Source organism: Mugil cephalus, chromosome 11 (genome assembly GCF_022458985.1).
Source record: "Mugil cephalus isolate CIBA_MC_2020 chromosome 11, CIBA_Mcephalus_1.1, whole genome shotgun sequence".
NCBI classification, from domain to species: Eukaryota; Metazoa; Chordata; class Actinopteri; order Mugiliformes; family Mugilidae; genus Mugil; species Mugil cephalus.
In genome coordinates this window covers 2,705,606-2,764,199 of record NC_061780.1, presented here as the reverse complement: position 1 = coordinate 2,764,199, position 58,594 = coordinate 2,705,606, and the positions used below count along the sequence as shown (strand labels likewise).

Genomic DNA, 58,594 nt, shown 5'->3' with positions numbered 1-58,594 from the left:
CAAGTTTGTTCAGTAAATTACAGTTAAACTATAGATTAACATCCACAAACAGACAAACAAAAGAGTAACAACTAAATAGTCCTGTGCAATCTCTCATGTAAAAAGCTGTTAACTTCATGGAATAACATAAAAACCTCAACTAATTCAATACTTGGTGTGGCTATCACCTTGATCAAACCTTCTTTTGCGCACTGTTTTTCAAGAAACTTATTAGTCAGGTTTTTAAAAACATCTTGGATGATTAGGGTTGGGTCTCTGTGTTTTCCATCTCTTTGTGTATTCCAGACTGACTCTGTGATTTTGAGATACGGGTTGACGTCTGTTGCATGACTCATGACTCAGTTTCGTCTTACTGTTGAATATAGTCCTTTTTGACCCTTGATGAGCATTTAGACTGGTTACTATCTTACAGAATTAATTTAATAATAATAATACATTTTAATATAATACATTTAGGAACAATCAGAGGCTTACATAAGGCGTCACTGTATTGTCCCTGCAGACTGGGTGTCCTTTGTCAGTGAGGAATAAACAGGTCATCGTTACATCAGTTACAGTCAAACCTGTGTATCCAGTTACTTTATTTGGAACTGTAGGTTTTTGTTCCGCATATTTTCTGCATACTTTCCAGAACTCACCACACGAAGAGCCATTCTGAATCTTCATGCATGTCAGTAAACAAGAGCTTTCCTCTCATGTGTTTTCCAGACTTAACAATTTTAGTCAAATATCTACATAAATACTTATTTGTGTGTGTGTGTGTGTGTGTGTACTTTTTGTGTAAAGATGGCTTAGCCAATATATTTTAAATGTATTATTTAAAATGTGAAAATCCAGAATATCATGCGTTGACTATATATAAAGATGGAAGGACCTTCAGTGATGTTGCCATCATAGCAGTACCTGATACCATCTACCTCCTGACAAGCATGATTGCTGTTGAGGCGGGCAGGCAGGTAGCTACATGTAATGGCACCCACCTGTCACTCAAAGCAATTATGCCCTTAATTTTGCACAACTTTAAACCTTAATATAATTTAAATGTGCAAATAATATCCAACATTGTACCACATTTACGACATCTTACAAATTTTTCCATTCTAAGACTTATTGTGCTGCTTGATGATTGGTTATGTAGTACCACATGTAATTGGAATGATTAAACAACCTAATGTAATAACATAATGAATGAAATCAACTAACACAGCATGCTGTGTTAGGGCCTCAATTCTAGTCTGCCTGGAAACAAATGAAACCTTGCTAGGTAGAAGTTGATGGTGTGTCTTTACTGTTTATGTCAGCTCAGCACCAAAAACTAATTAGGATTCTCCCTAAGTCTCATGATTTGAGGGGGAAAAATAGTAATGTTTTATTAGAGTGAATATTTTTGTCAGGATTTCTCCCTCCCAGGCCACATACTGTCTCTTCTAGTGGAGTATACAGCCTGCTTGTTCAAAATGTGAAAACTAGCATGGTCCGGTGGATGCTACATGTCTAAGTACATCCACATAAATGCCAGGTCCAAAAGTTTCCCAGCAGAAAACGTATGCGCTATATAAATAAAATTGAATTGTACTGAATTGAATTGTCTCAAGATGGTCAATGTGATTCGCATCTCCTGTCGTTGGTCATAATCTTATGCCTAATGGGTCTAATTGCTATGGGTCTACATATTGCAGCAAATTACACACACCAATTGTGTTTGTACAAAGTCAGGATCATTCTTGGGCAGCCCTGGTGGAGTCCAACATTCCAACTGAACAGTTTGCAAGACATTAATATAATTTATTTATGTACTTAAATTAAATCCTTAAATTCTAAAATGTGGGGTCTTCTGGAGACCGCTGGATGCTTTTGGACATTCAGAACTCACCACAAGAAAAATCTGGAACTAAAGGGTCACCCATTGATGCTACTCATCTGTCCTGTAAGGTCCAAAGCTTCAATATACTTTAAGTGCTGCTTGTTTTTCTCATCTCAGTCAACTTACATATCCTAACTGACATGTCAAACCGGAAAATTAACAGGACTTTTAACCCGAAGTAGCTTCATGCGCGTTTTATCAAACTGGAAAAACTGACTACTGTCACGACCCGTCGGCCATGAGCTGGCTACTTTGTATGTGTGTGTGTGTGAGTGAGTGTAGTTTTGGATTTTCTTTTGTGCTTCCTTTTGTGTGCTTGGTGTGTTTTTGTTTTGGCTGTCCGTGTCTCACTCGCTCTAAGGGCTGCTGGTGGGCGTGGTTTGGGCAACTCCAGACGACACACCTGCTACTCATCTCACCTGCACTCCGGTTCCTCGTCACCTAATCAACTCCCCTATAAAAGACCAGTCCGACCTTCCAGTCCCCGCCGGATCGTCGCATCAGCTCACCTTCACACCCTCTGCCTGAAACTAGATCCGCCTGCCAGCAAGCCCAGACCGAGACCCCTGGAGCTCCGATCCATGCGCTCGCCCAGACTCTTCAGCAACTCACGCCACGACTCATTTCTGTGTTTTCAAATAAATTCACTGAAAATCACTTTAACTCCTGGTCTGCATTTGAGTCCTGTCACCAGTCCTGACAACTACATTTATATTGCCTGACTTCACAGCTAATAGATCGCATGGACCTAGAAATATTTTCTACACGTGAGCTGCTTAGAAAAGGCACTTAAGTCACGGTAATCTAATGTGTCCTCCTCGGGGCCTATAGTACGAGTTTACCTTTAACCACTCGACTCACAAAACCCTCAGTATTTTTTTTCTCCAGTCTGCTTCAGTCTTTCTTCTCTTCACTTTAAATCACAGACACCAATTACTGAACATAGACACTTTTACCAAGGAAAGACAGAACATGACTAAAAGAAAACATCTGAACACCTCCTATCCCAGGATAGCAATTAAACAGTAATATGTATGTATTACGTGAATTGGTTAACAGGTTTAAATATAGCTCCTCTGCCTCACTTGTTTCCATGTGTATTTATACTCTTCGACCTTATTATTCCCGTTCACTTTGTCCCAGGGTATTCTGTGTTTTGTCTTTGAGTGCCAAGCAGGAAATAAAAATTGTAATTTACCAGCAACAATGGGTAGAGAGGGCGCCAGTTCGACATTATTTCCAAGACAAATACACAAACACAGGCAACAGCCAACAGAAGACTGCATGAAAAGGTATACAAGTAGAAATATTTGCTTTTGGAAATGAATGCATTGTTTTATTAATGGGAATTTGTCTCAAACACACCAGTAATCAGTTTACAATTTGCAAAGTGAAGCCCTTTGTCTTGCAGAATTTTTCCAGACATCCAGACTATGAATATTTCATAAAGCTCTTTATTTCTGCAGGTGGAACTTATGTTTCTAAGTCCAAGTCCAAATAAAGACAGACTTGTCTCCCTCACTACTGCACTCTAGTACAAATCAAACATATATTTTTTTCTTTGTTAAATAAAGTATTGAAATATCCAAAGGATGTAAGATTTTACAACAATTTATATATATGGTTCAAAAATAAAACATACAAAAGACAAAACAAATGACAGAAGACATTGAACAGCTCAGACAGTTGGATGTTGATGAGAAAGCAAATATGGGAAGGCATTCCTCATCAGGTACTCGTGTAGGTTCTTGTGTGACCCTTAGATTATGGCTGCTTTCAAGAACTGAAAACAAAAAAGAAAAAAGATATATAGTATTAGCTCTTCGAGTAAATATCAACATTTAAATGTAGTCGAATTTTCAACCATTATTAAACCAAATGTGAAAGAAATCGTGAAATGTTTTAAGTTCAAGATTACAATACAATACCAATACAATATGATTGACAATCTGATCTCACCACTCTATGTAATGAATTCTTTGACACAAACCTTTTTATGCCTCAAACTGATTCACTTTTAAGTATGGATTTTAACAAAGAAAGTTCTTTGTTAAAGAAGTCACCTTAACGTGAAGTAATTTTGTTAAACAGTTGACAAAATTACACAACTTTCTGCTTGCTGCTTAAAAGAGGTGGCTTTAGATAATGATGCCGTTACTTTGTGTGTATTATGTTCCACTGCTGCTGCAGACTGTTTCATACATACAGTATGAACAGAATATTGTTGCACTCTTTGTATATATTGGTGTGGGTGTGTGGGTGACCGTTGTATATTGAAAGTATCTCCAAAATCCTAAACAAAGGCAGAGGGTATTTAATACATACAGTAAATGAAGCCATACTATTGTTTAATAGAAATAAATAAAATAAATAAATAGTAGCCTTAATTGTCTCTAAATTTGTCCCTGCTGTTTGACCCATCCATTTGTTCACAGTAGTGTGTACAGTTGAAGCAGTGGGCTGCAGCCTCAGGTGGGTTGCACCAAATTGGGGGTTAGATGCTTGCTCAGGACACCACAGCCATGGAGGCTGGAACCTGGGACCCTTCGGCCCCCAAGCTGCACCTCTAACTACTCCTCCACAGCTCCCTTCTGTTTCTGCAGATTTGCAAACATTTAAGCAAACAATAGGTGGTGCATGTAGTAAATTGCATTAATCAAAACCTGTAAACTGACCTGCTGGAAAGAGAAGCTGGCAACCTGGCAGTCACATGGCAAATTCAGCATACGGGCCTGGAAGCGATCTGAGACAAGAAGCATATATTAAAAACTAGAGGAATTTAATCCTTTTTAAAACCAATATCTTGTTATGGTACTTATGATAGAATATATTTCCAACATGATTCTCATGACATTTTGAAAGTCCGTTTAGACAATTGTGTGATAGGAAAAAAAGAGCATTCTGGGCTAATGAAGTCTAGTGAATCTAATTTTCTAAGCATACTTACTGTAATGATCTATCAAAACGTAATGGGACTGGTGCACTGCTACAAGCCAGCCTTCTTAATGCTTCAGTTACCTTTAAGGATCTGAAGTTTGGTCAGGACTGCCACATAGTTGTCATAGTCTATACCACCTTGAGAACTGTATCCTTGCCACAAAATGCTGAAGGTTTCATCATCAAAATCAAATTCTGTGTCACAAAGAAAAGATTAACAAAATTTTGATTAACAATATAGTTAAGAGAAACAGCAATGTGTGCATTGGTGCTGCACTATTAATGACAAAGATTTATACCACGGGCAGACAAGTTTTTTTTCATTAGGTTCCGAGGGACAGAAAAAGGATCCCTTCTCTCGGAGCTCCCCACATACTCCCTCCTGACGACGGCCACGTAGCGCTCAAGTTTGAAGAACTCTGCCTCATCCAAGTCTCTGGTCTTGTCTGCCTGAAGGTGCTGGTTAAAGACCTTAAAACATGGTCATACAGCTTATTGCACAGTTGCCTCTCCTGCTTGTTTCTAATTCTCCAATCGTGTGGAGTTGGAGAATAACAGAAGTCTTAGTCTGCACCTGTCATTAGCTACAAACAACTTTAACCCCTTGCTTGGATGTTTGACGTCTCAGTTTATGCCCATCAGCTAGTTGCTTTAAAGCACAACATATTTCTAACACTACTTCTAATTATTGTGTTATTTATTTTTTATTTTTTGGATTTGGTGAAAAGTCTTCACTTCTTATCTTCATTTACTATAAACAAGCTTATCCATGTCAAAGAGGCATTGCAGCAGAAAACTTAATCAAGAGGCAGGTTTGTGTCAGAAATCCAAACTAAATAAACAGTGAACCAGGCTGAAGCTGGAACATCTGCATGTGTATGTCAGAATAACGTCATTATTTCACATTTTGTATGGCGTTTTTTGTTTGTTTGTTTGTTTTCATCGCATACAGGTAATTCTGAACCTATAGGTCTCATTTAGCCAATCAATATTTTTCTCTATAAACTTTAGAACAGATACATTTTATATTATGGAACATCTTCTACAAAAATTAATACATGTTGAAAGGTGCAATGCAATCAGATTGGACTGACTAAACACAAGATGCCAAATAGAATGACATCTTTGTTCTCTTGTTTTCTCCTAACTAACCACTACAAGAGTGGTGAAAACTCCCAGACTTATAATCAACATACTATGCAACATACAGCAGTTTACAGAAGGAGAATTGTTCATTTTAAATCTTCTGGGTTGAATCATTAATCCTGGAGCCTACGCAACAACCAGACATGACTCTAGCTGCACTGAGCAGATTAACAAAAGCACTGGTGCAACTCCAGCAGTGTGAGTTGCAAAGGATACATCCATGAGAGTCAACAGCAGACTGGCAGTCCTAAGGGTTAGAGCTAGATTTTGACAAGAAACAACAAACCTCAGTGTTAAATATTCACTTGGTGAGATAGTGTCGTTAAGGTGTAAAAGCGGAAAGTAAACTGACATTTGCCACGGACAGAATAGCCAGCAGCATTCAGCTTAGCGAGAACACTTTCAACATTCAGCATCTGGAAACAAGAAAAGTCAAGTTTAGATGCAGATAATGAAGGTGATGCAGCCTGCAATAACCTAACTGAGGGGCTCTTTAATATAAATTTAATGTACTGCATGGATTTCTTTTAACTACTAATAGTGGTGGGGACTTATGTTACAGGTGGGTCATAAAGCCTTCTTTAATGGCAAAAACTTTTTATGAACTTTTATTAACATGATTCTTTTTTGTGCCTTTTTATTATACAGTGATGTTTACCTTGTTCAGCTACAAACACTTCCACACATGTATAATGCATCTATTCAGTTTTAACATATTACATAACTATTCATAGTTGACATAATAGTTAAGTACATGCCTCAGGTCGGCTTTCCTCCTGTGAAAGAAAAAGAAAAGGAACACGTCATGTAAAGATGACCAGAGGAAAATCGACAAATGCAGCATTTAGGAGATGTTAAGATTCACTTGAGAGATGGTTGTCAAAATCATTTATTGTCAGAAAAGCTCCCATTACTTACTGATACACATGCTTCTTCTGGGAATGAACTGCACTGCAACTCATCTGGCCAGGCGATGCCAAAGCTGCTCGTCAGTCCCTCACAGTCCCGTTTGGCTCTCTCACAGAATGTCCTGCAGGGTCGCTGCACTTGCCCTGCCACACACTGGGGTGCGTACACCCTACACAAGAAGAGGCGGGTGTCCTTCGAGCACACAGTTTCCACCAGTGCACTGAAAAATGACATCTTCATAGCTGCCTCTCTTTGACTTGTGTGCCCTAGGAGATTTGGAACGATGGTTTGGTTGTAGGAGAGGCCCTGGCACATTGGAATGGAGATCGGCTCACAGATATCACCAGTGCTGCTCACGCCATACTGGGGACACAAATGACAGCTGTTACTGCAGGTCCTGCTCTTTTTATCTTAGCATCTGTGGCCTCACGTAAAAAATTCACTTCTGGTGTAATAAGGTCCTTAGATAAAGCGTTAAGCTACTGAAACTAGACTCCAGAAAGGTTTTAGATCATATATTCTAAAGTTTCTATACTCATATCATAGACTGGGACATAATGTCAGGTACTGGCAAGCTCTGCTGAGATTTCTGAGTTTTTTCCAATCCATGTTTACTTTAAACTGACCTCGTTGCAAATTTTCCAAATTAGGGATTTGAAGAGCCTGTTGATTATGTAATTCTGGATGTGCAGACTATCCCTAGATCATAGGTCTTCAACAGGGGGTCACAAAATCTTTGGTTGATTAGACATTTTTTGTATGTATATTTTTAAGCATATTTTAGCAATGGGGTAAGGGATAGCTTAATATTGAATGCAAAATTATAATGATTAAAGAGACCTGTAAGCATCAAACTTCTCCACTTAGAAGACTTAAAAGACACAAACCTTTCTTCATGTCAGAGTGACAGAAAAGACTTACATGTTCACAGGACTCTGTGCTAAATGCGTCGCACTTCAGAGACGCAGGCCACTCGAAGCCAAACTTTTTCAGCAGTGGCTCGCAGTCAGATCGTGCCTGCTCACAGAGCATTCTGCAGGGAGGCCTTGGTTTTCTTGACACACACTCAGGGAGGTAGACAGAGCACAGGAAAGGCTTAATATGAGGGGAGCACTTCACTTTTACAAGAGGATAAAACTGATGTAACTCCAATCCTGCCTCCTCCTGGGTTTGGTGACCAAGAACACCTGGCAGGGCGGTCTCTGTATACGGCAGGTCTTCACAGAGAGGAACGGTGATTGTCTGACATGTCGAAGATCTTTGAGTAACACTGACGAGTGGATCCTGGATGAAGAGAAAGTCAGTAAAGTAATTTTCTTACTCCACAAGTCCTTTCTGCAGTTTTCATCATCTCTAAGTGCAGATTCCCCTTTTTCGTTCTTACTGCCAAAGTGTCTATTTTAATAATCAGTTTATTTCACGATGATTTGTTATCTATAAAACCATACATCAGAGCATGCTGTCCTGAACACCTACCTTTGAAACATGACATACATAAACAGGTGTGGGTAACACAGATAACAAAGTTTAATATCCCACCAGCTGTTCTGACTGAGTATATTAGTGTTCCCTAGCTGCTTCAGACACCCTACTGGTGAGACCATTTGATTGTGATTTGAAGTACACTGCCAGTACTATTATTGAGGGGTTCGGTGCAATCACAGGGAAAAGAAAGAACGCGTTTTATCACATTGTAGCGGAGGCTGCCTCTCCAAACACACAAAATATGAACATTGGGCGCCAGACAGGATTCACACTGTCAGAAAAATATTTTCTAGTTTCATATTCATGAAGATAATTGGAGAAGTAAGAAAAAGACCCAGCTACTGCGTCCCTACGAAATTAACACCATAAGGAAAACAAACAAACAAACAAACAACAACAAAAAAATTACAGTTCAGGGATTAACGTTTCTTTTAAGTATAAGGTATACTTAAAAGGTATAAGGTTGATTACAGTTTCAGTCCTCAGATATTCAAATTAAATATATATCAATAAGCAATATGATGCAATATGTCATTTTCTTCTGATTTCATTCATAAAAGTCATTAGGATTCAACCAACAACAACAACAACAACAACAACAAAAACATTTGTAATAGAAACTTCAGAGCCTTGGCTTTCAAAAAGAGACCAAGACCATGCATAAGCTCCGAAGTGAACAGCATTCAATTTATTTTAGGTATGTCCTAAATAGATGTTTTTTTTGTTTGTTTGTTTTTTTTAGGTTTTTTTTTTTGCAAAACGTCTGGAATGATAAGAGGTTAGTCAGGCTGGTGTTCTAAAATCTGATCATCACATTTGAGTCAGGGAGGGCGAGGGACTTACGTGCTCACAGGACTCTGTGTTAAATGCTTCACAATTTAGAGCTTCAGGCCACTGCATGCCGGACTTGTTGAGCAGCCCCTCACAACTGGATCGCGCCTGTTCACAGAGCGTTCTGCAGGGAGACTGAGCTTGTCCCGACACACACTTGGGGAGGTAGACGGAGCACAAGAAAGGCTTCAGGTGAGGGGAGCACCCCACCCTTACAAGTGGATAGTACTGACGTAACTCCTGGTCTGCGTCGTTCTGTGTTTGGTGGCCTAGAATATTTGGCAGGAGAGTTTCTGTGTAATGGAGTTCTTTGCAAAGAGGGACAGTGAGTGTCTGACATGTTGAAGGGGTGGCTTGAGTAACAGGGTTCACCTGACCCTAGAAGGAAAGAAACATAAATCAACAACAAACTAGAATTTTTATTTACCAAAACTGACTCACACCCCAGTCTGAAATCAGGATTTGTCTGCATCTGTGTCCCAGTATGGTGCAAAATGAAGCCCCCCACCTTCTCATGGTTGTTCACTAAAAGAATAGTTTGACATGTTAGGTTATGCACTTGTTTGTTTTATTTATGATACACGAATGAAGGAATAGTTTTTTTCTTTTTCACTCATGGCAACTAAAATTTGAAGCTCTTACAGTTTTAAGTTTACTGTCTGTTTGTAGGCAGAAGAAAATATAACGTGCTAATACTGAGCTGTAGAGGTGCCATGTCCTTTATATGTAGAATGCAAATAAAACAACCTCAGCCAGAATCTGAAGTGTAGAAATATATTTTTCATAATGATATCCTACCATTATTTAAAAACAGATTCAGTAAATACCAGACATTTTCATTATTTTACACTAACCTGCACGCAATTAGATTCTGGTAAAGATTCACACCGGACCCTCATCGGCCAGAACAACCGTCTTGTTCTGAGAACGGGCTCACACTCTGTCTTGACCTTCTGACACAGAGATCGGCACGGTTTCATCTGGCTGTTGTCCTCCGAGCCACATTCAGGCACCGCAACACGACACATGAGCATGGCGATGTGCGGTGAACAGCCTGTCCCCACAATCTGACCAATTTCCTGTAGGTTGAAGCCTTGAGCTCCGTTCGGATAGAGGCTGGTGGTGTATCCCAAACCTTGACAAAAGCTGGCTGTTAGTGGCTTGCAGTTTGTCCTGTCATCTCTCCTGCAATGGGCCTGCCGAGGAGACAGCAACCAACCCAAAATCACCAACAACAAATGCTTCATGGTGCTCAATGATCTCTACAGTGATGCCAGTGCTGTTTAACAAAGCTTTAGGAGGTTTGTGGCCAGTGTGGCTCTGCTGCTCTGTGAAGGAGGTGGAGTATGAGTCCTCGAATGAAGTTTCAACAAACAAGGCACTGATTTAGGACCACTTGCAAAGCCACATATAAATAGGACGTGTAACACAAAATGAGAACCATACTGGTCTCAGATCTGCAGCCCTGTGGCAAGAAATTCAATCCAGGGGATGCTTTATGGCATCTGGTTGTGATTATGCGTAATCTCACTAAGAATTTGTTGCATAAAACACATTGCATAAACTTAGGCATATATTCAAACACTTCCAGTATTACACCAAACGTCCAGTAGAGAAAACAAGTTAGTAAACAAGTTTTGTATTTGCAGAACTGCAGTTCACTTCTGAGGCATCATGCTGTTTTATTGTTGTCGAGTCTGAGGCCAGGAAGAGGGAGGAATATCGGTTTCCAAGGTGAATCACAAAGCTTTAGGATCTTAGCAACCTACTTGGTGAGTTCAGTGCTGAGGTTAGCCTATACATACACCCACAGCACCAGTGTTTACATCCTGATCTTGATTTAGCATGTCGCTAACACTTGCCGCTTACACCAAATACAACTCCTGTGGGCATCAAACATATTTGGAAATTTCAACTGGAATATAGATATTTCATTTACAAACTATTAGTATAATTTAATGGATTAGCAAAGGCATCAGACTTCCATCTGCAAACCATGAATGGATTGTTAACATTGCTAAAACTAGCTACCAAGCTGTATATCATGACCTTTAAAGAAAAATAATAATAATAATAATACTAGTATAAAAACATCGTGCCCTAGATTGATGGAGAACTTATGATGTGACCATTGTTACCATTGTTACTGCACAGGAGGAGGAGTAATAGTCCACAAATAGAGTTTTTACAAACAAGGCACTCATCTGGGGTCACTGGTAAAGTCACATGTTAACAGAGTAATCAACATAAAATGAGAACCATACTGGTCTCAAAGCAGCAGTGTTCATTCTAAGGGATCGGGGGCTTATTAACAAGCACAATACTTGTTTGTGATTATGTGATTTCTGTGTAAACTGGGGGCGGAGAATTTGTTGCATGAAGCTGGCACAGTAAACATCTGGATGTTAAGTATTTCAACATGAATATATTGAGAAAAACAGCAGCGTCGGTGATTCTCTGGGACTTTTGTTCCTCAAATTGCACATCCACCATGTGGCACCATGAGTTAAGTGTTTGGAGAAATAGGTAATTATTCAACACCAAGTATCCAAGTGACCCTTTAAAGACAGACGGTCTTTTTAAAGACCCCAGAAGGTTCATGCTTTTAATTGCTGGTCAGGAAGACAGAGCAAAATAACTTAAGCGAAGTTACTCCACTATCATGTCATTAACCTATTTCAATGCTTTATCTTTCCCCTTTGAGACACATAATAGTGAAAGCATAAACTACATGCATGTAACTTTAATGTGCATGGATGGACTCCTGGCTGACCAGACTCTTATCACAGCATCACACAGTCACTTGTACTGTTTCTGTACTGCAGCTATAAAATTAAAACATAATAAACAAACGTAAGAAAGTATGAAAAACACCTGGAATGACGTCAGGGTTCATAGAAGGAAGTCATATTTACTGTCATGTCTTCATCTGGATAATCCTATTTCTAACAAATGCCAGAGCACGTTCATTACAAAGACAACCTTTAGAGTTTGTCCTCAACTTTTAGTTTTCTTATGTCTTATCTTACTGCACATTTTGTGCATTTTTCACATGACTATGGCATTGCAAGTCAGAGTGACATCCAGCTTGAAGTTAATGCTGTCACGTAACACATGACCAGATTCTTTTAAAGAAGCTTGGACATATTCAAAAGACATATTTATAGAACAAAGAACAAAAAAAGTGCTTGAGGTCAAATATTTCATTTTATGTAGTTTAAAACTAAAACATATCAAATCTGAGCACAGAATTTTTCAGCTCTGCGTTTTCCAAAGTTTTCTCAAACAGGAGACATGGCATCTAAGTGACGTAAACTGGCTAAGTTGAGAAACAGCTGAGTCACAGTTAAAGTGATGTCACCAGGCCCGGCTGATTTATCTTCAGTAGAATTTTAACCTGCAACACATTTTTCCTGCATAGATATTAAGACCTTTGCACTATGACAAATGTATTAGCACTCAGAGTACTGTAGTTTATACATTACTAATGTGCCCTGAACCAAGGATAGGCTCCAAGTCCCCAGGACAAAAGGTTACAGAAAATGAATGAATGTCTTGAAAGGAAAGTCTCCAGGCATACTCCTGAGGGTCAATTATTTGTCCTGCTTTTACGTTAATACAATACAATGTGAACCACTTTTGAGAAATGTTGTGGGTTTTCTTAAAGTGGAATTGTATGTTTGTGGTTTTGTATTACAGTGTAAAACAGTGTAAAATAAGTCAAACAAATTTCCCAAGGATTTCAGTTTTGTGCGTGCTTTCTTGTATGTGATTCTATTTGCGGAGCTTTAAAGAAAGAAATGCAGTTGCCACAGGAACTTACCACGGGGCTGTTCTAACCAGTTAAACTGCTTTGTTTATCTGAAAGAAAAATGCATTTGCAATGCCAGATGTTTAAACCTGACACTGAAAGGCTTGGCCTTCTCATGATGTGATCAGGGCAGCGACCAATAAGAAGTAACTGGTTTTATTTGTTAAGTGTTAAGTGTTAAGATGACATGGACATTGTTCCTGCTTCAGAGGTTTGCAAAGGTGAGTAAATAATTTTGATGTGGAACAGCAGCTACTGATCAAATGTCTTAGGGGTTATTATCCATACCGTTCCTTAAGACTTAATATCATTACCTGGAAAGGACGATTCATTATTACAACTGGTAATCCAATAGCATGCTTCCATTGAATTAATTGTAGCTTAAATTAGGAAATATTACTCACATTTCATTTACAATCTGAATGCTTGTATATAAACCAGAATTTATATTAAAAGGAAAAAACAGTTATAATGTTTCCATATGTGTATCATTATGTTTTTGTTTGCTTCAATAAGAGTGAGCCTTAAAAATCAATGAGGAGTTGTACGGCAAAGTTTTTATAGTAGCCCAGAACAAAGCCAAACACCAGCTCTAGAGGGAGCCATTTGCTCTTTAATGTTGAGGTAGTCAGATTCTCCTATACCTTTGGAAAGGGAGCGTACTCGGTTGTTTGCCAACAAATCCTGCAGACTGGCCCTTTAAGAACATGCATGTGGTAATGGTTAAAGAGTACAGTGCGCATGTTTCTTTATTAACGAGTAGAAAGGCTCTGATTGATATTTAACTTGCCTTAAAAGCCATTTAAAGAAAAAGTTCTTGAAACAATGACTAATATCTCAAAACAATGCAAACCGTCAATCACAATGTCAACAGAGAAACGGTGTGTCAACTGATGTGAGTAATCATTGTGATCTTTAGAAGGTCATGGGAGACTGGGAGCTATCCCAGCTGGCGCTGGGTGAGTCGTGGGGTACATACTGGACAGGTCAATAGTGTATCATCAGGCTAACAAAACGAGACAAATAACCACCGTGCAACTAAACAGTCTCATTAAAAGAGACAGTTTTAATACATTTTTTCAGTCAGATTGACAGAAATGGGGACCCAAGACATCCACTCATATTCACCATGGCCTGACACTACTGTAACACTTCACAAAACAATACACTGATGCAACCAATATAAAAGACTTTTGTTTATTGCACTGAGGTACCGACACACAAATAAATCACAAACCATGATAGTACAACAGACCTTTTTAAAAATGAAACAAGCAATAAAATTCAAACTTGATGTTCAGATGGTATAAAAGCTATTTTATAGATGTGCAGTGTATCAGGTTTAAGTAGAACTGCCCATCTTAGCACAGTGGGATCCAAGATTTCCAGCATGTTCCTGTGTCACACTAGAGATCTGAGGTGTTCCACTGCAAAGAGGGTATCCATTCATTTAAGTAAAAAATATGCCAGCAAATTAGACAGGTCAGCAAAAAAATGCATTAACTTCCCTTAATATCAATTGCTAAAATTGCTAAAAACCATGATTGACTGGGACTTTCCCTTTTCGTCTTGCTCATCCACAAGGCTTCAGAGCCACAAGCACAAAGTTTCTTGGAGAAAAGTTTGGGTCGAAGAGAGGAACCAGCTGACTGTCCACTCCTGTAGAAAATCAAGGATTTAGCTGAAGGGGATGCAACCGCACAAAAATGTAAAAGCAGGTTATCAAATTTGGATCCTGAAGCTCACCGTTCTCCTGCAGGTAGATCATTCTGTCCAGCAGCACTAATGTCTCCACCACGGGAGCCAGCAGCAAGGCCAGACTGAAGTACACCACCACCCTGCCCTGCTGCTTCAACATGGCCTTTACTCGCTCTGGGTGCAGAGGCAAGTCTGGAGGAAGGCCGACCCGTAACAGACCCAGACGGGCGTACCTAGGCGGGAAAACAGATGTAGACAGAAGAGGACTTGATCTATTAGTTACCCAGCAGTGGCATAAGTAATCAAAGGTTCTAAAACCTTTGATTACCTATAACTAATCTAGAAATTTCTCATACTGGCACTATAAGCTAATTACACCGATCAGGCATAACATTATGACCACCCTGTGTCAGGCTGCATCCTGCTGGGGATGGGTGCTGCCATCAAGGAGTGTCATTGTTATGGGGTGGGGGTGCCTGGTCTGGTCTAAGTGGTGCTACATGTCTAAGTAACATCCACATGAAAGTCAGGTCCAAAACAGTATTTCCCAGCAGAAGACTGGATTGTCACAAGATGGTCAATGTTGTTCACTTCTCCTGCCAAAGGTTTTAATGTAATGGCTGATTAGTGTCTTATTTTTAACAGGATTCTCTATTGGAAAGCTTTGAACCAACATGGTATCATTTATTCTATTGTAGCGGAGATGTTCGCCTCTAATCTATTTTGTTTTAAGATAAAAATAAACAAATAAAAGCCTACAGTCACAGTCATGATAGTGACCAGACATTGAGATTATTCCCTGTAGAAATTCCCTCCAGCAATGTACACTAATGCAAAATATCTATTGAGAGCAAAAACATCTTTAAGTGGCTTGAGACTGCAGTGTTCACTCACTCAGTAAAAGGTAATAAGTGGGCTTTCTTAATGGTCTGGATTCCTGCCCTGCGTAGATCTGGCCTTGTATCCCTGACGAAGGTCTCTAGCATTGCGCGGTAACAGTGCGTCCTGAGCAGCTCGCTTTCCTCCCTGAGCCTCCGTATGTAGTCCTCCACAGCGTGACACGCCCCCTCTCTTGCCTTATAGGACAACTGATGTCCTGGCAACCCCCGCACCCAGGAGCTCATGGGGTAGCCAAACTCAATGGGACTCGATTCTTGGCCTGGTGTCAGTGGAGTGGGAGGTACGACTAGTCCTGGTGGGGAGGGGTGTTCTTTGGTTGTGATTTTCATGTAGCAGCACGCCACTGAAGTGATGCCTCGAACATGTGGACAATTGACAAAGTGGCGGATGAGGGTGGCACTGAGGTCACCACAGGCATGGAGACCAGTCAGGACAAAGTCTGGATAGCTTTGCAGGCTGTTTTCTTCAAGGTTCACATCCTCTTGACAGTCACGTTGAATATATGAGCAGCAGGTTTCAGCAGATACCTCTTCTTTAGACTCATTCTGCTGTGATGGCTGCTGTGATGAGTCTTGAGGTTGAGCACTTCCTTGACCCTCAGAGCTCCGCAGTCTTTTTTTACAGGGTCCTGATGAAGTTGGCAGACTTTTGCTGACACAGTCTACCTCTCTTAGCTGATTGATGAAAGCCTCCCATGATGCTTTAGGGTTTACCCAACCTGCCACATGTCGAGGAAAGCACTGTAATACTGGGAACTGAGAGGAGACGTTCTAAGAACAAGAAGATTAATATTAATTAATATTCTGGTTGGTTTGATGTCATCTAAGGCAGAAACTCAAAGAAAAACTTCTACTTCAAAGCACTAAAGCAGCCATAATCACTATCTTAGATTAAGAATTTTTCAAACGTATTGAAAATACATTATACATTCAGCAAATCACCAACTTTTTTCTGGTTATCCTTCTCCAAGGCCCACAACAGCTGTCCATCAAACTTAGACGCCATAGCAACTAGGGTGTGATCAGCCTCGATGGCAGTAACAGACAGTCCAAGCCCAAAGGACAGGAAACGAGTCAGGTGACCCTATCAAAGGAAAGAGTCTGAATGTTAAAGTGTGATGTTATACAATTCTGTTCAAATGTCTAGCATGCTCTTTAAATGCTTTTTAAATCCCAACAGAGAGAACACTGAATCACTGTTAAATGGGTGTTACAGAGTCTAACATGGCTCTATGACACCTACTTCTATTGTTTAGTTTGATCTGATTGAATCTGATGTATCGATATGATGCGTTGATGCATTACAATGCCGCTGACAGTAGATCAATTCAAATGTATGACTAATTAACACAATAAATCACCTGCCCAGAGCCCACATCCACAACTCTGCTGCAGTCAGTCTGGTCACAAAGTTGTTTTACCAGCTGAGAATAGAATAAAAAAAATCATAAAGTCGTTAACAGAAAACCAATTAAAGTCTTAATATAAATAGCAGAGAAGAAGCAGTTCTGTACCGTTCCCAGCTTGCGGATCTCATGCTGTTTTTTGGGTTTAACATGTTTCCTGAATATGTGCCCCAGCAGTGAGCTCTGACTCTGGTTTTCCAGGAATTCCTCAGGCTTCACTGAGCCGGCTGCCGTGACCTGCTCACGTCTGTGCTCTCTGGGAAACGCCAGGGAATGAGCTGCAGCACGGAAAGCCAAGAGGGACAGAGGCCATACTGAAGGATATCTGTAACGACATAGTTTGTATGTTCATTTTAACTCATAAGATTAATATTATTTTAATATAAAATATTTATTGTCATAATATTCCCTGTGGTCTCTACATTAGTATTAGCACTGGTTCAAAACTAGGGACGCATCATTTGTAAAATTCTGGGATGATAGCAATACAGGTGTTGGAAATAACAATTTGGATTAATGCAGATATCACTATGAAATATGAGGAAAAAAAGGAGTTTTGCCGCACACAACAGATGCAGAATACAAATGTTCACTTTATTACGTGTCTCGCCTCATGGCTTCATCAGGTTGTTGGATATCAGTATGTTGCGTCTTAATTACGAAGGGACACAAATCTAAATTAGAAAAATTATTAAACAGCCTTCAATATAACTGTTAACATAAAATATATGCATCTCCCTATTCCCTACCATGAGGAGAATTCTTCAATGCTTAAGTTGGGCGACAAAAAACATTTCTCTGAAATGTTAATTCAGTGCAACTAATGGTAGATTCAATTAGAAAAGCTCCAGCGATCTAAAACAAACTAAAAATAATTTGTAATATATAATCCAACACAACACTTAGCCATACTGCAACAGATGAACACAACCAGCAAAACACAGACGTGTGCCTGATAAAACAGACATTCTGTAAATTAGATGTGACTCAATCAGTGTATTTTGACTGTATTAAAAATAAACAGTGAAATATCTTTCACATATTTGCGTCAAAAATAAAAAATGAGTAGAAAGCTACAAGACTGACATGTTTACTCAGATCAAATCAATGGCCGACTAACCATAGTTCTTTTGCAGCACAACTCTCAGACCCATAGTTTATTAATACATAACATCAAATAATCTGTCTCTAACAATCTCTCTCTCGCTATATAAAAACATCAAGAAAACAAATTCATGAAGTGTATTATTATATATTATTAACCTCTTGGTGGCTTGGTTCCTTGACGCTCATCTTTACCTTAGTATTGTCACTTTTTTTTTTCTTTTTTTTTTACATTTGTAACCGTTCATTTAAGGTTCATAATTATCAGCCAGTATTACCTCCTGTCTTCATGAGCAGCATCCAGTAATAAGTCTGCAATCTGTGGATATGACAGGTCCTGCAGCACCAGCTGCCAGCTGCTGGGTAGAGTGTGCCAGAGATCTTCTGTGAAGAATTCCTATGGAGGGAACATCTAACTTTAGATATTCACTAGAGAAACTACACAAAGATGGGGCATATGAAACTAGATGAGCGTGTAAACATTTTTGCATTTAGTGCTTCTTAGTACAGCAATACAAAGGATTTATTGCTGGATTGCACTGATCAGAGAGGGCAGTGAGGTCGTCCTCTTTCATCGTTATTGATGAAACCTAGAATTTCGGAATGTTTTTTTTCCAAATTCTTTTTTTTTTTTTTTTTTTTTTTTTTTTGCAAAACAACCCATTCCCCCTTCTTCACATAAGGCTGCAACGTGTGCCAACAGAAATCTGATAAAAATACGTACAATTATATAAGAGTCGGACAGGCGGCTGTACTGAGACAGGAACGTGGTGAGTCTTTTGGCCAGCTCTCTCTGCTGCTCCGCTGTGAAACTTGGTGTAAATATCTCCACATCCTGTGCTGCTGACCGCTCTACTGACATGGAACCTGGCTCTGAGGGGAAGCTAATGCTAGCATGCGTTGTCGTGGTTAACGCAGCGTTATTTCTTTTCCACTTAAGACGAAGTGCACCTAATATGCTGACAGTCTCGGTCCAAGATTATTACCAACTCACTCCTCAAGTCCGCATGTATAACACAAATGCTATGTTTTTAATTGAGCTAACTGATTTACGCTAGCACCCGTGGCAACTGGAACTTAAACGGGTAGAATCACGAAGCGTTCAAGTGCGTCACGTAAGTTTTAATTTAGATGGTGTGAAGATCAGTTAAGCGTTATAAATAAGATATTATGTAACCGAGTTATTTTTTATTATTTTATTATTTATGTTTACTATGAATCCAGTAATTGTTTACGATGCTAATGCAATTGGATATTGGTTATATGTGATGGTGATATGTGGTTTATTTACCGAATGTAAAGTTAACAAAAGTAAATATTCTTTAGTATAGGGTAAGTGTATTCCACTTCCTTAAATTAGTTATGAAAATGACTAATTAGCTATCATCATAGTGTTAGATTAAACTGACAAAAACTTTATGCGTTATGGAGTCTTAAAATATTCTAACTTCCGACTCTTCCTGTTTTACTGGAAAGCAACATGCCCCGGATATTGATGGTTTGTTGTGAGCAAAAAGGCTCGTGTGGGTCACGTTGTGCTGCAGGTCGGGTTTTTGTATTTTACTTATTTTCCGATATTCCCTCACTGGGACACTGCCGATATCACCCAGTGAATGTTCGTAAACAGGCGTAATTTTCTTTTGAGAAACAGTCGTATCCACCAATTGACAAACACTGAGTTAGCTTTGGCAAGCTACCGTTAGCTTGGTTGAACGTCAACAGTTATTGACGTAAATTTGTTTTAATTCACGGCACAATTACGACAATGCGTGTGTATAACCTTTGTCTGTACATCGTCTATTGATTATAAATGTCTTGAGCAGTGTTGTTTAGATGACGGGATTCTCCAGGTTGCCTTGTTGCTATATTCCTGATGAAGAAAACTGATTGACCCCTAAAAACAGTATCAATTAAGAACGGGAATTTTAAAGTTCTATAAGAAGTGAATGGAATTTTCTGTTTGTGGTTAAGGTGTTGTAAAATCTCGCTTTAGACTTAGTATGTTATAAAGACGTTATACATTATAGTCCAGCAAATCAAGACAGTGATAAAGTTGTGTTTGCTTTGCAGGATGTTGTCTGTAATCTTGTCTCTGTGGATACAAGGACAAAGACCCTGCTGAGGAAATCAAAATAAGCACATTCACACTATAGTTGAGAAAACGTAAACATGTCAGACATGAGGAACTTTGCGTGCCCTCCCAACAACACGGCACTGATAAGGAGTGCAAAAAGGAAGCAAAAGAAGAAAAACAACCAGTTTCGTAAAAAGATGCAGTACTTAGAGACAAAGGGCTATGTTAAGGGTAAACACGGATTCAACCACTGCAGGTCAGACAACAGACATGACCAAGCTCCTCGCCAAAATGGAGCGTACCGAAGTGTTCCTCCATCTTCCACACGAAAACAAAGTTTATTTCATGTAGCCAGTACATCCAGTGCTTCACACTGTAGCTCTAGGCCTTCTGGATCCACACACAACCAGCCTCCCTTCTCTTCCTCTGTGAACAGCAAAGACAGCCATGAAAACCAAAAGGAACCCGTGAACACAAAATTAATGGGAACTGGCTCTGGCCCTGGCCCCTCATCATCAGCAGGGATCCCCACAAAATATCTTGCCATTGACTGTGAGATGGTGGGCACGGGACCAAAAGGGGCCCATAGCCAGCTTGCACGCTGCAGTATAGTGTCCTATGAAGGAGATGTGGTTTATGATAAGTTCATATTGCCCCCCGTGCCAGTCACTGACTACCGCACCAGATGGAGTGGCATCCGACGCAATGACCTTAACAATGCCACGCCGTACTTGGAGGCGAGGAAGGAGGTGAGAAAATAATCTGCGTGTTCTGTCTTTTTGTTAACGGAAATGTAAGACATTGTACATATTTTCAGTGAACATAAGATTGAGTAAAAGTTCTTTCTGGCAGTTCTACACAGAATCAGTGAGTGCAATGTTTTATTTTTTGCTACTGTAGATACTGAGGCTCCTCAGGGGAAAGGTGGTGATTGGCCATGCAATCCACAACGACTACAAGGTCCTCGATTATTCACACCCCGCTGCCTTAACCAGGGACACTTCCCGAATATCTCTTCTCAACCTGAAGGCTGGCTTTGCAGAGAATGAGTGTGCCTCACTGAAGAGACTCACAAAGGCCATCTTCAGTCGTGACATCCAGGTAGTTAATGTGTCAAGAGCGCTGCTGATGGTATATTCTTCTCAAAGTGTGGTATTTGCAAGAAGAGCTCCATAAACTAGCAACACTTTTATGTTCTGTTTGTTTCACATTTGGAGTGGGAAATACACAAGAAGGTTACCTACATAACTACATCATAGAATGAGTACTGTTGCCTAGAGGTTGTACAGACTACTCCACCTGACATCTGTGCCATGACACCTTAAGCATCATGCTGACTAGTCACTGATCATGTGACAGTAACAACATGCACACATGTGAGAAGACAGGTGAGGAGTCCAGTGGGTCATTGCAGTAAAGTAGCAGGGGTTCATCAAGTGTGTGGAAATACTTCACTAAAGATGAAGCCCATTCTACTCTTTCTTGTTCCCCAACCATACAGTTTCAACACAGTCTGGTTATGTTGGCCTGAATGTTGGTGCCTTCACTCAGGTGGAAAGAGGGAGAAGAGTGTGTGTGAGGGGCGTAAGGGGTCATCCATGATGCACTTGGCTTTGTGGATGCAGCGTGTGATGTAAATGTTTGTGATGTACACCTCAAGTATGTCAAATATTCAGCTGAATAACATGATGCTGAACTCTTTTTCTCTCTTGCGCCCTCAGACCGGAAGGAAGGGTCACTCTTCTGTGGAGGATGCAAGAGCCACGATGGAACTTTACAAAGTGGTGGAAGTGGAGTGGGAGAGGACACTGGCCTCCAAATCCCAGCCGAGATAGCACCAAGTCTGGGGAGACAACGTGAACGCAAAACTCAAATTAAATTTGAGACGGCAGGCATGTGGTTTTGGCTTAGTGATTCACTGCAGGGTTTAATGGTTCCAAGTAGAAACCAGGAAAACTAGTTACCTTTCTACCAGCTACCTGATATTTCCAACTGCACTGTTATTTTGAGAGAAGAAGAACATGAACTGTAGTTAGGTTTTTCCTCAGGGTTTACATTGTGTTTAAATGGTGCTTCTGCCACTTGGGGGCAGACATGTATTTCTTGTAACAAGAAAGAAAGACATGGAAACAAGAAGTATCTGTGATCTTGTATACCAAAAACACTTTGAAGTGTTTTTAACCTGTCAGTGGTGTAGCTATTATAGGAAAAGCTCACACCTCATTGTGTATTCTTATTTTTCTATCATTTGGACACATGAAGATGGACTCTGACTAAAATGCTGCCAAAAGAGGTTGATCCTGTGCCACTTTAGTTTAGGTCAAACATGGAAGCCTAATAATGCAATACTGTTCTGCTTTGTTTGGTCAAAGTCACTTGTAGCTTTTATTAAGGAGAAATTTTAACTTACTAGTAGTTTAAATGTCTTTTCAGTATTCTTTTCAGTGTGAAGCATACACTTTCTATACAGAATGCCAGAGTATGAGTGAATGTTCAGATTTCTAATTTCTCTTTTAATTAATTGTAAAACCTGCACATACACCAAAATACTGAGGATATGACTTAATGTTCCTCATTGCCCTGATGATCCTCATATATTCATCATATCAGACACAACATTAAAACCACTGACAGGAGAATTAAATAATATTGACCATCTTGTGACAATTTGAGTTGTTCAACTCAAAAACATGAACAGCACAAGGTGTTGACCTGGTCTTCAACTTGACTAGATCCCAAACTGATCAAGTATCTGTGGGACGATTACCAGACACCACAGGACACCCTCAGAAGACCTGTGTCCATTCTCTGACAATATTAGGGACTGTGGTCATAATATTGTGTCTGATTGGTATTTCTTCTGGCATAGGAGTGAATGACGACCAATGAACAGCTGATTAACCCACCTCCTTCCAGTCTGTAAATGTAATTCTGCTATTTTGGAAAATGGAAATAGTTACTTTCAGGTTTTGTCATTCTGGTCTTAACTTCAATAAGTCATTACTATAACATATTACTCATTAGAATGATTACTGATAAAAAGCAGGGATAATAATAATAATAAAAAAACTTCCTTGTGCAATTGGTGTGGTAGATTGTGATAAAGGTTGGACTATGACAGCTCTAAATGTATAAGTGATCTGAACCCTGAAGACTTTGACTATGTTATCTACATTATGTAGTAAGAGGACCGAGGTGCCTGTCTACAGTATACCTACAGTGTACCATATTAGTCCAAAAATAAGACCACTGAATTGATTCCATTATTAGTTTTGTATTTTTTGTTTCTATCTAAAATGCAGGTTGTCATGTGCCACAAATCATATGCAAAATTGTTGTTCATTTTCATTTGATATGTTTTAGTCAGTAACTGAAAATGGATTCTGTAGCAGCAAGCCCTGTGAGGCTGTACTCGCTTCAAGAGTCATGCTTTATGCCAACATGACATGTAACAGAAATAATGTTTACCAGTTGTTCACTCACAGTTTACTGTGTTAAATTACTAATGTTTGCAATATCATTAGTTTTCAGATAAAAGTTCAAAAACAAACTAAAAATTTGATCACTGACAAAATGTCGATCCTCTTTATTTGGCAAATCTCAGTGCTTTCACAGATATATTAAGTAGGGTTCATCTATGTCAACTATGGAATTCTGTTGTATGGTAGATTTCTTGGGAGTATGTACGTAAGTTAATATATTTCACTAATAAGTAAAAATGTTAACCTCCTGGTTTAACCTGGGAACCAGACAAATCTGAGAGCTCATTTCTTTTGCTATGACAAGACATGTTTGGCCCCTTTCTAATTCAAACTTATTTCTACCCAGACAGGACAATTACAATCCGTTATCTAACTTGGGGCAAGTGTGATGTGATGACTGTATCACCTACAAAAGCATTTTAATTTTTTTGTGATTAAAAAAGGTTTTCACACTTATTTTTTATTTGCACATTTGCCTGCTATTGCCTAGCTGCCTCATGGTGGTGCTACAGGAAAATGTCTCTGGAGCAGTTCTGCTAAAATGTTTGCTTTCGTGTAGTGTTTTAGACAATGCCTGGCACCTGCAAATGTTGTGAATAGTATTAAATCTCCTTTATTCACCAGCAACAGTTACTACAGTATACATCGATCACCCACAACATTAAATCCACACACATACAACGCTTTAGGAATAACTCAAAAACCATGAACAACAGCACAAGGTGTTGCCCTGTCCTAGATCCAAACTGATAAAGTATCCATGGGATGATCCACATACCCCCCCCCCCCCCCCCACACACACACACACACACACACAGTGTTAGTAAAGGTGGTAATGATAATGATGTGCCTGATCAGCATATATCTCAAAATACATTTACCAGGGTTGTTTCAAGATAGCTAGATAGATACTTTATTTCTTCCACATTCTTGCTCTCCTCTATTTTACACCTCCTATAGCAACTGTTTGTCCTTAAACAAGGGCGTACCAGCACGATTTTCTTGCTGCGAATTCAACACGGGGGCATTAATTATACAGCATGCCATCCGTCCTGAAAAAGCCACACAAGGCACAACTGCTGGCACAGAGAAGCTCATTAAGGTAAATCGCACCAAACCTAACCGACATCACCAGAAATGGTTCTGTTTGTTAAAAAAATGTGAAATATTAGCAATTGCATCACAGATATTTACAATAATTAATTAATGACCATTGTATTAGTGAATAACACATGTTTAATGTCAAAATGTTGTAACATCTATCAGCACATTGTTTCTAGTGTGGAGCGTACTGTCATCTGCAAACAATGCATGTTTAATGTTTCCACTTAGGGTACAACTGTTTTTATTGATTTATTGGCATGACAGGATATCAATCTAAAGAAATGTTGAAGCAAACCTGGAAGATGTGAGCTTTTGGGCTTATGCACCCAATGGCCAATTTTCAAACTACACAGGAAAATAATTGTGTAATTAACCCTTATATATATAATATTAGAGATTGAAACAACAAGCCACAGCCTCACTGCCCGTTTTCCAAGTGGTCCCGTATCAGTTTTAGTAATGCACACATATGTCACAATCTTAAGGTACAATGTAGGGAGAATAAAAACACATGCAGAACATGCCAGGCTTCATTTTTCTTTTTTTTTCTTCTGTGTTTGACACCTAGACAGGCCTTTGTTTGAAGCAGCCCGAGGCCTTCAGTCATAACGTGAAGCCCTTCATTCATCAAGTAGTGTATTCCTGGACTTCTTCAGCCGTTGGGTTGCAGACGCAAAAACACACTGCAAAGTAACATGTGATTTAATCTGTTCTCTATTCTTGATGATCCCCTCTTAATCTCTTTGTGTACGAGCAGTAAAGTGAATAATTTCATTTTATTCCCTGTTATTAGCTCTGTAAATCCAAAAGAGGCTTTGGACTTTCTTCTCTGGCTTTGTTAGACTTAATAGGTTGAAAACATGTTTTCTTATTCATGGTTGGGGCAGAAGAATTGATTAAAAATAATGAGATATTCTTTTAATTTCAATGTTATTTAGATATTTTAGTTACTTTAAAGCTTAAAGTTGCTTCCAAGTATTTTTTTTAATACTGTTAACACTGGAAATGAAATAAGATTAAGTGATCACCTACTGTGATAATAAAGACTTGAAATACATGAAAGAGCACTGCTGATCTCATTGAGCACCACAATATGGATTTTGTAGAATTTATTGCCCCCTGGGTTAAGTTATTGGGATCTAGACTGCAGATTACCCTTTGCACACACACACACGCACACACACCAGGCACATATTAGTCACTGCTAGCTAGCATCAGCCCCATGTGCATAATTCAATTTTTATTACCCACTGCCAAGCCAACAAGAATTTGTCCATTTTGCAGATTGCACATACTGTACATACAGTGAGCACAGCGTGAGACTGGTAGCAGGATCAGTGTATGTGGGGGCATTGAAGGCCTTTTAACTGAAACAGAAACAGCAACAACTTAGATTAGACAGATGTTCCAGAGTTATTAATTAAATATATTTTGAAGTGTATTACAAATAAGGTAGACAGCAAATAATGCATTTTAAATATATGCTTTATCTATCTATCTATCTATCTATCTATCTATCTATCTATCTATCTATCTATCTATCTATCTATCTATCTATCTATCTATCTATCTAAGACTAACAAGTCCCAAGGCTTCATTCTTTATTTAAAAGCATATAACCCACTGACTTTTAGTGTCAATAGGAGATACTTTTTTTTTTGTTTTTGGTTTGTCGTTTGTTATCTTTCGCTTGTATATTAAATTCAGACTTGAATTCACTGATGATATTTATAATTCTGACTTTTTAACCAAGTATTGAGTTGAAAAAGCCCAACTATACTGAAATAAATAAACAGTTGATTTCACTGTTAATAATAACTGCACTCTTGTTTTTTTTAAGCATTTCATCTGTTATAATTTTATCTGTTCAAGTTGTGTTGAATGAGATGTGGATGCCCTCACGTGTTATTAGTCTGGTGCTGACATGGCAGCTACTAGAGAAACAACGCTAGGTTTTCAAAACTGCTCTGTGGGTGACGTCATGGAACACTCGATGGCAGCGTTTATATTTTTGAGGTGGACAAAAACGATTGACATTAACCCTCCAAACTTAATCTAAATTTAACACTTATAATAAGTTTTATTTATGGAATGGTTCTGCCCCTAGTGGGCATTAAAGATAAATTTAATTTAATTAAAAAAAAATGTAATACACAGCTTACCTCATTATTTCTTACTCTTGCTTAAGACAAAAGAAAAAAAAAAGAAAAGAAAAACTGTTTGATAAGCAAACTTATTCCTTATTTGTTCACCTCTCAGGAATGGAAGGATTATGATTTTCCAGTAAGGAGGAGGGAGGGAGGAGGGAGAGTGAGGGGGTGAGGGGCTCTCTTGGTCTTTTAAGACTGCTCTCATCCCACTTTGTCCTCTCCTTACCTCCTCTCATCTTGGCGCTGAGAGGACACAAGTGAAAGCGTCTCCTTCTCTTTTGAACGAGCAGCTCAGTCGCTTCAGTGAAGCTGCAGGACGGAAAATAAGACCTGCACCTGTCCGAAGGGCAACTTCTGCAAAGCGAGAACCAGAGTTTATCATATCCAAAATGAAGTAAGTCTTGTTTCTTGTGGGTTTTTTTTGTTTGTTTGTTTGTTTTTGTTTTTTGAGCAGACCGTGACTCGAACAGTGCCTTTCAGATTTCTTGTTGTATGAAGTACTCCGTTTGAACTCGAACAGTTTTACCTTGTTTTGCATGGATTAGATTTCCTGAAAAGCCTGCCGAGGGAAAACAATTGTCTTAATCAATAGACCGGCATCGTTTCTGATTTCTTGAAATGCGGGATAGATGTGTTATTGTGATGTGCACAAAGTAACGCGCTGATTGCATCACCTGCTGCAGCATCACCGTTCCGAATATACCAATGAAAATAGCCTGTTCCAAGTATCAAAAGTTCTCTAAATACAGCGGCCCATTTCAAGGTTACTGTTGTTTAATATTTAATTAGCCTGTTAGTAATGTCTTTTTTGACATTTTAATGCACCATCTTGTCCCTTTTTAAAGAGATCTCTGTCATCCTTAGTGTAACTTTGCAACTGCTTAAGTGAAAAGTACCTTTACTTCCTGTGAAGGAGTAGAATTTAAATGTTGCAAACACTGAAAGCATTTGGAACTGACCACAGGAAAAAAATTTGTAAATTAATCTGAATTTAAACTTTTGGAGATTAAAATCAAAAGATTCTGATAAACGCACACAGTGCAGGTCATTGTAATTGTCTTGTTAGAGAGTCCCATTTTTAATAGCAGATAGAGTTACAAATAAACTCCGACCATGTTTGAATTGGACTGGAATATCTCAATCAGTGTCAGTAATGTGTTTCCAGGGCTGTAGCCATACGTCATACATAGTATTGTACAAATACTAAAGTGAAGTGAGGTACTGAGGAAGCAGAGAGGTGGGGAAGAAAGAGTGCAGGAAATCAGAGGAGGCTGAGATAGCTGTTCTGAAGATGCAGGAGAGTGGATTAAGGGATGAATGGTTGAAAGAAAGATGTGTACATTTTAAAAATAAAATATCTTTCGCCACTTCCCATGAAATGATTGTAACATTTTTTCTTGATAGATTAATATCTTCTCAAAACCTCATTGATCCGTCTCTTGCAAATATATAACTGATGTATATAAATAGGAATAAAAGACGAAATGTGTCCGAAAAAAAAGTGTATTCTTTAGTGACTCCACCACAATCCTACACAGGAGAGAATTTGTTTACATCACTAACTGAAGGTCTTAGAAGCCACAGTTTAGTTTGAAAAGATATTCAGTATTGTATAGTACAGCAGAGTCATAAAAAAGAGAATAAATATGATCATTTTGAGGACATGATTGCTTGAGAAAGTGCTGTCACAGCTATTGGTGTTTCAAATGCCTTCAAAATCTGAATATACCATGGTTTTGTCATGTGCATAAAGTGTGTCAGGAAAATTCATGTTGTGGTGGTTATCCTTAACACCATCAGATTTTTTTTTAATTATTATTTTTATTTCAAAATTTGTGATTCAAGTTTCTTTATTGTCATAAACTATGTAAGAATGTAGCATCATTACCAGTAAAGACATTTTTTTGTGCATGGATCCCATTCAGCTTCACAGAAGCAAAAATAGAATCTCATCTCCTCTTCTCTCAGGTGTCACTGGAGCCTGGAGACAGGCTGCCAGTCCATTGCAGGGCTAACACATCGATAAACAACCATTCACACTCACACTCACACCTAAGGTCAATCTAGAGTCACCAATTAGCCTAATGAGCATGTCTGTGGAGGTGGGAGGAAACCGGAGCGAACCGCCTCACCACTGTGTGATCCACAAATAAAGTAAATAACAGAATGCAAATATTTGATAAAATATATAGGATAGAAACAAAATAGAAAAAGAATAGAAGTGGAATTGGGGCATGTGTGTGCACGTGTATTTGTATGTGTGTGTGAGGAAATTCAGCAGTTCAGTAGCCTGATGGCTTGTAGATACAAACTGTCCCTGAACCTGCTGCTTGTAATGTGGGTTCTCTGGAACTGACTGGCAGGAGAGGGAATAGTCTATGGCTGTAGTCTATGAAATCTATATCACTTAATTCAACATGGAATACTAGTTTACTAGTCCAGTTTAGTGATTGATAATATATACTGTGGTTGCTGCACATTGACTTAACTTCAGAGGGCGTATCTCATTCACAGCAGTGGCAATATATTTCCTGCAGCCCAACAAAAAAATGACTGGAATACTGCACTACATAATGAATGCAAACCAGGTTTGTTGTTTTTTCCCTCAACCTTTTAGAGAAAAAACTAAGGCAGTTCTAATCTGCTTAATGAGCTTGTTTCACATAGACTCACACACACACAAATCTAGATGTGGCTCTAGCTAACAGTCAGATTCTCGTAGCTTATGGCTCTTGTCGCTGCTCTCAGTGATTTGCCCTGCACAGAGTCAGCAGCTAACCGTTGATAAGACATGGCTACAGCTTGAGGCTGAGTGGAGAACTGTTTCAAGTCATTCCTGTGAACCTAACATCTCTCTCAGCACTCAGTCATGCTGTACGGAGCCTCTTTCTTCCTTTCTGTTACCCCTATTATCTAAGACGTCTCCCGTGCTTCCAGCCCTCCCCGGCTGCTCCTTGCTTCCTGTCAGATTGTGTCCGTCAGGGGTGGGTGGGGGGTGGTTGCCCCTGGAGATGGGCTGGCCAGAATCATTCGAGGTGGCGCGATGTGGGACTGGTGGGCTGGAGTGATGAGGATTTGCTGAGGGGGCAAAAGCAAGATGGTGGTTTTCGTGAGAAAACGGAGGGGTATAGTACAGGGGTGGTCTAATGATGGCTCAGCTGATGCCACCTATTCTAAAATCTGAATGGCAGAGGCAAAGAGAGGCAGTGTGGTATGTTTGTGAGAGAGACTTTCATTGTCATTATGTTCCTCCACATTTATCAAGTTTTAATCTTATAGTTAGTTAACTAATGCACTCAGAATAATCTAATCCCATGTTAAGTCACGTCAAATCATTTTTATAACCCTATATCACAAATTTATGACACAGGACTAAACATACAATCAGTCCTCAGACCTTGAACTGTATAAAGAACACTTTATCAAGACTATTCAGCCGTAGTTAGATGTGTAATCAAATTATAGTAGCCCAAAATGGAAATACACTGTAGTTCATTGTAATATTTACAGTGAATGACCTCCACCTAGCATATTAACCAGACAATGGCAATGTTGTTTTTTGTCAAATGAGTGGCAGAATTAGCTACAATTGTAATTGTGTCAGATTTGCATGCTGCTGTCTATAAATAAAAGAAGTGAGGGAAGGTTAAAACCTTGATGTGATTTGTCAGTTTAAGAATCTAGGTGTATTGCAACATTTCAGTCATGGTGAGCTATTACCTTAACTTTAAGTCTCAACAGTTGAATCTGAATAATCCCTGAACCATGATCCTGCCTTATTTATCGGTAAGTTATTACATCAAGCTAGTAAAGGGAGAGAAGATTCACATCTTTTAGGCTACTTCAGGCTGGTTGGAGCGATGCATGATAGTGAAAGGAGCCCAGGGTGGAGGCCAGCCTCTGCAAAAAAAAAAAAGAAAAAAGAAAGAAAGAAAGAAAACACACAAGAATGGACAAGAATGAAATTTTGCTAGCAATTCATTTCATCTGGCAAGGTGCTGTATTAGACTGTGGAATACTTGCAGTTACACTTTGTTGTATGCATGTTTATGATGCAACTTTCTGGAGTTGTATGTTCTTACCTGTTGGTATTATGATTATAATATTTTGTGACATCTTATAACACTTTAAACTCTCTTTAAACTATGGCTACAGCTGGAATGGTAATACTCTGTAGACTATTTAATATGATTTCAATATTATTTTTAGTATATAACCTACTTATACACAGTAAATCCACCTGTTGCCAAGAGACAGAGGTTCCATATTTGATCAATATATTGAGATGTTATCAAAGTACACATTGAGTTGAATTTTTTTCATCAGACTGATGTTTAACATGAACAGTGAACTTTCATGATAAACTGGACAAAGACTCAACCACTGGAGCACCTAACCTTCCATTACCAGTTCTGTTTTGTCATTTGCTGTGAAGTCTCTAGCAGCGTGCTGAAATGTCAGCATGCGTGCTGAACTCAGCTATCTACTGGAGCACCAGCCTTCTCATCGCACACTGGGTAAAGTGACAAATGGGCCAAACTCTCACAAAGCTGGTGCAGTCCTTAAAGAATGTAGTTCATCTCCTCCCCCATCCTCCCTCCCTTCCAGCCTCAAATGACCTTTCCTGGCAAACCAAGTGTTCAAACATACTCTTGGCCCTCGCCGCCTCTTTTCTCAAGGTGAAGTCATTGACTATTCAGAATCTTGCGATGCCTGTCTTTGCAGTTGAGATGTTGCCTGGGATGCGTTCTTCGCCTGAGGGAAAGCATTCCTCTTCTGTCTCTCTCTGTCTCTCTGCCCTTGGTATCGTATGGAAATGCGGTAATGGCGAGAGGCCATACACTCAGCCCTGCACCAGCGAGCGAGTAGACGGATAGCCGGAGAAGTTGCAGAATCTTGGGTTCTTTTATTTAAATAGGTTGAGGATTGTCAGAAGGACTTATTTCAAATTTATTAATTTAATGTGCATGCGGACTGATGTTTGATTTGTTCAATGATGCATTCCCTGTCTCATTAATTACAACTTCTCAGTAATTTCAGAAGAACCTCCCTTTGGCTATATGTGTCTAGTCTTTTTTCCAAAGGTTGCGCTAGACATTTGAATGGTCCTCATGTCAGATTTGCTCAGCATTTCAAGTAGACTGATGCTATGCCCATTAACGACTGAGGCAGCTTGCTGAATCAATATCAGTTCTGTAGATGGGATGTTTATATCAACCAGAATAAATCACAAGCAACATTTTAAGCTACATTTGCATCTAATGTGAAGAAAGCAGTGTTTGTAAAGCTCTGTTGTTTTATTTTTTTATTGTGCTTTGCTGAAATCCTGTTTTTCTGACAGTTTGGTCAGAGGCTTTAAATACAGCAACTCTGAAGCTCAGTCACAGAATTTGCATTTTTTTTGGTCAACTTACATTATCAATGAGTAAACCGACCATTTGCACCAGAAATCGATGTTTTATTTGCCGCTTAGAGTTTTGATTTTTTTGTCTTTTTGTTGTGTGCTAGCAATTCTTAAGTGCATTATGTTATAGTTAACAACTTTGTCCTCATAGCAAATTTATATTTGCGTAGAATCTATGCCTTAGGTGGAACATAGATGCATAGTCTCCACTACAGCCTCCAAGCACAGGGCTAGAAATGTACCTACAGTACATCACTGAATTGGACCTCTTAATAGCATTAGCATACTTCTTTCATATCGAACATGGATGAAATCAAGAAGTTGACATCTCTGTTTATTATAGTTACTCCCATGTGATCTGCTGTGTGTTTGGTGCCATAGTTTGAAGTCCACAGTGAAACTCAACAAGGTGACTCTGCCAGCTAGCATTTTGATGTAATCCACAGATGAACCAGTGTACAAATACAACTGCTCACAAATGGGGAGGGCACATAGGCTACAGTATGGAGGCTGGTCCTGTACCATTTTATAACATATTCATGATTGGTTTACCACAGTCTTTTCTTATTACTTTATATTGCTTTTCATATAAATCTTATGGATATACTTGTTAAAGTCTACAGCTCTGTTCAGTAAATTGTTTGAAGCTACTGGCCTAATCCCACATTGCAGTTTTGTCTCAGAAGTTTCTTTTAGAATGGCAAGGCCAATTTTAGGTATTAAAAAAAGTAATTGATTAGTAATCCTGTTTTAATTGATAGTCTGTCTCTGCTGAGGCCCTCAAAACTAATTTAATTCCTTCACTTCCTTCACTGAAAGTTTAATACTCCTTTCAGTCTAAAGTTATCTCGAGATGTTTGTTGAGATAACTTTGGCTCTGAGATTCGGATGGCGGTTGGAATCTGCTGGGATCATATTCATCCCCAGATAATACAGATAAAAGTCTGCCACCAGTCCAGCACCTTGTGAAAGAGCTTGTATAAAACAAAAAAGAGTGTGAACTGAGCACTCATTAAGCCTCATTTGATTTCTTCAGTTCAACTGCTTGTTCACTGTGCCAAGGGTCACCTGTTGTTTTCTGTTTGGTTCTGGCTGGAGGAATCAACCAAAAATATTTCACCTGCTCTAAATGCAGACACTCAGAAACTGAAATTAACAGGTCTTTTTCTGCATCTTTCTGCATGTCTTTCTGAGTGTATGTGGCCTACGGTGTTGTTTGCTGGTGTGCTTCATCCAAAGATTACGCCTCTAAAACGTCTGTTTGCAGCAAGTCAACCGTATTGACTTCCTCTGGGCCATTAAAGAATGGAGAGCGTCTTGTGTTGGTGTCGGAGCTAATAAACGTTGAACAGCAGTTACTTTTAGTTAGCACATCAGTGACCCTGGCAAAATGCTCACACTGGAAAGGTCATACTTACAGTGTCAATATGACACACTAAGTTTGCAGATTTGGACCAAACACAAACTACACCTGACACTGACGGATCTTTAATTTAGTTTTTTGATGGCAGTTTTTCCAAGTATTTTAATAAAAGTGAATTTTAACCAGATGATGCTGCTAAATGGTGAAAGTCGAGGGATTGCCAAATATTTTTTATTTATACTAAGGGTTTGAGGGTTTGCTCCAAGTAGGGAAGCTGTATATATGGCTAAGAAATGTCTTCAAAGAGTTTTCTAATCCCCTCCTACCTATACATCAAGGGTGTTTCTTATAGTCAACGTGCTGTTTTAGAAATCAGATTAGAAGAAGTTAAGTGCATTCATTGAATTTATCCTTCCAAGAAGTGGGGTTCACTTTTACTTTTTGTTCCTAGCTCACAAAAGCCCTACTGTGACCAGTTTTCCTGACAGAAAAGCTAGAAAAGAATGAGTTTGGGGGTTTATGGAAATATCTTTGCTGAAGCATGTATAGATAATAAAACATGAATTAATCCCACTGTGCAGCATTTGGTCATACAAATGCTTTCTTGTCTCGGATCAAAGCTCTTAACACATTGAGATGTCTGATGAGTGTGTTTGTTTTCCATTATTGTAAAAAAAATGTACCCCCAGAGCAGGAAATGGTATGAAATACAGTAGGATTGAAAGGAACATTGGATTATAATATGAAAAACAGAACAGCAAAAGAAAAAGTAAATATATTTGAAGATAATAGGAGCCGTAATCATGGTAAATCTAGTTAAGTTGGCGGCTGGGTTTTCGTCCAACCCTCCAGGGAGTTTTTGGGGAATCAGAATTCAGCTCACACTCTGTAGCTCCTGAAGTCTGACTCACAGCAGTGAGAAGGCTCCAAGGACACACAGGCAGTCCTTCTGTCTGTCTGAGCCTGTCCCCTTCACACTCAGAGTCTTTCTTTATACACAGAGGAAATTATACTGACTTATCTTAACTCTAACCTTAAACCAAGTCTTCACCCTTTAGGTTATTTTCAAAAACAAAAATTCATATCTCTACAGTGTAAGTATATCACACATGTACACACATGAACGTACATTCATACACAATATGAATATATTTATTAAATAGGATCAACAGAAATATTCTTCGTTATTACTTTTGTCATGCTTTCCAGCAGCTACAAGCCATGACTAAACTAGAATTAAAATTACATTTTGATTGAATTGTTATAGTTATTCACCAAGTAATTGAATATTAAGTACTTGTAATTTGAATGTACAATAAGCACACGTTCATCAGAACGTTCTGGCCTATGTAGCCTGTGACTTACCAACACAACATTTGAACACAAACACAAAATGTACATTTTATTAATAGAATTGTAACTGTATTCTTATATGGTAAAAGGTCTTCCAGCAAACAGAACATTTAGATACCCTAAGCTGAACCCTAAAAATAAATAAATTAATGTTCCAAAACAGTCTGTCATAGTTTTGTATTAACCAACATTACTGTGATGGACAGATTCATCATCCTGTCTGATTTTCTGATTGCACATGTTTAGTCTAGTTGCAGTTGTCATCTTGCCACCTGAACTGACTTGTTTTCACTGACTGAGGAAGTCATATTTTGAGGTATTGCTATGTATTCTCATCAGTATTATCCAGCTGTTCTGCGAGGTTAGTCATGAAAGTGAAAAAATATACAAATGGTTTAACAAAGTGAACAGATAAGCGCACTCCAAAAATAACAAAGTAGAATGTCATCAAATATCTGCAGAGAGGTTGTGTTCATGACAAGGGAAGTTAAGGACACCTTATTATTCAAGTGCTTCAGCTCTGTAGAACGCTGTTTTCCTGTCATCAGAAAATTTTTATGCCCATTTCAGAAATGGTGAACTACAGTTGTCATGTTTAGTTATGAGAAATAAACCTAATCAAAAGTTAAACAGTGAATGTCAGTTTGGAAAGTCCTGAGTAGCTCATCAGTGGGTATTTAGAGTATGAATGAATCCGCCAAGAGAACACAGATGTTTGACGTTATTTATTCTTGCTGTCAAGAAATCTCTTCAAAAAACAAAACTACATTGTGTTAGACTTACTCCAAATAACCAACTAAAAAATCTTCAAATCTTGTGTTTATAGAGGACTATTTTCACCAGCAGATTAATCCACTTTTAGTATTCTTAACAGCATAACAATGTACATGGCACTAAGTGTTCATGAGATGAAGCAGTGTCACCCAGTGCAATGGTGTGAGAGTCCAGTAATAGATGAATAACACACAAGTTATGTACAAATTAAGGAACAATTCATTCAGGCACACCTGACAATAGTGTTTACTTCTTCTTCGTTCTATCTTTATTTCAAATGAAGAGCATTTGTACATAATTAGAGTGTTTCTGGCATGACTTTTGAGCACCCAGTGAAACTTAATCACACTGGCAGGAAATTAGGATGTTCAGTGAATTTATTATCATATTCATGTTGAAACATTGTGTACCTTCAACTCCTTCTTTGTCTTTCACCCGCAGAATGGATGTGCCTCTACCTGTGCTGCTGTGTACCATCTGTTTCCTCATCCTACCATCGCCCTCTACGCCCCACCACGAATCAGGTATGCACCCCTCCCTGTCCATTCCCATCACTGTCACCTCTACCACCCACTACTGACATCCCCTTCTTCATTAAATCATGTGCGACCTCTGACGTTTTAGGGGCAGCAGCGTGGTCCTTATTCATTTCCTGTGGTATATTGTTTTTGCTGACGTACCCACTGTGGAGCCAAGGGTGGTCAAGTGTCCCAACGGAAAATCAAGGTTAATTAACAGCTAGGTACCACTATCCACAACAAATTCTGTTGCCCAGACATTCATGTTTTCCACAGGATGAACTAGGATTCCTCACCTGGCACCATCATCGAGTAGTGTATAAAAATACTTCAATTCAGGTATAAAAATACTTCAACCTCAACCTCAACCTCAACCTCCATTGTACTTTTCCTCTTGAATAGCAAAACTATAATCCTAAACATTATGTTAACATTACTTAAGTTTATGACAGAGCCAAATGTGCCCAATAAACATAACATGCATTGGTAAATGTATGTTGCTGTTTCCACCTTTTTAGATTTACATTACTGTTTTTAATAGAACTGATACATTAATGAAATTGTTGCTGTTGTCTTGTCATCAGTGTAAGTTTGCTATGCAGATAAGTCGATGTTCTGTGGTTGTTTAACTCTAGTAACCTTTGGAGGAACTACTATGTGTATACTGCCAGTTTATGTTCTTCTCTTTATAAGTTCTTCTTCAGACCATCCATTACTAGGAGTCTTCTTGTTTGAGAAAGCATATTTAACAAAGTGTAACCTTCTACTTAAAAAATGTTCCCTTTCTCAGATGATTCAAAGCTCCTCCAGCTAACCATACCCACCCCTTCTCCTGTGCTTGCCGTGCTGGGTGGCTCTCTGACTGTGCCCTGTCTGGTCTCTTTGACCCACCCGCCGCCATCGCCCTCCACCAATGGCCGCCATGCTGTGCTGTCTATACCCCGGGTGAAATGGAGCATCCTGTCCCAGGGTCGGGAGACGGAAATCCTGGTGGCCCGTGGCGACAGGGTGCGAGTCAGCGAGGCCTACAAGGACCGAGCCTCGTTGCTCAATTACGCCTACTCACCTGCTGACCTCACTCTTCGTCTGGAGGGTCTGAGACAGAATGACACCGGACACTACCGCTGTGAGGTGCAGCAGGGCCTGGAGGATGCTGACGATGTGGTTCAGGTCAAGGTTAAAGGTGAGATATGGACAGATATACTTTTGGGAGAAGACCAGGCACAGGTTAGTAAAGGCATTTAAAACAATAAAATAAAATAAAGCTGTTATTTAGACAAGATTATAGACAATTTACAGAATGAATGAAAAGGCATTCATGAATACCTGACGATGGTAACCTGATGATTTTATCATTTAACTTCATAGGTGTGGTGTTCCATTATCGTGATGCATCTAGCCGGTATGCCTTTACCTTTGAGCAGGCCAGAGAAGCCTGCAAGGATATCGGTGCTGACATTGCCACCCCAGAGCAGCTCCTTGCTGCCTACCACAGTGGATATGAGCAGTGTGATGCAGGCTGGCTCTCAGACCACTCCGTGAGGTTAGGACCTGAGAAACAACGTTCCAAATTGAGCTTACAAATTTCATATTTAGTTTTCTTTGAGGTCTTCAGTCTGAAATTGGTAGCAGCTTCACATAACAACAACAACAAAAAAAGAGAACCCCAGTATGGAGATGAGCACCACTCACATTTATGCTCTCATATAGCGTGGTCATTATATCAATATTATATTATCATCATTATGGTCATTATATCAAGTTTCTGACGCACCTGATCTCAAACCAAACATTTTAGAGCACACTCATACTAGTGTGATGTATGGTGTGCAGCCATTACAAAAGAAGAGACACCTTCACTGCCGTATGACATTTCCATCCACAGATATCCCATTCAGATGCCAAGAGAGGGCTGTTTTGGAGACATGGATGGCCTCCCAGGGGTGAGAAACTATGGGCTGTTAGAGCCTGATGAGCTGTATGATGTCTACTGCTACGTAGAGCACATAGAGGGTAAGACAACTGCAAGACATTTCTAAAATATATGTTAGTTTACAGCCTTTTTTTATGCTCTTGCTCACTCCCAAGAATATTTCTTGTCACTATCTGCGTTTCATGGTTTAACCCTAACCCTAATCTTGATGGCCCGGTAATCATGGTCTTCTAAATTTAAATCTTGTGCTCATTATTTCCCGTTTCTATGACAATACTCTTGTTTTGTCATTATTTTTCCATTTGTGAGGATCTAAAAACTAAGCACTACCTGAGTCTTCTAAGAGGCAAACACCAAGTGTACAGTACATTTAACTATTATTTAGTAATTAAATGCATGGTGGAACAATCTACTCTAAATCCCTGGTGACTGAACAGGAATGTATCCCTGCAACCAGCTCTCATATCAGAGCATTTGAAACAGATAAATCAACACATTATTGGTAACCGTTCCTTCATGTATGATAAAAGTCATGTGTCCACATACTTTTGGACATGTAGTTGAAAAAGTTCTAGTGACACAACTTTTTTAGACACCCTGAAAGGACTGCATTGATACAAAAACAGGAAAATGATAAAAGGAGAAAGAAACTCTGGAAAAACCTTTTAGTCTTTTATTTTTCTTTTATGTAAGTGGTCTTTGTTAAAAATGCATGAGTAATAAAACTATGCAATAAACCTGAAGAATGAAAAATAAACATAACTTCTAAACAACCTGACATAAAATTGCAGCAAAGGCAGCAGGCTAAGATAGAAAACGGTTTTCCTATTGAAAGGTGAGGTGATCCATGGCTCCATCCCCCAACGCTTTACCTTCTGGGAAGCCAAGGCCTACTGTCTGAGTCACGGTGCAGAGCTGGCCACCACAGCTCAGCTATATGCAGCCTGGAATGATGGACTGAACCACTGCAGCCCAGGGTGGTTAGCAGACGGTAGTGTGCGGTACCCCATTGTCACCCCGAGGGAACGCTGTGGAGGTGGTGAACCTGGGGTCAGAACCGTCTATCGATACAGCAACCAGACAGGCTTCCCCGAAACTCACTCTCGACATGATGTCTACTGCTTCAAAAGTAAGACAATTTTATTTAATTAGAGAAGTGTCTGGTTTATAATCAGTCCCTTTTAAAAGTTTCCAAGATCAATCTTAACATACGTAACTTGTGTTTATAGCAGGTAAATGAACCTTTCTGTTAGACTCTTAAGTTGAACTGCATAAGGAATAGATCTAACAAAATCAGAGCATTGCTCTGACATTTCTTAATAACATTTCTTAATTATGATTTTTTCTCCAGGTGATAATGGCTTTTATACAGAGTCTCCCCAGGATTTTCTGGCCACTGAGCCAGAGGACATTGGCCAAGACATTGTTTTTTTAACTAATTCTACCGAGGAGGAGGTTGGTCCAAGTCAAGTTATGCCAAAGGTTGTTGAAGAGGTGCAGCGTGCCGAGACAATGAATCCGGTAAAGCAAATCCTGGTGGACACTTGGTCCCCAACGCTGGTCTATGATAAGAAGCCACTGTTCACAGAAGACCCTCCTCAGCCTGTGACTTCTCCATCTGATAATCAAGAGGACTTGTCAACGAAAGATACCTGGGAGGTGGTAGAAAAGTCCAGCTACCCTAAGTCCTACCAGACAGTACATGAAGAAAATCCAGATACAGAGCATGAAGATTCTCATGAACTAACAAATACATCTCCAAATGTTGATAGCGTAGCAACTATTGATGAAGAATCCACCACACCCACTATTACAGAGAAACCCATGGAGAATAATATCTTTGAGATTGAAAGCCTGGATATGTTGTTTATTAATACCACATCAGGGACAGCTGTGAATGAGGAGCAGAGTGATCTCCCAGTCATACAAGAGGACCACACTTCAGATGTCCACTTTGAGCACTCCCCTGTAACTGAACTGGTGCATACAACCACTTACTATGATGTCTCAGGACAGCCCGAAGAAGCCAGCACTGGTACGATTGAGGACATGTTGGTGGTGACACCTTCACCCCACACCGAAGAGGATGTTCACTCCACCACCTTGTTGCCATCTCTGGATAACACTACATCTGAGGACCATCCAACAGAAGATGCATCTGGAGAGGAGAATACTAATCATCCAGAAGAAGAGACCCAAAACTCATTCACGCATAGTTGGGTTGGTGTGGAGACCGCTTCCACGTCTGTGTTCTCTATGTCTGTTTCAAGTAAGTACACTGTAAATATTATAGTTACGACTTTATAATGCGTGTGTGGCTTACACCAGTAATTGGTGATCTTTAGTAACTCTCAAGTACAATTCTCAATTTGTGTGAATATAGAGGTAGATCCATTTTCGTGGTGGGGAAAACTGGCTGTGGTGGTGCCAGATTGTTAATTGGGTTCATCATTTGCCTCATGGTCATTATTCAGTTGACCTAAGACTATAGAAATGAATAAGACTACTGTCTATAGTCTTGGGTCAACTGAACACACATTCACAGTGTGCAGTATGAAGCTGTTGGAAGACATCAAACATCAAAGTCATAATTAGGACTAATGAAAACTCCAAAACAAGCACAAAATATGGTTGTTCAGCACAATTATAGCCAACTTTTGTTCATCAATCAATACAGTGCTTCCCAAAACAATCCAATGTGGCGCCATGCTCACATTAGGCATGTGAGTGTAATGCATTAAAGTTAATAAATAAAGTGTATTTGGATGTATAGAAGTATTTAGATGAATATAGTTTGTACTGAAATGATTGAATTTGTGGAAAATTTGTGCAGAATATATATATTTATATTCAGCCATAACATTATGACCTGACGGGAGAAGTAAATAACGTTGACCATCTTGTGACAATTCAATGTTCTGCTAGGAAACTTTTGTACCTGGCATTCATGTGGTTGTTACTGGTTGTTACATGTAGCACCCACCTCATAGCAATGAGACTCCTTGATGGTAGGATGACAGAACACCCTCTGAAGACCCATGTATATTATCTGATGAGTCACAACTGTTTTGAACTCAAAAAGAGTGTTAGTAAGGTGGTCATAATGTTATGCCTGATCATGTAAATAAAACGTAATTGAAATTATATATACTCTTTTTTTCAGAATAGTTTTTTAGACTAGACTACTAGTTAGACTACTTACAGTACGTCTTTTATTGACAGGTTATGATCCTACTCAAGTGCAATCAGGTGTAACAACCCTGTCATCCATCCCACTCGACCATGAGGATAGGGAATTCAGTAGTACTACAGAGGATACAGCACCAGATGATCCAACAGAGCAAAGTGGGTATGTTTACCAAGCCGAAACCTTGACAGCAGAGGGCACCACAGTCACAGAAGTGTCTGGAGAAACTACTGTCCCAACAAGTGATCTGGTTACTTTGTTGGCATCCCCGTTCTCTATAACCTTATCGCCTCCATCTGTGGAGGTTGAAGCCAGTTCACTAGAGATTATAACTTTCATACCTGAAAGTAATGCTTCCTCTGGGGCTGAACTTCTGGAGGACATTCAGGACAAACTTGAGCAGGAGGGATTAGGACAAAGTTCCGTAGTCTTCCACAGCACAACCCAAAATATCACAGACACTGACCCAGAGGTGAGGAAAACAGACAAGATAGAGGGATCAGGTGAATCATCAGGAGAAAGCCCACAGATGAAACCAGAACTCCTTTTGACAAACCCAACTCTCTCAACGGACCACACTTCTGAGGGAATCGATGATGAGGCTGGCACCGATGCACCTTCTTCATCTGAGATAAAAATCACATTGATTCCTCATGTGACCCTCACACCAGGCTGGGAACCAGAGCCTTCTTCCCTGACACCGCAGGAGTCTCGCTCTGACGGGGAATACAGCGCTGAGCCTCCTATGACTGAGCAAGAGGTCATGGCAGAGATCACAACAAGCAGCATTAATGGTAAAGCGGTACTTCAAAAACATATTCAGTCACTTGGTGAGTTATTTAATGACGAGAGGTATAGTAAAAAAAAAAAAATTAAAAAAATCAATAAATGTATATTCATTAATTGTCAAATACATGGAAAGGGCCCATACAGAAACTCTAGACTATGTTATTGTAGAAATGCTGATTTAACTGCAGTAACAAGGCCAACTTATGATCCAAGATATTTCAACTAAAGATTTCCTTGAAATATTGTGATGTATTACTGTATTGTCCTAATAATCAAAACATCAATCATAAGTAACACATAACAAATTATATTAAAACCTGCCTCAAAAGTGGACGAAATGATCTCCAGTATTTAGTCACTGATTTAATGAATTAAATGACAGAAAATGTATCTGCATACTTTTCATGTTAAGTATAATCAATGTGAATTTGTGATGCTTTTGTCTGGAATGCATTTAAGTGTTGTTGTTTGTATTTAGAATTAAACTGTGAACATACAATTAATTGTCACAGAAGAACATGAATACAAGGGCAGGGACAGAGAGACCAGCACAGACGAACCCTCGGTTAAAATATGCACATGGCATCCTGAGGAGGAAGAGACCTCCACTCCATCACTCACCACCGACAGCAGCAGTGATGTGACCATCATTGCTCCCACCTTGCACCCTGGATATTTCAGAAAAGAGGACGAGCAGACTGCCATGGCTGCCTCGCTGCCTGAAGTCAAAGTTTCTGCTGTCAGACAAGGTAGGTATTCTCCATAAAGATGCACAGTTTATAAAAACAGAAACAACAGCTGGTGTTATTATGCTTTATTGCTGTTTTGGGAAGGAGAAGATGCCAAAGCAGATTTGCTGTACACTGCAGTTTAGCACCTCAAGCTGCCTCAGCACAATAGATGGATTAGCGTTCCACACTGAATGAATACTTGGAGAATCCAGGTTCATAAATGGAATCCCTTCACTGTGTCATATAGGAGGGTTTACTTATTCACTTGATGTTACTTGGACATGTACCACCCACCTAGACCACACCAGACACCTCCACCCCCTGGCAATGGCATTCTTTGATGGCAGCAGCCATCCCCAGCAGGATGGAGCCTGACACACACACAAAACAGTTAAAGAACAACTAAAAAACAAACAAAAAAGACATGAAGGCCTCCAAATTCACTAGATCCCAAACTGATCAAGTATCTGTGGGATGATCCACAGAGGCCTCTCCCCTCAACCCATAGGACCCAAAGACCCCCACTAACAACATCCTGTTTCCAGACACCACAGGACACCCTCAGAAGACCTATGCCCATTCTCTGATGAGTCGCAACTGTTTTGGAGGCACAAGGGAGACCTACACAATATTAGGAAGGTGGTCATAATGTTATGCCTTAACGGTTTACAATCTAGTAACATGTGAGCAGGAACTACAGCCTGATGTAACAGCTCCATCTGCTGGTGTTTCATTTGAAAATCTGATGCTGATAATCTGAAAAAGGTTTGTGTGACACTTCATTTGTTTGTGCAGACCAAGTTCAATAAAATAATTGTTGGCAAAACACTACCAAAATTCTAACTTTGGGTTCTAAAACTTAAGATAGAAATGGGAAAATTCAATAAGCTAAATGTGTTCACGGTCCTCTTCTTAAATGCCACTAGTAAGATATAATTAACAATAATTACATGTTTATTTGGTTCATTTGTCTGCAGACTCCTGCCTGGAGAACCCTTGTTTGAATGGAGGTACTTGTTTTGATGGTGAATCGATAAGATGCATTTGCTTGCCCGGTTATGGAGGAGACTGGTGCCAGACAGGTGTAGTGCAGTCATTTGATTTTTTATTTATTTATTTTTTTTAAATGTAAACCAAAAACTCTCTACTCCTTCATAATTCCATAATTTTATTTTCATTCACTCTGGCCCAGACCTGGAGATGTGTGAGCCAAGCTGGGATAAGTTTCAGGGCTTTTGCTATCGTCACTTTAGCAAACGTCAGAGTTGGGAGGCGGCTGAGCAGCACTGTCGGATGTGTGGTGGACATCTACCTTCTATCATGACCCCTGAGGAGCAGGACTACCTCAACGGTAAAATATTTCATAGTGTCCTGGAAGCTAAAAAGATCTGATGGTGTGTATTAGATGTTATTTATTGGAGGTGAAGAAACAGGATTGTGAATTCGCATGAATGACCATTTTAAATCAGTATGAGAATAAATGTATTTAAATTTATCTATCCCAGAATCACATCACTACACTTTTTAAAAGATAATTCATGACCACTTAAAAAAAAGGCATACCACATCTTCTTTAAGACTTGCTGTTTTTCCCAGTTTGATTGTGCTTTGTTGTTTAGCCAAATTTCAACATTCTCTCAGATTTGTAAGAAAAAGATAAATAAAGTTCAATTAAGTACCAGTTTTCCTGATCTTCTCTGATTGGCTGAATAAAAACTACATCCTTCTAAACCTAACTGAGAAGCACAGAGACTGAATTTTGTTGACTCATCTGAAAGACAAACATCAAATCTCAATTATTTGTGCATCCTTCAAATCTTGAACTGGGAGATGTTTCTGTGAAGTCACAGATCAGGGATGCATGCTCCAAGCCACTGACATCAAAACTAATGATCTTCCACCTTTTCTGATCTTCCAGGAATGTGTTTTAACACTGAGCCAACTCAGATGTGACAAGCCAAGACACAACAACCCCCTTTTATGTCTTCCATCCATTTTTTTTCCTGAAAAATCTCACAATCTTTAAATTTTTGTTGGTATTTCGTCTGCCAACAGAACAAGGAGATAGTTATCTGACATTGCTCTGGGGGTTGCTTCATTTCTCTGCAGGCTTTCTACATGACTCATGTCAACTGATACTCGTGCTCTTATGTAAGGAAGTTAAGTGAATGAGAAGGTATAGGAGGCATTTTTACAAAACCACTGTCAACTTCTTAATATTATTAAATTGAGTGTGTATTACATAGTGTGAGCTTGAAAAGAACTGTAAGCTCAGTTTTAAGAACCTAGCATATTTCATAAAGAATTGTCACAGGCTTACTGTGTAGGCCTTCATCTGCAATGAAGATGATGATTCACTTTTTCTTTTTTAGCTTGTCCAGACTAAGGTCCTCACCTGCCACTGTTAAACTTCTCAACGCTGCAAACCTTTTGACTGAGTCTCTTGCAACTGCAACCCTGATGTGATTCTCGTTATTATTTTTGGTGTCCTACACAGTCGGTCTGTCAATTATGGTTCTGTTTTTTTCTTTGCTAGAGGCTCTACATCTTTGTATTGGATTTGCTGCTCCTAAACTGTTGATACTGTTGATGTTTTTTTTTTTTTTTATTAGGTTAGCTTATTTGCATTTTCAACCAGTGCTCAAACATTTAATTAATGGCCCATAACACAGTTGTATATATACCCTATTAAGACAACCATGTTTTACTATATTGTCCATATTTATCATATGTTCATACAGCAGCTTCCATTTATTAGAGTAAACAGGTAAAGCCATATTTTTAATGAATACTCTAAAGCATGTCCTAAATACGAATAAGCTGTTTATGTCAAGTACGATGGGTGTTGGGGTGAGGACCCAGATGCAGGACTATAGATGAGGCATGAAGTTCAAACAAAAAGTATTTAATAACAAACAAAAGGTGCTGCAAGCATGGCAGGAAAATACAAAATCCAAAAATCAAAAGAAATCATCAACATGACGTGGAAACATGGAAGCTGGAACAAGACGTGAAAACATGGAACAAAGGGAAAGGCAGGGCTATATATATACATGAGGGCTGAGGGATGACAAGACACAGGTGAGACACATGAGGGCAATCAACGCAGGAGAAACCAATTAACAATCACGAGACAAGGAGGCACAAAACAGGAAACCCAGAAATTTAACAAAATAAAACAGGAAACACAAGACATGACCCAGACACACATGACCAACTACAAGGAGACAGGACAGACAGGAAACTAGACAACTTGACAAAATAAAACAGGAAACTTCAAAACATGATCACAAAATAAAAGACAGACATAGAGCCTTGACAGTTTATAAGTAATAAATAGCATGACTCAAGAAAGGTGTCATATAAATAGATTTTAATTACTTATGTAATTACTTCATATAATGAGCCTGTTTAGACTCTACATTATCTGGGTGATCTGATCATGTAAATAACAGGTGTGAACACCCCCAGGACGCATTTGAGAGATCCATTCTCTGACCACATTTAAAAATGGTCTGGGTCACATGTGTCCACATGTGTCTGCATTCTTTTGGTAGTGAGAACACAATGTGCCCCAGGTCGCATTAAAGGCCTATACTGAGACACAGACACTGAGCGAAGGATACAGTCCTTTGAAAACAAATGCTACAGGAGGATGTTTCAGACATCATACAGAGAACACCAGACCAATGAATATGTCAGACATCAAGTGACCACCCCCGCTGGACAACAGGACCCTGTACTCTCAACAGTCAGATGCCATGAGCTGACCTGGTACAGCCACACCAGCAGATACACCTCCCTGGCTAAGACCATGTTACAGGAGACAGTAGAGGGAAAGCGGCAAAGAGGCAGACAGAGGAAGTCCTGGATGGACAACATCAAGGAATGGACTGACTGCAACTTCCACAGCATCCTTTATACTGGCAAAGATAGAGAGAACTGGAGGTCCCTCCATGACGCACCCACGGCCCACAAGCCATGGGATGAGTGAGTTTTCTCCACAGATACAAGTTTTCTCCTGCACTGCGGAGTTTTACCTCATTCATTCAGAAAAAAAAAACATACGCCACTATTATAAATGATCACCGGAAAAGGGAAAAGCAGCAAAAGTGAAGTGTGTTCATTAGTGTTAAGAGCCTTTCAAAATATTCTGTCCTGCAAGCGCAAACTCAAGAAATCAGGCCAGCGGCTACATGTAAAGCGGTGACTGTCATAACACTGAGGGGTGCCAGTGTAGCCAGTGTTTACGCCACCCGGGCTTTGGAAGGTCACAGGGTGGCTGGACCTATTCTAGTGAGAGGTGGAGTGTACTTTGGACAGGTCGCAAGTCCATCACAGGGGTAACACACAAACAACCATTTACCCTGATATACAGCCAATTAAGAGTCGCTGGTAACAAATGTAACAAACATGTCTCTGGACTGTGGTCGGAAGACAAAGCACCTGAAGAAAACTCATACAGGCACAGGGAGAACATGTAAACATATATGTTACATATCCACATATGTTCTAACATTTTTTCTAGATAAATATGAAGAATATCAGTGGATCGGACTAAATGACAGAACCATTGAGGGAGACTTCCGCTGGTCAGATGGTAACCCTCTGGTGAGTTTTACTGAGTTTTTTCAACTTCTCAATTGAAACATCAAAACCATCTGTCCAAAACATTACATATGTTGTGACGTTCCTGTGTTGGAACATTCTGACCTCCCTCTCTCTGTCAGCTGTATGAGAACTGGTTTAAAGGCCAGCCTGACAGCTATTTCCTGTCTGGTGAGGACTGTGCCGTGATGGTGTGGCACGATGGCGGCCACTGGAGCGATGTGCCCTGCAACTACCACCTGTCGTACACCTGCAAGAAAGGCGCCTGTGAGCTCACTTCATTTGAATTTTTCTGAGCTTCTTTTGGGAGGTCTGTAATTTTAAGGATGTAATAAGCACTGTTGTTTTCTGCAGCATTCTGTGGCGAGCCGCCGCTGGTTCCCCATGCTAAGGTGTTTGGAAAGAAACGGTTGCGTTATGAGACCAACACCAAGGTCCGGTACTACTGTGAAGAGGGTTTTATGCAGAAACTGAATCCTGTAATCAAATGTCTGCCTGGTGGCCAATGGGAAGAGCCGCTGATTACCTGCATGCCAAGTGAGTTCATTTTATGATCTATCTATCTATCTATCTATCTATCTATCTATCTATCTATCTATCTATCTATCTATCTATCTATCTATCTATCTATCTATGTAATTGGGGTAAATACTATGTGAGGCTGAGTCTCACTGTTTTAAGAAGTTGTCCTTATTTTTACAAAGATTCAGGAGGCTATTTTGGATTGTAATAGCTCACAGGAAATAAATCCTATTCAAACAGTCACAACTGTAATAATTTTTTCTCCTACCTCTAGCCCATTCAACCCATTCAATAGAAGAGGACTCAGTTACCTCACACCCTGATCAGCATGAAGAGTTCATGGAGGTCGTGAGAGCTACAGAAAAAGCTGCTCCCCTTTTCTGGGACATTAACTGGAATATTTAAGCCATCTGCCTTGTAAAACAGCAGTGTTTCCCAATTCTCTTGTGTCTCAAAGACTGCACTGCTCAGTGTGTGCGTCATGTTAAATTGTGTAATCATGTTAAAACTTTCATATTAAAGTCAGCTCAAGGCTACTGTTAATACCGTCATGAACATTTTGGAAGATGCTGTCATTTCAATATGACTCCCAAAACAGTTTTCTTATGAGTGATATATCAAAAGATAAGTAAGGGTCCTATGCACCACGCAGAACATTAAATAGCGTATTTTTATCAACAAGCAACATTTTATTTTAACAAATATCTTAAGAGGTTTTCTAGTTGTTTGCTGTTTATTGTGTGAAAGGCGCCTTAGTTTTTGACTTTCATAGAAAAGGACAGTATTTATGCAGAAGGATATCTTTTATATAGCATGATTACTTACAAACCTTTGAGGTAACTAAGGACATAAATTGTATCCATATCTCTGAGACAACTCTGGTCATATCTAAAGTACAATTTAGTCATGTAAATGAGGGTTTTCTCAACATGTAGCCTACTACAAGAAATAGGGTGAAATGATTCTCAGCTTCAGCTGGTCTGACATTCACTTGGTTGCATTATGTGGCCTCTCCACTAGATGGCATCAAATCATATACACGGACCCTTTAATTTTACAAGTCTGCACTCTTAAAGCACCACTGCTATATTGTCATATATTGTTTTTCACAGATACAGTATGTAAGGTCAGAAACAACATTCACATTCTCACAATCTTCTGTAGTTGGAAGCATGACCGAGATCATTTATGTGGGTGCAGTTACTCAAGGCTATTAACTTGGCATTAAGTGTCTTGCTCAAGGACACTTTGGCATCTAGTTTATGACTTAAAACATAAGAAGGTAGGTTTCAGAGACAGTGATCTTGTTAAAAGTATGAGTTCAAGGCTATTGCTATATTAGTGAGTTGATGGATGATACCGATGATTAATCATTGTGTTGAGAAAAGATTTCTAAAAAATGCCACAATAAATCTTTTGATGCTGGCATCTCCAATGCGATATTTGCTAGTTTCCCTTAAGAACTCATGAAATCTTTGAATGTTTTTGTCAGACAGTGACACACTACAATATGCAGACTTGCAGCCTTACTTTGTGTGTTTTGTGTACACTTTTAATTGCACAACTTTACAATAAACAGAAAACCTCTTATGAAAGGAGGACAATTGTGAAATCAATCCAGATCATATGGAATTAATCTCGCTTTTGAGACCCTAGAACACTTATTCACTTTACCTTGGTTGTAATCCAGCCTTATCAGTGACCCCCGTCAGTAATGTGACTGTGATTCTGCTCACTGTGCTACTCCACTGAAAGTAGCAATGCTGCATGATCTCTGCGTATTTTCTTGCTGGAGTACAGCTTATGTGTTTTCTTTTGACTGAAAGTTTCTGATAACTGGCAGGAACATGTTAAGGTGATTTTTACCCAACTCTATGATACTGTTTACTCACAACACTGATCCCATCGCAGTGTGAGTCAGATCAAATGTGGCCAGACTGATCAGATTTCATTCTGACTAGGGTTTGTTTTGTATTGTCGACGTGTTTATCCTGATCCACATAGCTGTTAGAATTACGTGGAAGTTGTGAATGAGTCTTTTGAAGACTCTTTAATGTTCCACCTGTGTGCTCCTGACAGTGATCACACCCCAAGTTTATTTGGACAGTTAAATTGCACTCATTTTATTAAGCTTCAACAGCTTAAAATACAGCCATTTAAATCCATGTAGCATGTAATTCGACAGAAGAGATCACACGAAAAAAAAACTCGTACTGATATGATGCCTTTTCTCAACTGTTTTTCAAATGCATCTTTACATTTTTAAAGGCAGTCTGAGTATCAGAACATGTTGTCTTACCCGTTGTTGTAGGCGGCTCACCTTCACTACTTTTATTTAGATATTTATCTGTAGTAGGTTACTTAGGATGAGAGAAAGTTGATAGAGGGATATAAATGAGATTCCACATTGACAAATTAATTCTTTGCTCATATGACATTTTTTAAGAGTGGTAACTGACTGCTTGTACTCTGGTGCTTTTTATTCAGGTGTATCCCAGACCATTTCTTAATGCTAAAATAAACTGCACCTATGGACAGATGTATATTAACATACAGTGTTATATTCAGAAGTTAACTATTAAGCTATTTAGATATGAGCCTTTTAGACTTCATCTCTACCAGTTACAGCTGTTTTCATCTACTCTGATGATGTAACGAGTGTAACTATAGCTCATATACACTATCTTTTCTTGGTATTAAAAATAGACCCTAAAGGTGATGTTACTTGTTGATCTAATAAACCTATTCATCATAAATGTGTAAGTTGAAATAATGTAGTTAAAATAGATGCAATGAAAAATACAAAGTGTAATTTTGTAACGTATTCTGAATTTTTACTGTTGTTACATGTTGTCTGTTCATTTAACTGTATAAACAATTAAAAATGATTTGTAAGAATTCACCTGGGAGCCTTAATTAAATGTGTCTCGTTAGTCACTCACTGTACCTGACTTTTACTGTTTATCACCCATGGAATGATTTAGGCAGGAGTCTAGCTATGACCTTTTTAACTCATAACAACTCATTATTAACCTATAAAAACCTACTTCGCAAACAAGTATGCAGTTAGATTTAGCTGTTTAAGTGAGTTCTCAATCATATAGTGACATTCACATGGACAGTAATACTCCTATTAGTCATAATAATAGCCTAGAAAAAAAATGCTCATGTAACCGCTTTGATCAGAGCAAATTGGCCAGACTCAAAGGACTTTCCAGTCTTCTTGAGAGTGGAATGACCTGTAAAAATATTGGTGCTGTAACCATGTAAATGCTTTTCTGTTCTGAGAATCTTCTTTACTCTTTGTGGGGTAAACATCAAGTGGCATGATGAGTTCATTGGGAAGTGTGAAGGATTTCAACTGGGATGAATAAATATTGTCCATATAAACATAGCATTCTTGAGCTTCCTTCACAAATTTATCATTATCATGTAACGGTATTCACTCAGGAATTGGAGCAGCACTTGATGACGTCTGTGTTCTTGGATACTTGGCTGTACCAAGTCCACACAAGTGACTTCCCTGTGCATCCTCAATAAAACTGGCTGAGCAAGTACACATCCGTAAATTTGACTGCACTTGGTAGGATGCCATGTCCGTATATTTGCTCATATGGGTACGTCCTGCTTACCCTGATCAGCATGTGTTGCCCACGGTGTGTAAAGTGTACACATAACACAGTAACAGAAACTTAAACGTAGGCAGTGCCCCAGTCGCCCCCCCCCCCCACACACACACACAAAAACAAATAAACAGTTTATTGTCGAATCAATACAGTTTCATGTGAAGATACTTGTATTTAATAAATTAATTAACATCATGTAGTTAATACGCATATGAGCCATTTTATCCTTTGAATCCCTTTAAACTGCTTGATTGAGCTCACAGGGTCACGTTTAATTCACGCAGTGCTGTCATGAAGGCTATTACATGGTTAGTGGAATATGGTCGTATATGTACATCAACACAATTTTTACAGATTACTTTTAGTCTCCCAATTATTCACTTTTGTCCTAACAGACTGTGTAATCTAACAGACTGTGTAATCTAAAATAATTAACGGACACTGTTAGCATCCAGTGATATTAAACTTAAAGCTGTAGTATAAACTGCGCAGTGAAGTCTTGGTCTCTCTGGGTTTCACACATAAATAGGGGGTGTGGGGGGGGCTACCTGTAGCAATACGCTCCATAGAGATGTGTTGTCTTATTGGGGAATCCAAATGAGCGCACCCCTGCCTCTGGAATGCCTCCACATCGCTTCCTGGGGTTGCTGATGGGGAACCGCACACTGCCGTCCTTTAGCCAACCGCCATCGCACTGATCCTGCTTTTGGAAATGCCAAGCTGCGTAAAGCTGGCCAACCAATGCCAACTCAGCCCCCTGATGTTTACAAGCATGTCCTGCCTGCTCGAAGGAGAAAGATCCCGACATGTAGAAGACAGACCCTATGAGACCAGGAAAGACTTATATAAGCACACACAGAGAATCTGGTTGCATCATCTAAATGCAGACATGACTTTGTTCAAAAACTGTGTGTAGTTTTTTTGTAAGGTCAAACTTCCAGAAAAAAAAAAGTGAAGTGATTCCCAGCAGATGAACTTCCTTTATGTCATGCTACCAGACTCTAATGTCCTCTGTCAGTCTGTCAAGCTACAGTCAGTCCTACTAAAGGTCAGCTTTCTGCTACACAGAGTTGACATCATAAATCACTAGACTGCAACACTAAAAATTATGTAACAACATCCTTCTTCAACAACATTGCCACTATTTAGAAAATCCACATTGTGACAACTTCCCTGGAATCTGGCAATTGTTTCATCAACAGAAATGAGCGGTACTTGGAAATGAGTCCGGTGTTGAAGGTAGAAGGAACTGTCACTGCAATGCCAGTGTTATTAATCAAGAATAAAGGTGACTATAATGCAATTTATCAACCCCTCCTCTTATTATTTTTTTGTTCTGTGCAGCTGTTTAATCTGTCACTTTGCTGTGGTTTCCAGATCACATGCTATCATATGTGCATGTTATGCACATCTCATATTGAGGCGTGGTTTCAGAACTGAATCCACTAACAGAGAAAGGCTGCACAAGACTGCTTTCTCTGCCCAGAGTTAACTTATTCTTTAATATTCAGAGGATAGAAGCTCCACCATTGTCCAATAGGTCTCTTTCCTTTGAACAAATGACATTAAAAGACAGAAAAATAACCATACGGTGTGATAGTACCTCAATACTTTTTGTCATTTCTATAATGTCTGTGGTTCTCTGCAGAATAAGTTTCTGGATTACACAGTTTTAAGCAAATATTGCTGAAACAAGGAAGTATATTATATATATAGTGAATATTCAATTCTGTCTCTTTAAGGTCCAGGCTAACTTGCTTCAGTGCTCACCAGCAGTTTGGGAGGTGAAGCAGAAAGCATCGAACCGATCACGATTCTTATCTTTTGTCCCATAACTGCGAATGCCTGGGTTCTGTTCCACTCCACACACGGGTCGAGGTAGAATGATCGGGTAACGTACGGTGCCATCCTGAAGCCAACCAGCATTACACCAGTCCAGACCATCTGCCCAAGCTGCAGGAGGAGATCAGGATGTGATCTAAGACACATTATAAAGCTGTAGACAACCTTGATTGATAAGACATGAACTTTGTTACCCCTGAAAAGCTGGTCATACGTGGCTAATGTGCCATCTTGCTCTGCACAGGCATCCTTGGCTTCATGGAAAGTGAATCTGTAGCGGCCATTTTTACTCTGATATGGGAAAACCACACCTAGAAACAGAAAGCCTGTTGTCAGTGTTTATTCTCCCATAAACTGCCCCTATTTATCTGAATACCCCTATGTGGAACTGGTGTGAGAACACCTCAAACAAACATACTGGATCATCTGCACTAGTATTATCATATTTAGCTGTTGCACAAAGGACAGGTAAAACTATACTCATGTATACTATGATATGTGAACTTGATCATTTCAGACACCAGATCAAGAGATAGACCAGATGGGGTTGTTGTTGTTTCAGTTACCTTCAATCCTCAAAGTAATGACAACATTCTCATCCTCAATGCCATTGACGAGCTCACAACGATACATGCCCCCATCTTCCAGTGCAAGATTACTGAGTTGCAAGGAGGCATCCATAGAGTGGGCCTTCCGGAGAGAAGCCCTCTGTCCAAGATGGCCGTATGGCTTGAAAGCACGTGCATTTGATATCATGATGATGTTCTCCGGCCCAACAAATCCAGGCTCCAGCTTTGTCCATTTAACCTTGTAATGGCTTGGTCTGGATATGAGGATACAGGGCAACGTGACATTATCTCCCCTCCGACCGGTAATTTCTGGGTAAACCAGTGGCTCAAGGAGATATTTTAGTTTCCTGGGTGCTGTGGGTGAAATAGCATCCTGTCAGTGCCATGGTGTTACTATCAAAAAGGTAAGCATGATACATTAAAATAAAAGCCAATGAAAATTAAAATAGTAAAAAAAAAAAAATAAAAGATGTTTTTTGTTCAAGCTTTATGTTGTGGTCACATTAAAAAAATGACACCCTACATATCAAAGTTTAACTGGCTTTGTGCCAGTGCTCCAGTGACTTGGTGACATGTCAACTACAGCCATGGTGACGTCACCCACTGGATTCTAAATCTCGAAAATGAAGGCCAAAACCTAAAAAAAAATAAATGAATGACAAGCAGTTGTCAAGAATAGTGAAATAAACTATTGCGACCGTTTTTAAACCGGGCTGTAAAACACATTTAATATCGCTGTAAAGTTGAGCTTTTTAACATGGGGGTCTATGGGGATTTGCTCCCTTTTGGAGTCACCCTCAAGCGGCCTCTGCTCGCCCTACCAGATCAGCTCAGGTGAGTATCCGGCGCTTCCAGATGAGTTTTATTTATTTTTCACAATATGCTTGAAAGAGATAGCTTGATAAAGTTTTTTATTTATAATGTTTAATCTTCCACAAAACACAAAAAATACGATGACAGCACATTATTCATAAAAAAATAAAGTAATAAAATGACAAAATAATTTGAGTTCAATCCGTTAATTTTTCAAGTTTTATCTTCAAAAAGACTAAATAAAAATAAAGCTTTATCAATTAAAGAATAAAAGTGCAAAACAAACCCGCTAAGGTGCTCTGCTAACCGCTAAAACTGCGTCTTCCTGTTGTGCAACCAGAAATTCGATACGAACAAATAAATGTTTGTATCTGCAAACCTCGAAAAGATAACCGAGATGGAGAATCACTCATAAATACTAAAGTGCAAAATACGCAACAATCAGACTAGTTAGCAGATTAATCATAGCTCTTGTGGTCTGTGTCACCGCTGTATGTAGCTGGTGCGCGTCAGCTACGTAGTGAGGCTCTGCGCAGGCTCTGCATAGCTCTCTGTGTTAATGCAGGAGCCTCTGCATAAATTGCAGGTAAAACTAATGAAGACATCCAGCAACACCCATGAGCACAAGAGCAATATGTGAGAACAGCTTTAGCCGCTCATAGTGTGAACATATCATAAGTGGGAAGACTGACCTGGTTGCATGTGTTAGATTAATGTCAAGCCATCCATTACATTCCTGAATGTTTGATTATCTATGACTTAAAGTCTCGTGTTTCAAGTAATTAGTTTTGCAACTCAAACAGTGCAGGTCATGTGGCACATTTGGCACTGACAATGTTTTCTGAAGCCAAGACAACTTTAGAACTCTACCTTCTCTGTTGGGGTTATATACAGCTGAAGACCAGGTGAAGCAGCTGGTTGTCATGAGAAGAATCACAACACAGTTCATTACAAAGGCCATCACTCTTCCAGCTCCTGTGATTCATCAGAAAACACAACATACAGTAGATCTTACTGTGATTCAGTCTCATGTACACAGAAAGAATTACACTTTGTCAGTCAATAAAACATTCTGTCGGGAGTAATTGTTGTACATTTCTGACAGGTTTTTGGCATAGCATGTTAAACTATGGGGTACCAAGTCTACTTCCTTCAGTTTTAAATCAGAAAGGGCAAACACAGAAACCTGTAGAGATGAGATGATGCAGTTGTCCGGTCATCCTCCTGCATTGTCTGAAATGACGAAGAGCTTTTTTCAAAGTGTCCAATCAGAAAACTCAGAAGATTCCTGGATTATTCTGAACATTCTTCATCCCTACTCTTCATCTCTGATGTCCTCTATCCAAAAGCAGAATGCTCAGCTCATTCTCACACCCTCTCTAGCTCTCTCTCTGTCTCTGTCTTTCCTCACTCTGGTCATATGGCCCACGCTGTGATCAACAATGTGTAAACAGGACTGTTGTCCTCTCTGGCCCAGATGTTAATGACTAAATGAGCGTCTGACATTTAGAGGCTTTGTTTCTGTTTTCCTCTTGTCCTTTTCTTCTTTTTGTGTTGAAACATGGATAAAATGATAAAAGGACTGAGATAATTCAGTCTGAGCTGTTTAGACTAATGGCTGCTGCTATTACTGACTATCTTTACAAACTACCTCATACAGAAAACCTTTTAATCTGCTATGTCTACATATACACTGTGACCTGTTTATTTTATTGCTTATTTTTTTATACAGGTAAATGTTTTCATCTGCTGTGCACTTACTATTTACTTTAGTGTTTAGTGTTAATTTCTGTCTTTATCTGTTGTGCCTGCTTTTTACCTCTTCACCATGGTTGAAAGTTTTTTTTGATTCCTTTGTAAGTCTGGTGCACGTGAAGAAATTCACAATAAAGCTAGACTTATACTTTGGAGTTCATATCAGTATTTAAAAAATGGCCAGTTATTGCAGGTCTTAAATTTCCTGCAGCTTTAAGGTGCAAATTGTAACTGTCAAAACAACACTTTGTCAGTTAATGTTAGTAAAGTAGACTGTTGTTATATAAATGTGACTTACTTATATAGAGGTATTATTTGCACCCTACAATTTTTTCTACATTTCCGCATAAAACTGACTGATCAGATTCTCACGCAAGTACACAAAGAACACGAATGTAAGGAAGGAAAACTTTTAAGCAGCACTGCAGATGCTTAGTGTACAGACTGAACCTGAGATAGAACCAGGTCATTCCAGCTAATTTAAAGTTGAACGCAGAAGTCAGTCAAGCCACTTAAAGCATAACAAATATAATGTAACACAATATTATGGTTTATCATACTGTCTTTACACTATATTTTCAAAGACAGTGTGACATTATTTGACTGAATATGGGTGTACTCGTGTGTTAGCTGTGGGTAACTGTATCCATGTCACTGGGATTGTGTTTTTACAGTTTTCACAAGAAAAGATCATATGAATTGCCCCTTCTTCCGGTATTCACCTCAAATGGAAAAGTTTCACAAGGTTCTGAGTTGAGATGCCTTTGCTGAAATTTACAGAAATGGTGGAGGTGGTTGATTAATATGAAATTAACCCTATATAGGGCACTCATTGAAATACTTGGAAATTCAAAATTTAAATCACGCAGTTGCAGGGTATAAGAGGACTTTTTCTGTTTAATTTTCGAGTAGGAAACGTCAATGAAGTTATCACATATGGTTCCTTGCCCTTAAGTGGTAAACAAATGTAAAACCAGTCATTATGTATTTAGTCTCTGTGCTTCCTTCCTCCTTTGCCAGTTTGTCGTTGTACCCTGTCAGTATTGTTCCATTCTTTTTCTACCCCTTTCCCTTATTATTTTTGGACTTTGTCTTTTTCAAAACACCATTTTCACTACTGGTAAAAGTGGATTATCATGATTAAAATCTTTATCAAACAGTTTAATGAAAATGAATTCTTAACATGTTTTTTTTGTAAGATAAGACTTTATTAATATCAGACATTGTTACAGCTGCTGCAGGATATACTGTAGACAAAGCTGAGTAGTCATAGTCCTAGTTAAAAAGAACAATATTGGCATCATCAGTGTATCTACATGAGCTATAATATTGCACATGAAAGCAACAAAAATAAAATCAATATTTTTGATGCCACTGACTTACTGCTTCTACACTGGGCCCCTGCTGTCAAACAGCTTACTGTACCAAACACTGCATACCATAATGAGCCATCTCTGTGCCCTGCAGACAACAAACCTGCCTGTGTATTCACGGAAAGCTGCTGCCAAAGAAGACTATAGTGTGCATTCAGCCATCTTTGTTATTGCCCAACTAGCTCTGGGTCCAGTGGGAGAGGAAGCTGTGGCAGAACTGCCACCATGGCCCCCAGGCACAAGGGTTGCATTGTGAGGGTCACTGTCTCCATGCAGTGACAGCAGGAAGTGAATGCACAAACACCGTTCAATGTGGAAAAAAGATGAAATAATGGGATTCTTCTGTTTTTCCTAGTGTTGCCTCCCCATTGTGCTCAGTCATCAATGGGACTCTTTCTCGTTCTCCAATTAGTATTCGAACAAACACCTCTAGGTGACAGCAGCCAACTGTCTCTATGGCACTCAAGTCATGTATCTATCCATTTATCAATCCTATAGTTTAGACTTAATCCCTTTTTTGTGACAAAATGTTAT

General features: G+C 39.3%; 5 protein-coding genes across 10 annotated transcripts; 2 read left to right on the top strand and 3 right to left on the bottom strand.

Annotated features, from left to right (window-relative positions):
• Positions 1 to 3,173: 3,173 nt before the first annotated feature.
• LOC125015804 lies at positions 3,174 to 10,495 on the bottom strand. The gene is made up of 11 exons (XM_047597774.1): positions 10,027 to 10,495; positions 9,185 to 9,550; positions 7,778 to 8,140; positions 6,866 to 7,219; positions 6,706 to 6,723; positions 6,300 to 6,363; positions 6,164 to 6,207; positions 5,101 to 5,251; positions 4,883 to 4,996; positions 4,540 to 4,607; positions 3,174 to 3,647 (listed from the first exon to the last, which is right to left on the bottom strand). Exons 1-11 carry the CDS (start codon positions 10,417 to 10,419, stop codon positions 3,624 to 3,626), a joined length of 1,959 nt encoding a protein of 652 aa, XP_047453730.1. The 5' UTR covers positions 10,420 to 10,495; the 3' UTR covers positions 3,174 to 3,623.
• Positions 10,496 to 14,166: 3,671 nt separating this feature from the next.
• mettl25b (methyltransferase like 25B) lies at positions 14,167 to 18,960 on the bottom strand. The gene is made up of 8 exons (XM_047598018.1): positions 18,815 to 18,960; positions 18,369 to 18,487; positions 17,095 to 17,311; positions 16,942 to 17,004; positions 16,527 to 16,664; positions 15,576 to 16,351; positions 14,730 to 14,914; positions 14,167 to 14,642 (listed from the first exon to the last, which is right to left on the bottom strand). Exons 1-8 carry the CDS (start codon positions 18,950 to 18,952, stop codon positions 14,557 to 14,559), a joined length of 1,722 nt encoding a protein of 573 aa, XP_047453974.1. The 5' UTR covers positions 18,953 to 18,960; the 3' UTR covers positions 14,167 to 14,556.
• On the top strand, positions 18,718 to 24,102 carry isg20l2 (interferon stimulated exonuclease gene 20-like 2). 3 transcript variants are annotated; one of them, XM_047598022.1, is made up of 4 exons: positions 18,718 to 18,860; positions 20,161 to 20,913; positions 21,065 to 21,265; positions 21,886 to 24,102. In XM_047598022.1, the coding sequence occupies exons 2-4, from the start codon at positions 20,260 to 20,262 to the stop codon at positions 21,997 to 21,999; spliced, it is 969 nt and encodes a 322-aa protein (XP_047453978.1). In that variant the 5' UTR covers positions 18,718 to 18,860; positions 20,161 to 20,259; the 3' UTR covers positions 22,000 to 24,102. The 3 variants fall into 3 exon arrangements, with proteins under 3 accessions (XP_047453978.1, XP_047453980.1, XP_047453979.1); XM_047598024.1 differs by lacking the exon at positions 18,718 to 18,860 and adding an exon at positions 19,064 to 19,205; XM_047598023.1 differs by lacking the exon at positions 18,718 to 18,860 and adding an exon at positions 19,251 to 19,634.
• Positions 24,103 to 27,114: 3,012 nt separating this feature from the next.
• Positions 27,115 to 50,984, top strand: bcan (brevican). Of its 3 annotated transcripts, none has more exons than XM_047598017.1 (15): positions 27,115 to 27,294; positions 36,236 to 36,318; positions 37,103 to 37,495; positions 37,681 to 37,855; positions 38,198 to 38,325; positions 39,081 to 39,374; positions 39,597 to 40,514; positions 41,468 to 42,226; positions 42,737 to 42,970; positions 43,930 to 44,034; positions 44,145 to 44,303; positions 47,481 to 47,563; positions 47,683 to 47,827; positions 47,915 to 48,097; positions 48,357 to 50,984. In XM_047598017.1, exons 1-15 carry the CDS (start codon positions 27,290 to 27,292, stop codon positions 48,485 to 48,487), a joined length of 3,795 nt encoding a protein of 1,264 aa, XP_047453973.1. In that variant the 5' UTR covers positions 27,115 to 27,289; the 3' UTR covers positions 48,488 to 50,984. The 3 variants fall into 3 exon arrangements, with proteins under 3 accessions (XP_047453973.1, XP_047453971.1, XP_047453972.1); XM_047598015.1 differs by having other exon boundaries at positions 41,468 to 42,262; positions 42,734 to 42,970; XM_047598016.1 differs by having other exon boundaries at positions 27,117 to 27,294; positions 42,734 to 42,970.
• An 880-nt stretch (positions 50,985 to 51,864) lies between these two features.
• Positions 51,865 to 56,364, bottom strand: hapln2 (hyaluronan and proteoglycan link protein 2). 2 transcript variants are annotated; one of them, XM_047598021.1, is made up of 6 exons: positions 56,119 to 56,364; positions 55,803 to 55,846; positions 54,117 to 54,473; positions 53,745 to 53,861; positions 53,479 to 53,661; positions 51,865 to 52,530 (listed from the first exon to the last, which is right to left on the bottom strand). In XM_047598021.1, exons 1-6 carry the CDS (start codon positions 56,160 to 56,162, stop codon positions 52,253 to 52,255), a joined length of 1,023 nt encoding a protein of 340 aa, XP_047453977.1. In that variant the 5' UTR covers positions 56,163 to 56,364; the 3' UTR covers positions 51,865 to 52,252. The 2 variants fall into 2 exon arrangements, with proteins under 2 accessions (XP_047453977.1, XP_047453975.1); XM_047598019.1 differs by having other exon boundaries at positions 55,803 to 55,907; positions 56,119 to 56,358.
• Between the last annotated feature and the right edge of the window lie 2,230 nt (positions 56,365 to 58,594).

Bases quoted from the DNA above. Each gene is read 5' to 3' on its own strand.
- LOC125015804 (XM_047597774.1), bottom strand. From the start codon at position 10,419: ATGAAGCATTTGTTGTTGGTGATTTTGGGTTGGTTGCTGTCTCCTCGG. The intron at 8,141-9,184 runs GTAAGTCCCTCG...CTCTTCATCCAG, and splicing joins ACACAGAGTCCTGTGAGCAC to GATCCACTCGTCAGTGTTAC. The intron at 6,208-6,299 runs GTCAGTTTACTT...GTCAAAATCTAG, and splicing joins CTATTCTGTCCGTGGCAAAT to CTCTAACCCTTAGGACTGCC.
- bcan (XM_047598015.1), top strand. The intron at 38,326-39,080 runs GTAAGACAACTG...TCCTATTGAAAG, and splicing joins CTACGTAGAGCACATAGAGG to GTGAGGTGATCCATGGCTCC. The intron at 40,515-41,467 runs GTAAGTACACTG...TTTTATTGACAG, and splicing joins GTTCTCTATGTCTGTTTCAA to GTTATGATCCTACTCAAGTG.
- mettl25b (XM_047598018.1), bottom strand. From the start codon at position 18,952: ATGTCAGTAGAGCGGTCAGCAGCACAGGATGTGGAGATATTTACACCA. The intron at 18,488-18,814 runs GTACGTATTTTT...TTCCCTCCATAG, and splicing joins TGTCCGACTCTTATATAATT to GAATTCTTCACAGAAGATCT. The intron at 16,352-16,526 runs GTTGGTGATTTG...TCTTGTTCTTAG, and splicing joins AGAAGGATAACCAGAAAAAA to AACGTCTCCTCTCAGTTCCC.
- isg20l2 (XM_047598022.1), top strand. From the start codon at position 20,260: ATGTCAGACATGAGGAACTTTGCGTGCCCTCCCAACAACACGGCACTG. The intron at 20,914-21,064 runs GTGAGAAAATAA...TTGCTACTGTAG, and splicing joins ACTTGGAGGCGAGGAAGGAG to ATACTGAGGCTCCTCAGGGG. The intron at 21,266-21,885 runs GTAGTTAATGTG...TTGCGCCCTCAG, and splicing joins TCTTCAGTCGTGACATCCAG to ACCGGAAGGAAGGGTCACTC.
- hapln2 (XM_047598019.1), bottom strand. From the start codon at position 56,152: ATGACCGGACAACTGCATCATCTCATCTCTACAG. The intron at 53,862-54,116 runs GTAACTGAAACA...TTCTGTTTCTAG, and splicing joins CATTACTTTGAGGATTGAAG to GTGTGGTTTTCCCATATCAG. The intron at 53,662-53,744 runs GTAACAAAGTTC...CTCCTCCTGCAG, and splicing joins GTATGACCAGCTTTTCAGGG to CTTGGGCAGATGGTCTGGAC.